Here is a 72,089-nt window from a genome sequence, read left to right as displayed (position 1 = left end):
CATAAAAACCCTACCTCAGGTAAGGCTGGTGGGAAGGAGTGGAGGGACGGACCAGAAGAGAGGCGAAGGAGAACAGAGCAGCCCAGCACAAGAGGCTAACCCTAGGCAGCCTGCAACAAAGCCTGTCCCAAGGCATCGGGAGGAGGTATTCAGGAAGGGTTGGGGAAGTGGCCCAGGGAGGGGTCACTGTTCAGTGGGGCAAGGGCCAAGCCTAGCGACCCACTTGGGTCTATCCCCCACCCCCTCTCCCAGGGTCCTGGACTGGAACTCAGAGCAAGTGGGCGGGACCGGGTTCCCCACAACCCTCCTCCCGGCTGGTGGGCTGCCAGCAAGAAACAGGGGAGGCCCTATGGACTAATGGAGGGTCTGACCTCCCATACCTTGGACTTGCCTATGATGAAAAGGGCTCTGATAGCGGGGTACCCTATCAGTGATAGGGACGCCGCGAGCCTCTGAGGCACACCAAAAAACCTGCCAGGAAGCACAGGACCCCGGGGTTTAGCCCCAACTGGCCACAATTGTCTCAGAGCCCCGAAGAAGGAAACAATAAACCAGAGCGTTTATAGCTGCAGTAGCACTCTAAGAGCATGCAACAGCTACTGGGGAAACTTGGAAGAACTGGTGCAGTTTTTAGGCTGAGGCAACTGAACAATACCATCCTCATTGCTAAAAGGGGTGTCAGGCACAGGACCTGTATCTGGACCATGTGTCTGGAGGCCCACAGGCCGCCAGCCAGGCCCTAAACTCTATGGAAAGGGCAATATCCGAGAGGCTGCATTGTGTTGGTGGGGGATGGAGGACAGAGCTATTGGTTCATCTGTGGCAATGGAGCAGCATGGGAGAGAGAATTTCCACCCTCACGTAAAGCTGCATCTGCCCATTTCACCAAAAGACTCAGCAAGACAAGAACTCTTGGGACCTCCAGTTTATGTTGATTACAGCAGCCTGATGAGTGCCCAGCTGGGAAAGCTTTTGGAGCATAGTGCAGAAGATACCGTAGGCTCTAGGGAAGCCTGAGACAGATGGGGTGACGGGGAGATAGTCATAGGTCTGAAATTCCAATGCAACAGACTCTAGGGTGCCAACAGCTACTTCAAAGCAGGGAGGAAAAGCTTCCCCTTTTATTGGGTATCCAAGGCTGCTGAGTTCATTATGGACAGCCCTCAACATGCCGTTGTGATACTAGGGTGAGCAGACAGAGAACATGACCATGGAGGTTCAGTCACTGAATCAGAATGTGCATTGTACTGCATTCCCAAGGCCTCTTTTCAGAATCAGAAGATGTGAAGGTCTGGAGATGATAGAAAGCAGGATGAAGGAAACTCTGCACAGGGTATGTTACTGTTATTTATTCCTGTGCCTTTTATCTGCTTGCTCTGGGGAGCGGGGTGGGGGGAGGCTGGCTTTCTCGGCTCACATGAATGCTTCTGTTATTTTGGTGAAATGGGTGGATGCATTTCACGTGAGGGTGGAAATTCTTTCTCCCAGGCTGCTCTATTGCCACAGATGAACCAATAGCTGCTCTATTGCCACAGATGAACCAATGCATCCCCCACCAACACAATGTAGCCTCTCAGATACTGCCTTTTCTATAGCCCATCTTCCGTCATTCCACCCTTGTTTTACAGCACAGGACTATTGATCCAAGTGAGGGCCAAAATGGATCAAGCTGTGCATAGCAGATAACTGAGCCATGTCATGGCACTGGATTCAAAGTGGTGGCCAAGTGGGCGAAAATTAAACTCCATATGTCAGTAAAACAATATGGGAAACACCAAAGCTGATTTACTGATTGCAGTGAACTCCATAGCCTTATCATGTACATCAGGGCTACTCAACTTCGGAAGCCCGGGGGGCCACAATGATACCTACAGCACACGCCAAGGGTCACAACTTAAGTGTGGTTGTATATACATGCAAATATATATGCGAATAGCTTCTTTCACATGGACAGGCATGAATATAAAGATTAAGGCAAGACTACACAACACGCAGGCCCCATTTAAGTCAGTTCTGCTGATATTAATAAAATGCACTAGTTACCCGATTTCCACCCATATGACAGCACTTTTAATGAGCAATGACAGTCCAGGAATTTAACTACTAAAATGCATTAAACAGAAGACCATTATATTGATTATTTTTTTATTTTGGCTCCCACCCACAGGCCGTGTGTTGAGCCCCATGTAAACTCACTGTACCATGAGCCTGCTGTACATGATGTTGTATCACTTAGCCCACATGCCACTGCTGAGGGCTACACCAGAGCACCTATGTGGCCTTTCATTCTGTCTTTCTATGAAATGCATGAAATACGGACATTATTATTATGTCAGACACTGTTCGTGTCCAAAACAACCACAGATAGAGGCTGAGGCAGGAAGGAGGGACCATCACCTTGTGCAATTGTCTGTAGGCCTGAAACAACAATCTAGTTCATTCTTGAGGATTTAAGGCAAAAATTAGGGTTAAAATAATCTCAGAAAATATCGAGCAGAGCTGGCGCTCCAACTTGGCAATTATAAAACAGTGCTAATTCTCCTACCCTCTCTAAACCTCTCCAGCTCTGTGGCATGCTTGTGTTATCACCTGAAAAAATAACTCAAGAGTAAATTATCCAGCCTCCAGACCACTCAGTAAGACAGGCACTTCCTTTCCCTTGCAGGAAAACTTAACAGAGAAATTCTGTCCAGGCACATTTCAGTTTACAGTAACTCAATGTAACTCTTTTGTTCTGCACAGTACACCCCCATACTCTCCAATACTTTCATATATCCAATCTTCTCAAAATATCCTTCTCAAACAACATTAGGGGCACAAAAATAAATTAAATATTAGGGAGCCCATGGGGGTTTATGTGCTTACCATCTTGAATCCCAGAGCAAAGTGCTTTGTGTAAAGGCTTCAGAGATCAAGAGTGAACTGAAAATCTTACTTTCTTGGTATTCAGAGATAACAGTTAATATACCTGTTAGCTCTCTCCTTATACCCAACAGCACCCCAGCTGCTCTGCCCCAGGCGTCACCAAGTCAGCTGCTGCTGAAACTGACCAGCGCTGACTACAGGAAGCCCGAGGCAGAGTTGCTCCGCCCTGGACTTCCTGGAATCAGCTGCTGATCAGTTTCAGCAGCAGCTGACTTGGGGACGCTTGGGGTTCTTAAGTTGATTCTGTATGTAAGTCGGAACTGGCGGTCAGTTTCAGCAGCGGCTGAATCTGGACGCCAGTTCCGACTTACATACAGATTCAACTTAAGAACAAACCTACAGTCCCTATCTTGTACGTAACCTGGGGACTGCCTGTATTGATGTAACATTCTCCCCGTGCTGCTGGGGCTCCTGAGATGTTGAAAGATTCATTTTTTAGGTCCTCCAGCAGCCAATTATTTTTCTGACCAAAGAGCAAGCGCTGGCCATTCAGTCTGATCCCTCGTTTGAGACTATATTTTGGAACAGCACTTAAACCCTTCTCCCATAATTCCCTTTTGCTCCCAGAAGGCCTTTCGAAATCTCTTGCAAGTCACTGCTTTAGGGAGCAATGGCAGACACAGTGGGATAAACTACCCTGAAAAGCTTGTGGAGAGTATTGTAAAGAGGGGAGAGTATTGTAAAGAGGGGTCAGAATCATTCCCAGGCAAGATATATGTTGTGGATAAAACATACCAGTGCTGTTTTCACCAGTAGAATCCCACTGGTTTAATTAATAACTCAGTGTGGAGCTAGCAAGAATGAGTTAGAGTAGACAAACATGGCATGGAAATTAAAAAAAAAAAATTCAGAGCCCATTCAGCACTAGCATTTGCTCACTCACTGGAAAACAGGTATCTCATTTTCCAGCACAGGCCAGGCCAATCGCTATGAAATTCCAAAGTAGACCATTTACAATGTTTTTGAGGAACGGCAGCAAAAGATTAACCCTTTTGATGGCCTTTGCCCTTCATCACCACTAGCTTTCCATATAAAGGCAAGTAGATATTGAGCAGGTGCTCTCACACACCAACAGCTACACCCAGGAGGAAACAAAGAGAGAACATTTATTGCGTCATGTATGGCTATGTCCTGCAAGGAAAAGTCAGAAAAAGATACATAAATTGCAAACCGCAATTTGCGTATCGTTTCCTGCTTTTCTTCCAAAAGCAGCTTTTTTGACAATTGGCCCATCTACATGAAATGGCCAAGTGTTAGGAAGAACCCTCTTTCGGTACATCCCTTCTTTCTCGTAGAACGAGGTTTACGGGGATGCTGAAAAAACACGTCTGCTTTTCCAAAAAAATTTTCCCTCCAGTATTCTGGAAAAACTCTGCAGTGTAGACAGCCTGGCTACGTCTAGACTGGCATGATTTTCCGCAAATGCTTTTAACGGAAACGTTTTCCGTTAAAAGCATTTGCGGAAAAGAGCCTCTAGATTGACACAGACGCTTTTCCGCAAAAGCACTTTTTGCGGAAAAGAGTCCATGACAATCTAGACGCGCTTTTCCACAAAAAAGCCCCAATCGCCATTTTTGCGCAAAACAAATCTGAGCTGTCTACACTGGCCCTTTTGCCCGAATGGCAGCAGCATAGTATTTCTGCAAGAAGCACTGATTTCAGACAGTAGGAAGTCTCATAGACTCATAGACTCATAGACTTTAAGGTCAGAAGGGACCATTATGATCATCCAGTCTGACCCCCTGCACAGTGCAGGCCACAAAATCTCACCCACCTCTCCTAGAATAATCCTCTCACCTGTATCTCAGATATTGAAGCCTTCAAATACGTTGAAGACCCCAAGATGCAGAGAATCCTCTAGCTGTGATCTGTACCCCATGCTACAGAGGAAGGTGAAAAACCTCCAGGGCCTCTGCCAATCTACCCTGGAGGAAAATTCCTGCCCGACCCCAAATATGGCGATCAGCTAAACCCTGAGCATGTGGGCAAGACTCATCAGCCAGACACCCAGAAAGTTCTCTATAGTAACTCCTATCATCCCTCCATTGACCTATTTCCCACTGATAATGAATGGTCAATTAGTTACCAAGATAATGTTATCTCATCAAACCATCCCCTTCATAAACCCATCTAGTTTAATCTAGTTTAAGTCAGTGTTCTTGCGGAAATTCAAGTGGCCAGTGTAGACAGCTGGCAAGTTTTTCCGCAAAAGCAAATGCTTTTGCGGAAAAACTTACCAGTCTAAACATAGCCCCTGAGTTTTAAATAACAGGAAAAGAAAAATAATGAAACAGGCGCACTCTCTCCAACTCAGCACTTTATGTGAACTATAGACCTTTCGCTGTATATAGACAAACACAGATCACAGTGGGCATAGGAATCACCCATTGGTTCAGCATTGGTGAAGAGTATAAAGTCTCATGCCATTGAGCTTCTGAGCTGCTTAGGATACTGGTACGGAACACAGCAAACAGGAAAAAAAAACCCATTCAAGTATGCATGCAGATGCACTGCATATAATACAAGTAAGTGATCAGACAACCATCAAGTGGGACATAAATACACACACACACACACACAAATAAATAAGCACACGCTTAAGTCAAATCAAAATGTAAAATGGAAACAATATTATGAAACATCATGTCTACACCCATGTACTACAACTCTTCTGGCTGGTATTGCCCTGAACTTTGACTTTTGTGGCTCAGGATTACATATGGCAATTGCTAACAGGGGAAAGAGAAAAATCTATATGAGAGAGAAAAATCATTTTGCACTGAACAGGAAAACTATGCTTCAAGTTTGGCAGCAGCCAGAGTGGGAAAACAGTTGCCAAGCATGGATATGATAAAACTGCATAGTAACCACTTACTGTGGTCGTTGTTAATATACTGCTCCAAATTCTGCTCTCCATTACATCTGTGTAAATCTGGGGTTATTCTATTTAATCAGTGCATAAATTGGGCCATTATTTAAACAAGGCCTCACAATCTGAACTAGCTGTTTGTTTCCTAGTTTTCTTGCTACTCCTGCAAGGGAGGATGAGAACAGTTAGATCAGCTCAATCAGGGAACAGCCTTTGGCAAACAGAGCTGTTGATCAATGGGAAATGTGAGGTCAGAGACAGAAAGACAAAGCACCGCACATCAGTTTCCCTCTAAGACTGATAACAATATAGGTGGAGACAAGCAGAGTCAAGTTTAACAGAGCTCCCTTCAAAAGCTGTTATATGGAATATAATGCAAGACATACATCCAGGAAGTCCAACTCCTGCAAATGGCTCTCCAATAAGTTAAGAGTCTGCTCTACAAACTGGAAGCTGCTAGCTTACAGACAACACGGAAAGAGCTAGGAAATCAAATGCATGTAGAGTGGTAGAAGGTTGCCTGTCTTACATATGGAGAACACAGTCTAAAATAAACCCTTTCCCCATAGTACCTTGCATGCATGAAAAAAGATGATATTGAAGAGTCTCTAACATCAATAAAATACTGGGATGAGTAAACTATATAACACTACCCAGAGACAAGATAATACATTGCATTATAGAGGACCTGGGCAACTTTCACAGTGAATCACGAGCTTTGTTACCGACAAAGACACCTGTACCTCCACTACCTCCTTTAGTCCTTTCTCTTTCAAAAAAGAATCCAGCCAGTGCTGTGGGCTTGGTAACAACAGAAAATTGGCCATGGTTTTAAGAACTGCCTGAAAATATGGCAGCTTCCCTTGATTGCCATGCCCACTGATCAATAATTCAGTATTTTGGAGATATAGGGATATTCTTTTTCATTAGACATCACTTTGTAGAGATTAACATCCCTGTTTCGCCTTTGTCAAATTTCACCATCAGTCCTTGAACTTGATAAAAAGCATTTTGGCCATGTTATCATGAGATGTTGATCCTCAAGTTATTTAGCTAGGGCATAAAAGTGTGTGGAAAATGTTAAAAATAAAATGGAGTTTAAACACAATATTAAAGAAATTGAAAAAATAAATCATTTCCCCTCCATAATGCCCCACTGTGATTAGGTGCAGCCATACCTATGATCATGCCCCTTCTTTTGAAATGCCTTCTCACAACGGGCACCTGATAGTGTATACATTAGAATTGAGCTGAACTAGTACAATATATTCTGGGGGCCAAATTCAGAGGTGAGTCTAAATTGGTGTAACTTGCATCTTAATCTGACCCTCTCGGCATGTAAATTACAACAGTTCAGATGCAATGAGACTCTTTTAAACTCCCCTAGATTCACATCCACTTTTCCATATTTAACTTTTGACAGTTTATACATCACCTTTGAAAGTGGTGTTGTAAAGGGCTCTAAACTGGTGCAATTTACATGCCAAGAGATCAGAAGAAGAACAAGCAGCAGCAAAAGCAACTAACAGGAAACTGCATATCTACGGCCAAAATCATGAGCTTGCTCAGGCAGACATTCACCATTTTCATCTGAAAATGACATTTTCCTGTCTGTGGAAACTGATTTTTGTTCCTGAAAAAAAGATTAGGTGAAAGCAAACAATGTTTTGCATTCCTGTGAACCTAGGAAAACAGTGAATAGTCACTGCGGGTGCGATTGTTTTTGCATGGCTTATATTTCAGGTCATGCTTTGAGGCTGCATTAAGGACCACTGAGGCTTGGCGCAGCCCAGTGCGCTTTCAAATCCCTGCAGCATGGGTTGAATAGAAACACTTAAAAAAGTAGAAAGAACACTGGAGGGTGGGTTAAGTGATGTGACAAATGGGCTGAATCTGCAGCGCTAGAGAATCACTGGGGATTTACCATTGATTTCTGTGGGAACAGACGCATAATTCCACAATTTATATGAAGACAGTAGAACATGCAGATACATATTCTAGGGGAAAATCACTCTTGGGCACACGACCACATTGAATATTCCAGTCCCACCTGCCTTATAATGTGAGCTATTCAGATCAATGGTAACAATCCGTACAACTAAGAAGCAGGTTACACACGATGCAGCATGTACTTTGCATAAGCTGCAGTAGAGTCCATGGAAGCCAAAAGATATAGTGAGGGAAATCCATGAAAATAATAATAAGTGAATTATTACTGATAATGACAAAAAAATCCCAGTAATTTCTATAACTAGCTACCTAAATATGTTACTTGTTTTAACATACAAGAGTAATAACTATAGAAACTGCCATGATGTGACAGAATACCACATCAAAACACAGCAGCACATCATGTCTGAGGGCCTGTGATGTGTTCCAATGCAATTTTTACTTCAGCGTGACTATCAATTGTAGGAGGTTTCTTCAAACAACCATCCCAGATGCAATCTGCCTCCGTATATATTGCACGTGGGAGAGAAAGAGAAGGGCTGAAGCACCGGGTCATTTTAAATGAGCAAGATGTAGACAATAGCAAAAGACCAGCTAGCATATTTGCCGTGTGAACATCCAGCCCATATGTCTGGTGATATTTGATTAAAAAAGTATCAATCACTATTTAGCTGCCACAAGAGTAAAAAGAGGGTCTGCTCTTTTCTGTACCGGTTCAATTACTGCCCTCGTCACTGTAGCATCTGAGTGCCTTCCAGAAGCACAATAAGCAATGTGACCAACATCTGTTATGTGTGGTTGATTCATTTGTTCTCTCTGGTCTTTTTTTCCAAAAATGGAGGGAGAATTGTGTGAACTACAGAGGTGAGATTTTTTTTTTAGAATTTTTAGTGCCAAGTTATTATACTTTTCATTTAAAAAAAAAAACCCAGCACAGTCTCTTACACTTAGGGTTCTCTTACAATTATCATTTTCACTTTTATTATTTTTTATTGACAGCAAACTTAATAAGCACTGGAGTTGGCAGAGACACCTGTAGTAAAAATTACCTAGCATGTTCCATCACAAGATCTTGTTTTCATGTGTTTGTAACTTTGCATAACCTTACCCTTTTGTGCTGAAACTTTCCATGACAGCTGTCTGACTCAAGCTGAATGTGTTTTCAAAGTTTCAGGGAAAGTCATTATCTCCAATAATGAGATTGGGGGAAATAGCTCATTTTGCTGATGTTAATTTTGTGCATTTTTTTCAAGACTTCTAACACTTCCAGGGTTGAAGTTTGGCAGGGGGCAGTCCTCTGCTCGGACCTATTCCTCATGTTGTCTGCATGAAAATTCACTCAGGTTATTAGTCACAGAACATTGTCATTTCACATTCTTGGGGCTTCCTAGAACCATCCTGGTAAAATCTCCGAGTGGTCCATCTATACTGCACAGCCTGGGAGAACTCTCAACATATCCATCACTTTGTGAATGCTGTACCTCTGTAGAGCTCCCCAACCTGTGAACCACACTATGTGCTACAGCAGCTGGAGATCCAGATAGGAAGATAATCTCATGCTACTAGCAACAGTGGCTGTTGCCCTTTCAGCCTAAGAGAGGTCGGAGTTAAAGTAGAGGGGGATGAAGCAAAAGAGGAGTTCTGCTTCTGTTCTCCGGAGTGGGGGAGCCACACTCCCTCCTGCAGCTTCCACTTTGCCTGGTGCAGTGGAACACCCACTGTGGTTTAAAAATTGGAGGAAAGCCTGTTAGGCCACCAGAAGACCACCATGAATTCTGGTCTTAGTGTTTGCACTCCACCATCTTTATTCTCAAGCAAGAACTGACATGGTACCTTAGTGCCATTCCCACTTTCTCATTGAAGTGAAAGCTTTCATCAGGTTACTTCTGGCAAAGCTGGCCAGAGGATCCTGGGTCCAGGAAAGCCACTCCCCTCCCCCCCCCTTCTGCTCCTAATATGCCCACTCCCACACTCTGTATGTTGCTATGCCAGGGGCACCAAGTGGGAGACCAGTGCTATACAGCCACATATACCAAACCTATGCTGCTTCTGGGCTGGTATTAGAGTCCTGGGACCCGATGCTGGCTCTTCCTTTGGCCCATTTTTTGCTGTTTAAAACTTATGCATTAACCTTAAAGTAGGCAGATTGGCCCACGGAGGAATTCTATCACATTCTCTTGGCCACCTTGCCCTTCAGAATGAATATGCCAAATCTGTGTGTGTGGCTTTGTTGTTGATAACCATATTCTCCTCCAGGCCGGGACCAAAATCCAGGAATCTGATCTCCCAATACTCCTGTGCTGCCTAGCATGAATTGCTGTGTAAATCACTAGCTAAGTATGTATCACATCCTCCTGTAGTGGCCAGCTGGCATATTACTGTTATCAATTACGCTTTGAAGGTCAAATGATAGAGCTGCTATTCTGGGCATCTAAGGCTACGTCTACACTGCATGATAATTTTGGAATAAACTATTCCAGAAGAAATGCTCCAAAATAGCTTATTTCAAAATAGCACCATCTACACTACAAGGAAGCCTGGAAATTAGTCCAAGGCAGGCTCCCCTAATGTGGATGCGCTACCTCCATTTAGAGCTCCAGCAAGCTCTAAATGGAGTAATTTCTCTGAATGGCCTGGGGGAGGAGCTATTTCCAAATAGCAGCAGTGGAGTGTCTACACTACTGCTATTCTGAAATAGCTATTTTGGAAGCAGTGTTATTCCTTGTGGAATGCGGTTTTACAAATACTGAAATAAGCCACCCCGTCTTTCAAAATAACGGGTTAGCTGTGTAGATGCTCGCATAGCATTGTAAAATCTAACACTCTACACTGAAAAGAAAAGGCCAAAATTAAGGCTGCTGGTGCAATCATTATAGTGCTCTCTTGTTCACATGGACTATGAATCAATGTGTTATTCAGGAACCAGGCTCATTCCAGGCCCAGGATGAACAGAGGAGGCAGATAATTTCAAGAAGAGAAAGGTCATTCTCTTGCATTTAAGGCATTGGACTGGGACCTACGGATGTTAAATATCAGTTAATTGAATAGTTGATTTACCTCATGAATTCCTATCGGTTACTTGACTATTCTATAGTCCCCAGGGGAGGGAGCGGCAACCAGTGTGCTCAGGCCCCACTCCAGAGGAGACCCCTGCCACCCCTTATCAGAGGCAGCAGAGTGGGGAGTGACAGACAGGAGCTGGTCCACAAGGGGAGCCAGTTTAAACCAGCTTCCCTTGCAGACCAGCTGCCTGTCGCCCCATGCTGCTGAGTGTGGGGTGGCAGTACCCCTGTCCAGGGGGGAAAGGGGAGGGTCTGAGCTCCCAGACCTGGTGCAAGTCAGAACTAAGATGGGCTGCCTGCCCACCTGGTTTCTAATAAACTTTAAATACAGAGCCACAGTGGGGATAGGTCCCAGACCCAGCACAAGCCAAGACTAAGCCAGGCTGCTGGCCAGCTTCCTAAAAAATTTACTGGCAAGAGGAGGGAAATGCGTGAAGTCTATAGCATTAACTGATAAGCTTTTGCTTATCAATTAATCGGTTTATCAACTACACTATTACATCCCTACTGGGACCCAGGAGAACCAAGTTCTGATTCTGCCACAACTTCCTATGGGTATGTCTACACTACCCTCCTAGTTCAAACTAGGAGGGTAATGTAGGCATACCGCACTTGCAAATGAAGCCCGGGATTTGAATTTCCTGGGCTTCATTTGCATAAGCGGGGCGCCGCCATTTTTAAATCCCTTCTCGTTCGAACCCCGTGCATTCCACGAGGAGTAATGGTAGTTCGAACTAGGAAGCCTAGTTCGAACTACCTAGTTCGTGCCCCGTGTAGCCGTGCTGCACGGGGTTCGAACGAGCAGGGATTTAAAAATGGCGGCGCCCCGCTTATGCAAATGAAGCCCGGGAAATTCAAATCCCGGGCTTCATTTGCAAGTGCGGTATGCCTACATTACCCCGCTAGTTCGAACTAGCGGGGTAGTGTAGACATACCCTATGTGATGTTGACCAAAACTGTCCTTATGTATTGTCTCAGTGGACCCTAGCTACTTCCTAACTTTTGAGTGGTTGACTTTGCAATCTTAACATTCTTATGAGAGTTTCATATGTAACATTTATAAAACACAAGCCAGCTTGACAGATAAAGAGACTGAAGATTTCTATTTATCCATAGAATTGGAACAGTTAATACAGCATAGTTGGTGTCAGGGCATGTTTCCCCCATCTGCCCTACCAACTTTATTCTGGAGGCCCAACCTCTAAAGAGGAGAAAGTTGTTTAATCTCTGTGTCTCTCTTGACAGGCAACCCATGGCCTCTCTGATTAGTTATTCCCAGATGTAGGAATGGTTGTCTGTTAAGATACTTGTCTAGTAAGAAATGGTCTGAGCACTGAACAGCCTTTATATAGTAATTAATTTTGGTTACTACCAACGTGGCTGTGTTTGAACCAACTTTTTACAAGAAAAAAAGCAACACCTGCCAGAAGTAGCTGTTTGAACTCTCCAGTCCTCTAGCAGTTACTTTTTATTGCTGTTTTACAGTACAACAATTTTATTTGACTCTACGAAGTCCTGCTGACTTCAGAGGTGCTGGATGGTGCACAAATTTGTGCCTTTGCCTTCTAAAACTGAAGACTTTTGTATGTCTTCTACGTTACATTGATATTCGAATGAGAACTCTTGTAGTCCAGCTCTACTAGTGAATCAAAATACATGGTAGGTAAATTCTGTGCTAAATTTGTTTGAGCTGGAAGTTGCTTTTTGCATGCTATAGTATTTAAAAAAGAAGATCTATGAAACAGGCATGAGGTTTGCCTGTTAAAAGCAAACTCCAATCCTATTTTCTCAACCCTACAATCTGAAAGTTCAAAAAAGGTAGGAGACACTCCTCATGCTGAATAAAATGTGAAATGAATTTGAAAATAAGGTTTTCAATTACAATTGGTATTTTTGAGTTTACTACTGGTAGCATCTGTGGGGACAATTACAGAAATCTGGTTAAATCGAATTGAAGTCTGCACCAGATTTATGTCCCATATGTTTGGGAGATTTTAAAATCAGGAAAGAACTGACATACATACACTTTTAATCCAGATCAAGGGCCAAATTTATTAACCCATAAAACTCTTCTTCCATCCATAAGAAATGAATGAACAATGGATAAAAATACACCAACTTAGCCATAGGCTGGAATTTATGATTGCTCACAAAACTTAATCAGCAGATCACATGGCACAGCATCAAAAAAGACAAATCAGTTCAAGCAACGCAAACCTTCAGCATTAAAGGCTAAACAAGTAAGAGTAGAATATTAGCAAGCAATAATTCAAATCACAGTGTTAACTTTCTATAAAGCCATTATTTATTTTATAATCCTCCAGTGTAGCTTGGGCACTAGATGCATGTAACCACATCTCCTAATTTAGTTACCGTCTTGAACAAATACATTCTCATTTAATATTTCAGCTGATCAGATTAACTACTAAATTCTGGGTGTGGGTGGCAAAATGTAGGCACATGAAAGACCAATTATACTTAAAATCCAAGGTGTTTCTCCTTCAGCCCATTGGCCTCAGAGATTCAGAACTAAGATGCGGCGGGGGGAGGGTTGCAAAAGATGTCAAATGGGATAATGTTCTAGGTCATTATCTTGCTTTACCTTACAAATCAATGCAATGTACCTTCATTTTTTCAGATCAAGATCACCTAGTATTCTACATGGTCATCAGGAGGTTTTCCTGCATCTCGTGGATTGCAGACCCGATCCATAATTCTTTCTTCCAGGCTTCCAAAATAACACGTGTGAGAGAGGATGAAGGTGTCCCTCACTGGTGTGCATGTATAGGATAATGTGTATGAGTGAGGAAGAGAGAGGTAGGATGTGTATTGGCTCATGTCCATTTCAGTGCTGGTCTTTTTTAAGTATACAGTCCCTGGCTAAGGGTGCACATACATGTTACATCTGGTGCAGAGGGAATTCATGTCAGGAAGTCTGGACAAATAACAGGAGTCCTCGATCTGGGTTAATTTTTCTTTCTCTCTCTCTCTCCTCCCCTCCCCCAACATAAATTGTCTCCCTTGCTGGTAAGCAAGAGTTATATTTCTCCCAATTGTGCTCCCTGGGAGAGGTGCAGACAGTTAGTGTAACCACCTGTTATTAACTTTGTAAAGAGGGAAGCATTAAAGGAATAAGAGTGTATAGGTTAAAATTCTCTTCTTGGGTGAACTTTTTATGCCTTAGAAACCAGACAGAACCACACTGAATAATTAATTCAGGTTCTGTTTTTCATCATGGTATCTGCACACTTTTATACTGGAATTGTTGTGAATTCCTTTCCAGTAAAGACAATCCTTGACTTTACAAACCAAACCTGATTTATACTGCCTATGGGCTCCAATTAGGGGATCTCTTTTGCGCACCCTGTGACTGAAAAATGATTATATTTGGTCAGGAAGTATATTCAAGTTTTATTGGAAAATTAACCCCTTAGGGAAATGCTTCAACACAGCCATTTTTCTGAAAAGAAAAAGTATCATAGTCACATCTAGGCCTCAAATTATGAAGCTGTCAGAGACTGTCCATCCTGCTTTAGTATGAACAATTAGAAAAATAATGGGAATGTTTTACTTGTGAATGTTAAATCTCACTTAGTATTGTTAAATCAGCCCTGCAAAGGGTTACAGTTTTCTGTTTCCCTCAGTGACTGCATCTCATGTAATAGCACTTTTCAGAGGCACCTACCTAGCCAGTTTCCTGTTTATCATATTCATCATCACAATAGTATCTGCACAACCAAAAGATTGAAAACTAATTTAGGACCTGTGTCTACCACCTTTCCCCTGCTGAATAATACCTTCCACCTCAAGTAGTACCATTAATCTCTGTCTTTATTACTTATTTTGTAGTTTATTGACAGTGAGAAGTGTTTCTTATCTTGTTAGTTTTTAGGGCCACATATAAGTCTCACTGGCATGAATGGGAGCTCTGCTCCCAGTCTCTAAGGGCATGTCTATACTGGGGAGTTATTTTGAAATAACAAGGTGTGCATCACACTCCACCAAGCCTATTTCAAAATACTGGGCTTGTTATTTCGAAATAACAACTCCTGCTTGTGAAGAGGAATACACTTATTTCAAAATAGTTATTTCAGGAGTTGTTATTTTGAAATAACTTGTTTCAAAATAACCTGGTAGTGTAGACATAGCCTAAGGTACCATAGGACTACGCATTGGTGACAGTGTTTGCCCTCAGAGTTACGATGAGTAAAATAGGTATTTTTTTAAGTGAAAGTGAGCTATAATTATGACCTGATCCTGAAAGGCATCTAATGAAATCACGGGGAGTTAGAGAATGCTTAGAACCTCACAACAGGCACTTGGTACCTTGCATGATCAGGCAAAATAATTGCAAAATTGTTCTTTGGAGTAACATGCCAGAAGCTGAACTGGCTAGTAGTTAAAGCAAATAACAGTCAATTCTTATAAGAGTGGAGCTTCCCTATAACAGGATATTACTTTCTCCATGCTGGGATCATGAATGAGTTTATGTTTTTCTTTAAAAAATAAACCCTTCTTTGTTAAAGAAGCAAGCAAGCAAGCAAACACTACAAAAAGTAGAGACAGTTCTAAACAGCAACGCTCAATTTTTCCTGAGTTCAGGGATGTTTTTGATTATGCCCATCTCTGCCATAAACATTTTAAGTTCAAACAAACAGCATAAAAGGAATAGGAACAGAGAGACTTTTCCCTAGTTCCAAATCAACCATCTCACCAGCTGAGTATCCTTTCCAACCAGAATCCTAGATTTAATCTAGAGATCACTGCCTTTTGCTAGTAACCCGCAGCCCTTTTTCTGTATTCAAATTGTATTCAAGATTCACTCTGTGCATTGTTTAATGAGAGTTATAAATCTCAAGAGAGCATATATCCTTAAAGATTTCAGCGAATGAAAGCTGGCTCAGTGAAAAATCTGCCTCTATTCCTTTCATTTTGTTGCTTACTTAAAAAACCAACTAGTACACTGACATCTAGTTGGAAAATTGCTGGGTATTCAGAGAAACTCTGAGACCAAATTACCTAACTCTTTCTTCTGAACCTTCAACAATCAGTTTTTGATGCTGTAGCCGAGGCACAATGTTTATCAGAATATATCATCAGAACAATATGATTCCAAACTCCATAAAACCTGGTTATATGTTGTTGTTCTATTCTGCAGTCAAAAACATTTAAAAATGTTTGAAGTTGTTCCAACGTCTGTAACCACAGTAAGGATTTACAATGTGCAGGAACCTGTTTCTTCTGCTTCTTGTAGTTTATGAGGCAACTGAAGAGCAGAACTTTGTACTGAGAAGTAGTAAAATGAGGGTAAAGTGCTATAGCTGCTCTGTAACCAACTATATTCATGGTTCAAAATATTCCAGTAACACAATGGCATTTTATTCTCAGGAATTACTGTTTGTTTTAATGACTATGGATGAAATTTCACTTTCTCCTATGTAGATAATTCAGTCAAGTATCATCCTCATTATTTTTTTCCATCATACAAACATGTTTCAGTATTATTGAGTTATTTTTCTTTATCTACTTTGCTTCTATGTCAGTAATTTTTTCATATTCTCAAAAGTCTAATGTAACATTTTCAATCTTTAAAATTAAAATGTCTTCTCTCATAAAAATTAATTGTACTGTGTCATCTCCATGTACACAACTTTTTCATCAACTGCCAATTGAAAATTAAAAACTTTATGCCACTATTGTACCAAAGCTTTGTAATGTTCATTCAGGTACATTTTCATCTTCTTGGTTATTTTGAAGATTAGTTTTCTAAGGATAATGTTTTCATTGTTAAAGATCCCACAAACAAAAATCTATCTATGGAAAAAGAGAGATATTTTGAATACTAAAGTCCTTTATTTAACAACACAGAAATATCACAAAAACAACTTTACTGGGCAAACTGAATGTTTGTATACAGTTTTGTACATGCCCCATAAGTGACTTTTTAAATAAATACACTGTTTTCCAAAACTGCTTTTTTCATAATTGCACAAGCATACATACACCTTACACAAATATCTTTTAGAAAATTTAATAGATAACTGCACAGTTCAGAAATAGGAGAACACTGTGAAAGGAGTACATTTTTGTGGCCCATGTTTCTGAAAAATCTCCCAGTTCCCTGCAATTGTGAAAATGGAATACTTTCTAACATAGGCGCTGTCTTTTATTCAATAGCAATACAGTAGATCTCAGTGTGAAACTGCCAAATTTAATAAAACAAAAATCTGAAACATTTAGCTGCTACATGAGAACCAACTGTTTGATATCACTATGCATCTAACCATGATCAAAGACCCACTACCGCTTTTTGCTGAATGTATTCGACCCTGAATGGTATGTTCATTTAACTACTTTCTTTCTTCATTATTTGATTACAGATAGAACCAGTTTAGAGACTTTATATTCTTTAGCATTAAATGCACAATTTACATACGAGGGGTTCTGAACAAAAGGGAATTATTTCCTTTCTTGTAGAGGGTGTCTATTATTAATTAACATATGTATACGTGAGCCTCCCTCACAACATTATTATTAAATAGATTTATGTGGGGTATAATAAAAATAACTTTTTTGTATTGGGCATGTTTTGTGCTCACACCTAGAAGGCTTCAAAGTTGTAAAATGAGGTTTTTGCATTGTGAAAATGAAGAACACAAGAAGGAATCAAAAATTTATATTGTAGAGCATTTTAGGATTAGAACTTGACAATCTGATTTATAAATATGTAAAAACCATATATAGGAGAGAGAAAGCGAGAGGACAGAATAGGGAATTCCTTCTTGAAACATCAAAAAACAAAATTCTCTCTATGCACTACATCATATAAATATTTTTACCGAAATATAAAAACTTTGTGATGTAAAGAAACAGTGTCCATTAACACACACACAAAAAAAGTGGGAATAAAAGAAACACAATCCTTATTCAATTTTAAAAATTAACGGGTTTGTTTGCTTTTCTTAATTTTGAATTAACATGTAAAACACCACAATTACATATACAGATCCATCAGTTCTTGAAAACAAAACAAGAAAACAAACAAAAAAAAAACCACATCAAGACATGCAACATTAGGGTATTAGACAATTAAGTACATTGCTATCAGTATCTTTGTACACCTAATGTAGCCTCAACTGAATTTTATCTCTACTTCTGTCAGAGCAATCACTATTTTCCCAAAAAAACAAGGCAAGCTCACCAGCCAGATGTGCAAATAAGTCTTCAGTTTTTAAATCAATTAATTTGGTAAAGAAGACCTTATGTAGCTCTCATTGGTCAGCAGTAACAGAGGTCTTAATCAGAAAGTCCTAAATGAAATAACATCAGGTACAAAGCTGCCAAGTAAATGAATATAAAGCTTATTTTATGATTATGTAATTAATGATCTTTTATAAACTATAAGAGGGGGCCCATGTTGGGAGCACATGAAAGATAGCATTTATTTTCTGAAATTACATATAAGATGTCATGCTACACAGAACCCGGGATGTAGGTGTCAGCCCTAATGGTTAGAATGCACATGCTAACTCCTCCAGCCCAACACACCAGCCTTCTGAAGGCTCTTGTCCAGCCCCTCATACTACTGAGCCTTGATTCTTCACAGACAATTCTAGGATTCTTCTGCCATCCACTACTCTTAGTTTTCTTGACCATTGCCATGGTTCCTCAGTCCTCAGGCTCTCCCAGAGCTCTGACTCTCCACAGTTGCACTCTCTGCTGCTTCTCTAACTCCCCAGGATTCATCAAGCAAGTGAGGGTGATCATGTGCCAACAGTGTGCAACAACTAGCAGATAATGGAGAAAGTGCTGATATGCTATGCTATTGGCACACGCACTGCATCCTTAGCCTGTTCTGTTCTGCAAGGCTACCAGCATTTATCGTTCTATCATGTATACAAGAAACAAACACATTCAATACATGGTGGAGCAGCATTCTCTTACTTGCGTAGGACGGCCTTTTCATATGAGTGAAAACAAAGCTGAGCTATAAATAGGTGATGAGGTAATCTGTATGAAGTGTACGTAAGCTCAGTATGCTTCATATCCTTGTATTACATCTGAGTTATGTAACTCCAAGCTCTGCCCTTTTGAGTAAATGTTCTGTATACCTAAACAGGAGAAAGAATGGTAAAGCATTTCACTGGGAGCCCAAAGGACCACCAGTGATTCAGCAAGGCCAAGATCAGTGGATAAAGAAAGATGCACGGGGACAAATAGTTACTCTTTAAAAAATGTGGGGTTTTCTTATATATTTAAAAAATACCCAGGCTCTGATGGCCTGCACAACTGCAGGAGAGATCCAAGCCTGTCTAAATTTTATAAACAACTCTAATCACTAAATGTTGCACATGGAGCGAAAATATTTTCATATATTTTATAAAATTTTAATTCCATCTATTGAAAAACCTACATAGCAACTCTTTGTGGGAAGGTAAATACATTGAGTGATAAGATTTTTCTCAGATATTGTACTCTTTTCATTGTGTATGCTAGAACACGCTATATATAAATTATTCACTCCTCATGTTCACATGTCCATCTATGCTGCGCATTTCACCTTACAGTACAGTCAAAAGCAAGTCAACTACGGTGTGTTACTTTGGAGGGATAACTTTCTGTAAAGCTCTTTTGGAAGTAACGCAAGTGCACAATCACTACTCTAAAATAGTGCTCAAAAAGACTGATTTTAGATCTTATGTCTTCCCCTCTTACAACAATATAACTGAAGGTAATTGCTAGATGTATCATAATCCTTTAATCTTATAAAACTTGGCATCAAGTCTCTATGGAAGGATGCATGGTAAAACAGTGCTGCTGCTAAATAATCAGCAAAATAATATTTAAAGCTAGAATTTATTGCTCCAGATTTAACTTGCAGAACCACACTGTTGTGTACAAACTGTTAATCTCCATAGATGCTCAGACATGATTGTCTCCTTGTGTCTAAACACACAAAATACAAGCTGCTATCTGTACAGTTTACAGTACTGAAACACATATATTTGAAAATGAAGTATAGATATGTTACTTTTCAAAGATACATGATTTTATAGCAGGGGTTTACCCAAACTTTTTTTTACAGCCACTTTAAAAATAGACAACAACTTCACTAGTATAGCTAAATTACATCAAATAAAGATTCAGTGTACTGAATGTGAATAAACTGGTCAATTCTCCAGCCTCCCAGATTGTTTATGTTTTGTTTTTGAGGAAACCCCTATACATAAATGAAAATAGTATCTGAGTATATTCTTCAATGGTGGACTAAGCAGTTTCTTAAAACAAGACTTTAGCTTGCCATTCACTTCGGACTGTCTTGAAAATAAGATAAACTACTGCTTAAAAGAACCATCGGAATGCTTCAGCGCTGGGAACAGGTGTTCTCTATAAAAAAAAAAAGCAAGAAAACAAGTTAAGCTTTTTTATGAGATATTAATAAATAAGATTTCTTCTTGTTTTTTCTTTATATTTCAGCCATATTTGTATTTATCTAGCTATAATATGATGCCTCATATAACTCAACAATTAATAGAAACATCCTTCCTCTGAGAATGTGCCATTTCAGGATTTTATACATACACACACACTTTGTACTATTTCCTTATTAATTAAACAATAATGGAAATTAAAACATAATTATAAAAATCTAGAATGTATAGCAGGAAAAATGGACAGTAGTCATAGAATAACCCTACCATTTTGAAAAGGTTTTTGACTGCTGACTTATTGGATGTATGCTTATGATGGGGGGGCTTTGTAGATGCACACTTTAGCAAGACATTACTTTTAATGCAAGAATAATGAAGACAATCGTAATGTGCACTGTGAAATGATGCACCTGTGCTAATGTCTTGGGAGAATAGGGCAACATTTTCAAACCTCAAGTTGGCAGTCTTATTCTAGATTTTAGCACTTAGGTTCTATTCCAGAAAATCACTAGAACTGGACCTGTAAGCATGTAAATGGTACAAATGCCTTCAACAAGAAGAGTGACTTGCTTAAAGTTGAGCACATGCAGAAATGCTTTCCTGGATCTCTGCTTTAAATAAACATGGCTTACTTCCCTGAGGTTCTGCTTACCCACAACTCCCACTGCAGACAAGCAGTCAGTACTTCTGAAAACTACACCACTCTCTTCTAAATGCCTTAATCAGCCCCTGAACACCCAGCTTTTGCACCCAAGTTTGAAAACACTGACCTATCATTAACAGCCATAAAGTATAACCTACAGTTATAAATGTATAAAGTATAACTTAAGCCTTGTTCTTGCAAAATTCTGAGTGTTTCTGTGAGGTACTATGTGCCCTCAATTCTCTCTGAATTCACTATGGGTTGGTGGTACAGAGCATCCCAAAAGACTGGACCATGGGGTCCATTTCTATTCATACTATAATGAATGCCTTTGTGTTGAAATAATTCTTGAAGACTATGTTGATGCTTTAGTTAAAGAATGCCACTGAAAAGAAGAAGTCTTTAAGTTATATTTTTAATGGAGCCCTTTTACAAAATAAAATGTTTCCATTACAAAATACAGCTAATAAATCATGCACCCAGAAAATTTAGTGGATGCAGCACTACAGGCACCGCTAATCAGTCATCTCAGTTAAGGCATCTTTTCAAAGTTCCACAAAACTGATAATTACCACGGCAAACATTTCATACCACAAAAGTAATCAATTATAATAACCAGGCTCAAACAGTCTGCAGGCCGCCTTGTAGAAATACTTAAAATTAAATCAGTTGAATAAATATGGCAAGGGAATAAAACGGAAGCAGAGTTCTTCTTGTTTTATCTTTATCATTCATTCCCACATAAATATCAGAGAGGAAAGAATTTTTGCTGTGTAATCAGAAATCTAAATTATTCAATATCTTATTTCTGTCTATGAAAGTTAAAGTTTTAATAAATCATCTGAAAAATTTGCTTCCAAAAATGAGTTTGGTTATTGTATAAATATGCTCTGAATATTCAAGTGTTCTTTGTTAGTATGTGCCAAAATAGGTATTGATTATGTCCCCTATAACAATTGCTGTTTTTCTCTATCACACATACTCAGTTCTAGGGTATGTACCTGTAATAACAAAGCTAAGCACAGCTTCCTTCAAAAGTATACTGAAGAGAGATGATATGCTTGCTAGACCATCCACAGAGTTCTGTGTACTTGTAAGATGGCTGCTGCTAATATAATTTATAATTTATAAAGAAGTTGACTATAAAAGAAGCTTGAGTTTAGAACAATAGCAAGCAATTGCATGTCTAAATCAACCTCAGAGGAATGGGCTAATCACATATAAGTATCACACTTACATATTGTCTTTGAAAGCAACATTTAAGTATTCTACTATGAATACTTTTTTATATCTGGGTTTGAGCTAGTCTTTATTTACTTTCTTGCAGCATCAAGTTGAGTTACTCTGTCAGACATTGTCGTATCAGCTGGAAGTAAAGGTGCAGCGTCTGATTAAAAGGTCAATCAGACCTTTAAACACACAGAATAATATTTCTGAAGGGCAAAGCTGCTGTTTAATATCAGTGCTTCAGAAACAACTACAAGATAAGGTCTTTTGTATCAGCACAGGAAATTTTAATTAAACATATAGTATAATTAAAATGTATTGCACTAGCCACTGACTTGGGAATCAGCTGTGACTATTTTTAATTATTAAACCATGCAAAAAGCAAAAGCAAACAAAAAACAAGGATTGACAAGATGGATCAAATTAGGTCAAACCCAATTTATGGGACGAAATTCTTTGATTTTTACCCTCACAATGGACAAGGCTATATTTAGGAGAAAAGAGATCTTTCAGCCAGTCTGGTGGCTCAGCACACCAATCCATAAGCTTAAGTGCAATGACCATCTACCTTCTGGTTGTATAAATTCAAGAGTCCCAGCTGGGGAATCAAACTCTTGATGAGATTACAGTGAGTTTCTGAATCTCGGTTATGCTTGCAGGGAATCATTATCCTGAGTGACAGGAAAGACAGATTCCCCTGGAAGTTAGGGGGAGGGGAAGTAAGGAATAGAATTGGAGTTGATCAGCACTGTTGAAGGCAGTCTTCACTGATCATGCAGGTGCAAGTACAGCAGCTTCCTTCCCAGGAGGGAACTTAAAAACCTGCAGCCCCAGCTTCTCCTAACAGGTAATGCTACAAAGCATACTGTTGCAGATAATTTATCTCAAAATAAACCTGATATGAAATGACCTTCAAGCTTAAAACTTTCTATTCTGTTTTTCTTTTGGTCAGCTTTAACTAACAAAGGTATTTTCTATGTAAGTAAAAGAAGTAGCTCAAACATTTGAAATATTATATTTTAATTGCATTTTTGAAGTCAGCTTCACACAAACAGCCTAGAGAATTACATTTTTGGCTTTAAGATAAAAGAAACACAATCAAATCCCTTTAAACAAACACACACCAAAATAATATTTTTTAAATTATAAATATTGGGTCTGCATCTGTTCCCATGGGCAAAAATGCTCATTAACTTTAGTAAGACCAGGTCCTTTATACAAATACACAAATACACACCCTTCCAATACAGCAAAATAGTAAAATGTACTGAAATTACAAACTCTTTAAATTCTTCACTACAGGCTCTATTTTAACTGGAACTCAGCTACTCTTTTGGCATAAGAATTCAGACGTTTAAAAATGTATTCTATATACACCGCTGCTGTGGCTGCAGCTCTAACACAGTGCTGCTGTACCAGTCTTTGCAGATGCTAGATCACATATATTTTATTATTTTATATAGTACATTAGGGAAACAGTTTTGTGGCAGCATAGGGAAATAAAAAAAAAGAAATGTATCTGAGAAGGGTACATAGTTATGACCTGAGTATTTGTAAATTTCAAAGGAAAACCCTTTATATACAGTAGCAAATTCAAATCTGGGCTTTTACACACACCCACCTACTTGCAGGCCAGTTTTCTGAATCCCTTATTCATGTTGAACACTACATACTGACATGACTAGTCCGAGTAAAATAAACATGCCAGACCATGGGAGGCTTGGGACACACATACACAAGAAGCTGTTTCTCTCACCATTATGGCCTGTGCAAAGGCCTATCACAGTTAACAGTCCCTGAACTTGGAAAACTGACTATTCACTCAATATGCCCCAAAGGCACAGGTATCATAAGTGGAACAGGAGGGCCCTTAGGTCCTCTCCTGACCCCAAACCAAGTTGTGCAGTGAGACAGCTGCATAGAAAAAAGCAGGCTTGACCATTCTGCACAGAGCTTTGTGTGCTGGGGAGTTTGGGAAAGAAGTGTGTCTCCAAGAAGGACATTCCCTTCCTAAGGATGCGTCTACAGTGCACCATGACTTGAAATAAGAGTTGCCATACAAGCTACACAAATTGTTATCTTATTTCGATGCTATTTCAAAATAGCTTATTTAATCATTGGGTACTGTCTACACAGCGCCAAATTTTGAAATAAAGTGCTATTCCAAAATGTCCCTTACTCCTCGTAGAATGAGGTTTACAGGGATATCAGAATAGCGAGCCCAAAATAAAAGGCTTGCTGTGAAGACGCGGGATAACTATTCCTCTGGTATCCTGAAATAGCGTTGCGGTGTAGACGTATCCAGAAAGTCCCAAGTCACAAAAGCAGTTCTGAACTTGGATCACTGGTAAAAATGGCACAATTTTGTCCAGTGAGACGTATGCAATTGTGAATGTGGCTGGAAGGAGAAGAGGAAGCTAGTCTTCAAGGCCCAGGGTAGATGCTCCACAATTCCAGCATGTTACATTTTGCATCAATAACCAGCCCAGAATCCAGTGCTGGCTACCAGTTACTATTGACTGAATAACTATCTGAGTAGACTTCTTGGCTGTGTCTACACTGGCACCCTTTTCCGTAAATGGGATGCTAATGAGACACTTCGGAATTGCAAATTCCGCGGGGGATTTAAATACCCCCCACGGCATTTGCATGAACATGGCTGCCGCTTTTTTCCGGCTCGGGCTTTTGCCGGAGAAAAGTGCCAGTCTAGACGGGATCTTGCGGAAAACAAGCCCTTTTCCGGAAGATTCCTTATTCCCTTGAAAGTAGGAATAAGGGATCTTCCGGAAAAGGGCTTATTTCCGCAAGATCCCGTCTAGACTGGTGCTTTTCTCCGGCAAAACCCCGAGTCGGAAAAAAGCAGCAGCCATGTTCATGCAAATGCCGCGGGGGGTATTTAATCCCCCACGGCATTTGCAATTCCGACTGGTCTCATTAGCATCCCTTTTCCGGAAAGGGGTGCCAATGTAGACACAGCCCTATGTATAATAACAGCACAACTTTAGTTAATTAGAAGACTAATAAACTCTAAAAAATCCATGAAGCAGTCAGAAAACAGAAGAACATTAGAGGAGACCAGGCATGTGGCATCCTCCTTTCCCATTCCACTAAGCCAAACATTTTACCTGCAAGCTAATGGAGGCTCCATTTTACCTGAGCTTCCTCTTTTAAGGCTACTTAGAGATGGCTGCTACTCACAGGAATATATTTAAGGCTGTATCCTCCCAAACACACACACTTTCCCACCATGCTTGCCTTCCTCCACATGCTACTTTTCTTGAAGCAGCTCCTGGAAGAGCAGGGACAAGGTAGGTATGAAATTTCTTCTTTGCCTCACACAAAGCCAGATAGATTACCTTCGTGCCGGAAACTATGCAAGGATTAGGAAGAAGAAATAATTCCCCAAACCAAGGGGAGGATGCAGGGCATAACTCTTGTGCAGGCTACAACCGTTGTACTTTCTGCAGGGGGTTGCGGCTCATAACCTCCTACTCTATATACTTCAATGTCCTCTTCAAAGTGACAAGGTGAAGCTGACACAGAGTCAAGCTATGCTATGCATATGTGGTAGGATGTCCCTATCTGCACCTTCTCTGCAGACAGTTTGTTCCTCCCATGAATATACTTACACATATCAGAATGGCTTTGAGGTACCTAATAAATGCAAGATTCAATTCAAGAGTTTTCCTGAAATTCTCCCTCAGGCTAGAGAGTTTGGAGGGTCATAGAGTGTGTAAACTCCTAACCTTTCATACCCTGGAAATCTACATAGCCCTGAAACTACTGTCTAAAGCACAAGCTGCTTTTTCAAGCTACTTCTCTGCCTTGCTCCCAACCCTCCTGATGGATCTTGCTGAGGTATGCTGCCATTGAACAAGCTAGCTGTGCCAGCACAAATACAAGTTATTGTGTCTCAGGCAGGCATGAATACAACTTAGGCATGAATATCCACTAACAGAGGGAGAGGGGGAGGGTTGGTTCCACAGAGAGCTACTCATCACCTTCCAACCCTGGCATCGCCCCCACAAAATCCCATGGTGCTCTTACCCCACAGAAGAGCTTTCTCAGGATCTGGACAAAGATGGAAGCATACCCTGGAGCAGTCATTCTCCACCTCTGCCAGGATCTGCTGGATTCTGCTATCTTCCACCCAGAGACTCTATCTTTCTATTATTTATAAATTATACCACAGTGTAACAGACTCTAGGACAAATAGTGAGCTTGTTTTATTCATCTGAGTGAAAAGATCTCTTGCCATACCAGAGCCTCAGTCCTGTGTTTCTTCATACCAGGGATGACATTTAACATTTATGTTAAAAGTCAGTTTTATTTATTTTGAGGGGACAGGCATTTTTTTTTTTACTCGTAGTCATTTTTCCACTTACACTGCACATCTTCCATGCTGTATTTGACACAAACCAGATTTAGAACAGACCAGATCAGGAAATTCATTTGACTTTCTCTGCCACCAAGTTCATACAGCTAAAAAAGTAAACCACTACACTGGATATGACATAGAAATAAAAACTAAATCACTGATTCTGGACCAGGTTCTTATACTCCAATTCATTTTCTGTACCTCACTTAGCAAACAGTCCCAGAGATTTTAAGGGGCTATTTGACACGTGAAGTACAACTCAAGGTATCAGAACTGGCTGATAATTACAGAACTAAAGATCTGTCCTTACAGGGCCAGAATTCTTCACTCGAACTCACTGTCAGTAGTATTCCAAAGTAGTCCCAATTGAAATAAATACATGCAGTAGATACTTCTGAGTGGAAGTAAGCATGACAGGACATAGTCTTTATCTTCATTATTTGTTCCCTATATTAGCTTGCTTTTCCTTGAATTTAATTAGAAGCATCTTTAAAAAGCATGAGATTAAATTTTGGGAAATGGGGAAAGAATTTTAACATTTCAGAAAATATCAGTGTGCAGTATCATCGTGGAAAACACTTAATAAATACAGATCAGTAACTGGTTGCATGGGATCAGAACTAATGCTGAGAAAGATATCAGCTGTGAAATATTAATATAATGGAGTTCCTAATCATGTTGATGAGCATCTACTTTTATGAGTACTCTTATTGGCTTTCAAGGAGACTACTCACATAAGTAAGATCTCCCCAACATCAGTAGGTGCTCCACAATCTGGCCCTAAATCCCAAAACCTAGATTGTGCCTTTAAAATGAGCTTATTTGAAGACTAGGCACGTACATGTGTCACTCCAAGATGCAGGAAGAGCCTTGGAAAGAAACGGTTTAACCCTTCTTCTTCTGAGCTGGGAAATAATTTGCTACGGTCACTTTCTAGAACAATCCCTCTTCTGCCAGTTCAGCTCTGCTGGCCAAAAAACTTAGGGATGGAGTCACAGCTCTGTGTCTTCTCCACCCATCTGCTCATGAGGGGGAGTAGCACGCTTGTAAATCCTGCTTTCCCCATTGCCTTTACACTCCGAGCAGCAATCTGGAAAGGCGGTGCTAGATCGTGGTGAGGATCTTGCTTGCCTTTGTGTTACTGTGCAACCACAATCCTGCCCTTAATTAACAGCTTTCTGTCAAAGGTGAATCAGAAGAAATTAACATCAGTGGAATGTCATTTAATTTTTAAAAATTCCTGTGGCTTTTCATCTATACCTGAAGCTAAGGACAGAGCTGATCAGATGCAGAAGGCAGCTTCTAAACGGCTTATGACAGCTCCATTATTAATGATTATTTAATAAATAATGCCCAAAGACCTCAATTGGGATCAGGAATTGTTTCTTGTTTGTTCTGACGGGCCTCTGACAACCTATTTGCTTTTTTTCAGGGAAAGGGAAGGGACATATAGAATCACTGTAGTAAAGAGAGCTACTCATCAGCTAGAAAAAATGTTGATCTGACCAGAGGAGATATGAATTACTTTCAGAATCACCATTCAAATTAAAATATGGCACCATCCAATTTATTGACCTTATAGTAATCCTAAACACTGCATTTGGCTATTTCACAACAACATAATATAAATATCAAGAAATTACACTGCAAAAGTACTAAAAACCAAAACCATTTGTCAACCATTTTCAGCTCTGTCCCTGTTCGCTTCAAAAATCTGTCTTGCTTTTTCTTCTCATTCTGCTCTGCTATGAATTAACAGCTAAAAACTCCCTTTTCCCTCCACACACACACAGTCTGCCACTATTGTAATTTAATCCCTATGAACACCAGCCATCAGTCTCTATCACTTAGCACTCCCACCCCTCCCCCCATGCAGGCATTCTTGTTAACATTCAATCCATTAATAAGAAATCCCTGTTGGTACATCATCCTCTGAAACATGACTTAGCACTCAAGCTCTGACATCTCTTTAATGTCCTCTAGGTTATCTTTTTTCTAAGAAACCGCAATTCAAGACATAGATGAACCATGGTTTGTCATCACAAGATCTAAATATAAATCTCCCTTCTCCAGACCTATCTCAATAACTATAACTGCCTTTGAGCAACTCTTAATCCTCCTTCCCACACCACTGAACCTAAAATGATCTAATCAATAGGACATCATGGCCAATTAATCCATTAGGATTCCTCATACTGTGCAACAAGCAGAGTTAGTCAAAAAATGGTCACATAAAAGGTTTCCTTATTTGTGGCAAAACTGTCAAAAAATGTCAAGCAGCTCTAGTAATTAGTAGTGACATCTTCAATTTATGGGAGACAGCAGTTGTTTTTAATCAATGTTAAAGATGCCGAACGGACAGTGGAGAAGTCTGGTGAACACCACATATACACAAATTAGGTCCAGCAGGAAGAGCAGAAGCACAGTCTTCCCTACAGTACTTAACTCAAATTCCTCAACTGGAAGGATCACCTATAGAGGTTAAAAGGTTGTTTCCCAGGCTATTCAGTCCTTGGCCTCTCTTCTGAGACCACCCCAATGATAATTAACATTCAACTTGGATGATTTTGCAAGGTGGCCACACTTACGGGATTAACACCTCCAATTCATTGTACATAGGTCACCAAACAACCAAGGAGTGTTAGAGTTTATAGTCCTCACCATCCTGGACTGGGATGAACTGATCACTTACTGGGGGCAGGTTTCAAATTTCATTACCAATCCCTTCTGTCCATGAGATCCCCACCTCTCAATCACTAGTGAGTTTACTATTCATATTAATGACTCCTCCATGCATTTTTTGCCTCTTTTTTTCCTCCCCAAAACATTTTTCCTTTGTCACTGTCATCCACTCAGATCAAAGCTTCAACATAATCCACTTCCAGCTCCCCTTTTTCTTCTCAGGCTATGCTGCGTCAGGATGATCGCTCCTTCCACAAATTCAAAATTGCATTCCTTTACCTTACAGCTATCTGTAATAACCTAAAACACACAGGCCACACAGTCCCCACTCAATGAATCATCTCAGTCCTCCATAAGCTAGCATCATCTCCATTCCTCCCACTTATGAGCTTGTCATTAACTTACAACTTCATCATTTCCTTAACTCTTGACCAGTTTATCTTCTTCTGATCTTATACAGCCTCCCATGCCACATGCTTCCCTAGCACCGAGATCATCTCCATGGCATTAACTCAGTTTAATGCATGGAAAATAAGTTGAATACATTTCAGTTCACTATCCACTGGGCCATGTGGAAGCCCAATTCACACCTTAAAAAACCCCTACTAGTGTATGAAGATGGAGTTTCTCTTATCAATCATCCAGGATCCTGGGAATTCATTGCCAATACAAATCCCCTCTTCATTCTAACTTCTCACTCCAAAACTCCTGCACCAAGGTAGTATTTGCTATTGTCTTTCTTTTGAAATTGAGAAGCTATGTCTACACTAGTGAGCTTAAAGTGGAACAGCTGTACCAATGCAGCAGCTGTAAGATTGTTCTTGTAGCAGCTCTATCCTGAGGAGAGCTCTCCCATCAACATGATAAAGCCACCAAAAGAAGCATCTCCTGCTAACATAGCTCTGTACACATGAGTACTTATGCCAGTGAAACTTATTATCATTCAGGGGTCTGTTTTTACACCACTGGGCAACCTAAGGGGTAGTGTAGACATGACATAAGTGTTGTGTCACTCCATCACTACTTTTACCTCAGTCACCTTTTCCTTTACATCTGAAATCTGGCACCCCTTCCACAGCACTGCTAATGGCCACAGCTGTTCCAATTACAACCCATCAGTGGTCTGTGTGAACAAAACCAGCTCCTGAGTTGATCTCCCCGAAAATATGGCACCACCTTCCCCACACCTTTGCAATATTATATTAGTATAGTTTACCTTTGATTCTACTGGAGATTTTGTTGTGGCTCTGAAAGTGGCAGGCCACTCCACCACCATACGCCAGAAAAGATCTCATTTTACCCTTCCTTATTCACTCCCTTCCTTTCTCTCAACAAAGTTATGGAGAAAGCAAAAAACCTCTGAGCTCTTTAAACATTTTTCTTAGCATGCACTCTTTGAATGCTTTCAATCTGTTTTTTTAACTCTTTCACCATCTCTAAGAACATGCCTCTTTAGATGGTTGATGATAAACTCTCTGCCCATAACCACAAAGTCCTCTTTCTGCTTACACTATTGTAGCTCAATGCAGCTTTCAGTATTATCAGTAGTTTTGCCCTTCTTCAAACCAGGATCCTCTCTAGCACTGTCTCCTCCTGGTTGTCTCTGGGCTGCCACTCTCCCCATCAAAGCCTGGAAGATAATAACCAACTTTCCATCTCACTTCACCATAATGTTTGACTGCAGAATACATCAAACACAGTAGTTCTTCTCTTTGATAAAAGGTCCTGTTTGTATCATGCTTTAAAATTTTGCTCCCCTTCTTAAATCAGATCTGTACTTTGCTCTACAACGTCAGGCATCATACTAACCACCGATAATATTTCCTGATATTTTGATCATGTGTATATTTTTGTACCGTCAGCTATGAAACACTGCACGGATTCATCCTTACCTTGATGCTAAATTATTTACTCCTGCTTTTGTCAATTCCTGTTCTGACTATAGTAGTTTTCTCCTGGTCTGAATACAGCAGGCTACTATTTTCCTATAAAAAGTAAGGTTGTGTCACTCCTATCTTTAGTGGGGTTCTACTGGCACTGAATCCAGATCAAAACTGTTGATTGTGAGAACTCTCTGTAGCTGTGTCTATCCTACCTATCTGTCCTCATCTACACCCCCTCCTTTGACTACCTATTTTGAACTCCACTGTGCCCTCCCGTACAATTCACTGTAACTGTCTTGAGATCAGTGTGTTGCCTCTTCCATCTCTCTCTCTTCTCCACTCTTTAAGCCATGGAATAATTTCCTCCCTTTAAAACCTCTCCATTCTCCTTACCTTACAAATGGCACTTTTAATAAAGTGTTTTATGACACTGAGTATTACTACATAACATAAATTGTAAGTCACTGCAAGTCAGTATGGAGTTGAAATGCACACTATCCTGAGACAATAAACAATGAAGGTTTCTGAAATGTTAAAAATTCAGTAATCTCAGTAAAAACAGTAACAGTGGAAAAAAGAAACACTATTATACCTAAATAAGAAAGTTTTGGAAGAGTTTATTACCCTTTAAGAACAAGACTCACAGTATGACCTAGACTTGAGCTACAGGCCATTCTCACTATAAGTCCAAGATACATTCCAAAAAACTTGGACTTACAGTGAAATAAATTAAAGCGGAGAATTTTTTTCCCACTGCTGACTTCTATTTGAGCAATTTTTTTTGCATGACTTAAGAGCAGGGAATGGGAGGACTTATATAACGCATCAGTTCCTATAAGCGTCAACAACTTTAATGTGGAATGGATGTATATCGGGGCAACTTATAGTGGGGACGTCCAGTATTGTAGGATTTTATAATATGGCACTCATCACTGTAGTATCTGAGCACGTGGTTAAATATTAAGAAACAGTGAAACTTTAGAGAACTGCAAAAATCCAGTACGGTTAACACATACTATCGATTTTACAGTTTTAAAATAAATTAAGAGGAAACCTAGGAGTTCCTGGGAAGAGAAAATACTTCCCATAATGTTTGAGAGTAGAAGTTAACAAGCCTGCTGGGATCTTTTTAGCCCCTGCAGAGCTAAGGCTTCAACATTATTAAATAGCTGTCGCATCTGAAGTATGGTGCAACATAACTCAATAAACAACAGAAAACATATGATGCTGAATAGGGGAAGGCTTTAGATTACCCTGCAGAATAATTCAATTTTAGGACAGGTGTTTGCATGTGATGGAACAAGATATGCCTGCAAAAAATATAAATGTATCAAAAAAAAGCCACTGTAGCTTGAGTTTACGAAAGCGGAATAGTGTCAGATTAAACTGTATGCGTTTCAAAACATTATTGTTCAAGGTAAGCACTCAAAGGAGAGATTTAAGGAAACAAGAGGCTAAATTGAATCCCCACCCCCCAAAACATCTAGGTTACAACAACAGAGAATGCTATTCCTCAGAAATAATTTTTGCATATAGGAAAAATTTTCAAAAGTTTGTGACTTAGGCTTTATTGAAAATGGAGTTCCTAAGTCCCATTGAACCACTTATGAGACTTAGCAGCATTTTCAAAAAGTGACTTTGGCATTAGGAGCCTATGTCACTTAGATGCTTTTGAAAATTTCATCTTAAACCCTTCGCATCACGTCCTATCCAACAACCATTTCAAATTCAAACCAGTGATGGAACAGATCTGTAATATATTAGACTTAAAGATGTGAATTCTAGATTTACCAACATAGAGATATTTTACTCATCAAACTTAAACTAACAACCTAGACATTCAAAGTACCAACTTTTCTTTCACTGGTATTTTGTTAAGTTTGGTCTGAAATTCTATGTTCGTAGCATTACTACAATATCAGTATCTTAATGGTCACTATACAACAAATACATTGCTTGGTACAGCAATTAGAAATTGGCTTTTATCCAAGGCAGATTTTTAAAAATATATATTTTCAAAAGCATTACCACATGCTTGCTATTCATAGTATACCAACAGCTGAAGTCCTAACTCATTCCTTCCTAAAGCAAAACTCCCACAGACTTCTGAAAGAGATTTGGAAGACTAAGTAATAAATATAAACTGAGTGGGAACTTGAGGATTTGGCTGATTAAAATAAAATATAATTACTTAATATTAATGCAAATATTTAGGCCCTAATTCTGCAACTCTCACACTGAACAAACCATACTGTAACATACTGAAACAAGTAGTCCTATTGGTTTAAATGAGACTACTTGGTAAGCAGGTCAAATCCCAGATAATGTCATTATTTATATGATCCAAGCATTTGACAAATACACCACTAGATACAATTTTCAAACTTAGGAGTCACTTTAGGAAATGGGGATTTGGTTTCTAAATCACCTAGGCACTTCTGAACATGTTACATCTCACATTTATTTCTGTCAGACAAATATTTGGTCTCATTTACCATATGAATTGTGAATCAGTCAGTTCAAACCCACCAAATCAATATGCACCGATTGCAGGAGAGCTGCACTAGTGTAAAACTGGAAAAATGCAGTCACAATGCTAGATTAAATCGTAGCCTCACTGAAGTCAATGGCAAAACTCCCATTAACTTCAATGGGTCCAAAATTTCACCCATTGTATTTATATAAGGTATAATACCTTAAGATCACTGAATCAAATTCCTTGATTTAAACAATGTGTAGACTCATTAAAATAAATGGGGTTTCCAAGATGATAAGTCAGGGCTGAACCTGACCCATAATCCTGACTCATCAGTGTTTTACTTTAGAACATTTTAAATGCAACAGAAATTCAAAAACTGTCATAACTTATTTATCTCTGATTATTCAAGTGTTTTACTGATGAACAATATTAGACCAATGACTAGTAAATACAAATAATTTTTGAGTGAAAAATAGAGTTTGCAGAAAAAAAATAGTTTAACCAAGTTTGGCTGGATAGCTGATTCCTTAAAATTACTACCTAGTTTTGGTGGTGCTAGATTTCTTTCATTTTAAAAAGCATTCAACCCTTTCTTTCCTGTCTCACACAACACAAAATTCTAGTGCATTTTATAAACAGTACCCCTTGAATGTCTTTCATGAAAGGTGAACTAAAATATTGGGATTTTATTTTATAAATGTGTTGAAGAGTACGCTATTTTTTGTTTGGCTTTTAGTTCTAAAAATTAAATAAAGACCGTAAGAAAATATTAAATTTAATAAACAGATTAAATACCATCCCTGTTTAAAGAAGCTACCAATTCCTCCACTGTTCTAAGGATCCAAAAGCCCTTGTAGATCAGTAAATGGACTTTAAGCCTGACCTGACAAGATGCTGAATGCTTTCTCCAAGGTCCTCAGTTTACTGGTCTCCCATGACTTAACTGAAAGATGAAGACATTTCACACCTTCCAGGACCCACTCCCATGTGTAGAACTGCAAATGGCTTCCATGAGATTTTTGAGCAGCCAGAGTGAAGATGCCTGCAGCTCTTCCAGATCATACTATGGAGCTGCAGCAGGCATCATTGTGATGCATATTGTTTCGATCATGGAACCTCAGATGCCAAAAAGAACTAATTATTTAATTCAGTCTATCACACCCATCATTGTAATATCTGGGTGAATGCTACAAAAATTAATTTAATAAGCTATTGTAAAATTTCAGCAAAACTGCCTCTGTCTCCTGCACCCACTGACAAGATAAATACCTCCTTGGCTATATGCTCAATTTAAGAAGCAGCAGCAGAAAACAAGAGAAAAATGCATCTTGCTATGCTGCTAAAAAAAAACAAAGAAACAATAAAATAAAATGACTAGATTCTAATTCTAGCACACTGCAAGAAGTGGTGAATTCAAGAGCCAAGAACCTTCCATTAGGAATGTTCTACCACTCCCCCTAAGAATTAATTGTGGAGATGGAAAAACAAGAGCATGGTGGTCGAATGCAACTGAACAACAAGGAAGAAACCGTAAAAAGTAAAGCCAAAACCTTGTCGTCACTCCGCGGAGGATCGACACTGCCTCGATTGAGTTTCCGGATTTCAATTTGGCAAGTCTAGTTAACACCCGCTAAATCGAACTCAGAAGGCATCCCCACTGGTAGCCAATACTCTTGCTCTTGCAAGGAGTAAGGGAAGCCGATGAGAGTGTTTGCTTCCATTGGCCTCCCACTATGGGGACAGCACCAAGCTCAGCTTAAGTTAACCGACTCCTGCTATGCATTCTACATATTTTATGTAGCTGGAGTTGTGTACCTTAAGCCAAGCTTCCAGATCTAGTGTAGACCTAGCGCAAGACAGGTGAGGGCTTTATGGCTGACAACCAAATTCTTGAAAAAGAGCCTGGAAGAGACTGATGCAGTTGCTTAGATTGTAAGCTCTTTGGGGAAGGAACATTTTGTTTTAGCATCGTAAAGTTCTGGTCCAGACTAGGGCAACTGGGCACTATGCTAGCACAAAAAAGAACTATAATAGTAACAATTAATGATTAATGCTGGGCACGACACCAAAACACAGTGAGCTAATCACTAAGCACAGACAGCAGCTTGTGCTTCCTCCTGACCCTGATCATATTAGCTACCTGTTCCCCCTCAATTTTCCAGTTTTCCCTCATACTATTGGTTCCCTCCACAGTATGTAACTTAAAGCTAGAAAGACATGAGGGAAAAATGCCTCCTCTGAGGCCCCACTAATTGACCGCTATCCATATTGTTACTTTAACAATGTTCACATTTGCCACCAAAACAAGGAACAAAAGTGCTGAGGTTGCCCACAGATCCCCCTTTTCCCTAGTGGCAATGCCATATGCTGCTACATTTTCAGGGTCAAATGCTGCTTCCATTGAAATCAATTGACCCAATCCTTTACCCAATTAATTCAATCTCAAAACTCCCGCTGAGTTCAAAAGGAATAGGACGAGGCCCTTAATATTAAATTGTAATATTAGAAATTTATTTTGAATGAAAATGTGTTTATTTTTTCAATAATACTTAAATTAATTAACATTCATTTTGTGTATAAATAAAGTAAGTTACACTGAATATTATAATACTATACCCAAGTATGAAAGGTATTTAATGTTTGGCTCAAATTCCACTTTTACTCAGTTGAGTAGTTCAGTGCTTGATTTTGATATGCTGATATATATCAGGACGGGTACAATTGAAATCAATGGAGTTACACCAGCATTAAACTGAAGCTAGTGAAATCATAATGAGGCCTACTGACTTCAAAGAGAAAGGGGCAAAGTAAGATTAGGATATTAGTCTTTGCAACTTACAGTAAGAGTTATATAAATGTGTGCTATTGGGAAGAAAATAAGTAATCTCTCTGGATAAAAAATGTTTATACCTCTTTAAATTCACTGTAAATCTAAATAAACAGTGCATATATATACACAAGTATGCAGAGCGGTACATTATGTCAATCTTATTGTCATACATTTATTAATATTATACATAATATCACTTAATAAGAATAAAGTTCTGTTAAAAATACCTACAGCACAGGATTGCTTTTAAAGTAAGATGAATATAAGTAAAATATGAAAAAATAAAAGCAGATTTAAAAAAAGGCTAGAAAGAAAGCATTTAATTAAAAATGTAAAGGTCAGGTAATCTGAAAGTATGAATGAGAATCTGTCTTAAACTCAGTGTACTAACCTGGAGAGTTACATCATATGCCTTCATTGCACCAGGACAAGAACAGATTTAAGGGGAAAAAAGAGAAATGAATTCAGTGGATTCCACCAATTTACTGACTTTTTTTACACAGTTTTGCTTTCAATCTTTAGTCATTTCCATATTTTGTAGACAACATCCTTTATATTTTCTATGTAACTGACAACCACAATTTCCATATCTATATAAAATGGAACTTGAACCCTTGATTCGTATTATATTATCTCAGTAAGGTGTCTGCCCATGCCATAGTGTTTCACCTAAGGAGATCTGTTGATTTACAAAGACCACAAGACAAGCTAGCTTGAGAAGCCAGTTCAGCAAGCAGACTATTCTCACCCACCTGCAACCACTACTGCTGTTTCAGTTCAGTCATGTAGGCCCTGTCACTCTCTGACATGCTTCCAGCTGGTTGCCTTACAACTAGAACAGTGTTGCTGCACATGTGCTTGAGGCAGTCATGCTGTTGTTCTTTATTATTTAATTAAAAAGGAAGAGGAAAAAAAGACGAAAAATGACCAAAAATAGAGAGTTATCCAATTTAGGAACTTTTCCCTTCCTACTGACAAATAACATGCCTGTAAGGATATTAGTCACATGCCGTGACATGCTTTGTGACTGGATATGACCTACGGAGAATGAACGTCTACTGATATCTCTACAGCTGGAGAGAGAAATCTGCTTCCTTCCAGTCATAATATAGCAGTAGAGGTGTATGTATGTCTATGTGTGTGTGTGAGAGAGAGAGAGAGAGAGAGAGAATGAAGAAAAGTAGTGAAGGCAGGTGGTTATGAAAATACACGTGGCTAATAAAACCATGAGTTTTTTACCAGTCATAGCAGTTAAATAATTTCAATGGATAGCATTCTCATAACATGCCTGAACAATTTTTAAGGCTATGGAACACCTTTGTCAAGAGCAAAAAAATGTGTTCAGAAATGCACACGAACTCATACAAAGGTCTGCTAACATATACACTAATCTCCTTTAGAAATATCTCACTTTCTGAACAAATCAATAATCCATCAGGTTCTATCATTTATCGTAAATAATAAATCGCAAAGGCATCTTGGTTTGTTGGCCTAGTGAAAAAGAACGTTTTGCCCAAGCGGTATAACAAAGTTCAACATCGCTGAACAAGTACCATTGGAAAAAAGTAATCTTTTCTCTTTAAATTGTGTATCAATATTAAAATTCAGCATTATCTGTTTATTTGAAGAGTGGGTAATTATAAACATTCTTTGAAAACTTTCTACAAAAATTAACAGAAGTATATTGTTTACCAAAAACAGTAAGTGAAATCAAAAGTTAACAGCTGATATCTAGTACCTGCCAGAAATCCATATAATTTGTTGAGTTTCTGTGTTACTGGATTACTTACAAAAAGCAGCTGAAGAAAATGTAATGAAAACAGGCTAATAATCAAACTTTCAGCATGGATAGTTCACTCTTTCAAGAAGCAATGAACTTTGATGGGACTCAGTACAATAAATCACGATGGCCAAATTTTAACAAAAATTTCTTCAGGTCAACGGCAATATTAATATCAGTAAGGCTGTATTCATTTATTTGCTGTCAAACTGAAGGGTTGTTTTTGTTTAATCTCAGACCTTGTTGGAGAAAACTCCTGCAACCAATGATTTAGAAAATAACCACAAACACATATAAACTGGAAAGTTGCAGATTCTCACTGTGTTGCTCTGTTCTGTGACTGCAAATCTTAATCTGTCACCCAGTTTACACTGTACTCCTCTGTACTAAAGCTACCATTTCCCCCCTCCCAACACCTTCAGACGTGTCTGATATGTGCATCTAACCAGCAACACTATAATTTTAATAATGACAAGGGATTACATATGATTACTAGTCTTTCTTCTGTCTTGTTTTCCTTTGTCTAAAAATATCACTTAATTTTACATATATTTTGTATCTTTGTCATTGTCTCTTGTACTCAGTACATGAACTGAAATTCCCACATCATATCTGTCTGTGTTTTGTACGTCTAGCAAACTTGAAAACCTGTCTTTACAACTTTGTGATATTCAATACATTGTCAGTTCTGAGGACACATTGTAAAAATAAACGTATATACAGTTCAGTTCAGACATAATTTCAGTCATACCTGTGATTAGGTTTACATCACATTTTAATACACTGTAAGAGGGTTACCTTGTAAAATGCATTGCCAAAAAGAATTTGTAGCACATTTCACCAAACTATTTAACTCTGTGGCTATCTTTCTTGAATCAAATTGCCATCAGTCGCCTTGAAAATAACTAGCTAGCTATTACTTTGTTCTGAACTGCTAACCACTATAAAGCGTTCAACTACATTCTTCTCCTGATCTCCTTCCCCTCCCCGCCACCAAAAATCAAAGATAAAGTCATATAGAAAAGTCAGATAGAAACACAGTAGAAAAAGCACAGAGATTTCATAATGGCAACAATTAAGTTAGAAATGAATAAACACCCCATTTGCTTTCAGGTTTAAAAGTGTTTGCCCTCCACCCTTGGTTTCATGTAAGTAAAAATCTGTTCCATGTCACCAAAGAGAACTCTTTAAAATAACAGATAAACACACAGAGCTTGTTCCAAGAATTGTATAGAATTTGATGTGCCCAGCTTGTTTGGAGGTGTGAAAGAAACCCCTAATAGAAGCTTTTAATTTGTCATCTGTGATGTTAGTTGTGACTCTATGAAACTACAGTGATTTTTTTTTCCAAGGACCAAAATATTTTGTAAAAGGGAGTTCCCCTCCCCCCTCCACGTTTCCTTCCGGCTCTTTATTTAAGAGCATCCCCCACCCTCTCCTTTCAGGGTGGGATCCTACTAGGTGCCAGTGTCACGTGTGCGGGAACCCCCTTACAACCTGCACGAGGCTTCCGAAAAGGGCTGCTGCATCTTGAAGCTAGACAAGAAGCACTGGAGGGGCGGGGGCAGGGGGTTGAGGAGGGACGGAGGGAGGCTGGGAAAAAAGAAATCATCTCCTCTGACCTCTAGTGAAGTGCCAGGTTTTTTCTTTAGCTCCTCACATTTCCTAAATTTGCAGATCTGGTGTCCCGTTTTGCGGTTCCTGCAGCTGCTGCAGACGCCACAGTTGATGAGCCTCTTGCAGGGCACGCAGACCCCGCACCTTTTCCTCTTCTTCTTGGCAGGGTTGGCGGCCCCTCCTCCCCCGCCTCCCGCCGCCGCCCCCCCTCCTCCGGCGGCTCCCAGGGAGGAGGAGGACGAGGAGGAGGAGGAATGGCTCTGCGGGCAGTCTGCCAGATTGGCAATTTGAAACGCACTGTCTGTGACGGCGGCGGAGGCGGCGGCGGGGGAGTGCAGGGCTGTCATGACGATGACCCCGGGAGGTAATGAGATGCCCCCTAAAGCCGGGATAGCGGAAAAAGTCCCCACGCGCTCGGGGAGATTCATTATCTCTGCTTCGGCAGCGCCGCATTTGAGCTTGTTCATGCATTCCCCCGCCAGAGGTCTGCAGTGGTCGGGGGACAAGGTGGAGAGGAAATTGTTGTTTGCCATTTGCAAGGCGGGCTGCTCGGCTGGCGGGCAGCCAGGCTTGCCCAGCCGCTGGGACTCGTTCCGATGGTGCAGGCTGCTGCTCCGGCCGGCGTGCAGCGAGGCGGCGGCGGCGGCGGCGGCGGAGGAGGAGGATTTCCTAGCGCCGCCCGCGCCGCCGGGGTTGCTGCTGCCGCCGCCGCCGCCGCCGCCGCCGCTGCCCCAGAGCATGGCGGTGGCGGCGGCGGCCGTGGCGCTATCGCAGTTCCAGGGGGACATGCCGATGCGGGCGGCGGCGGCGGCGGCCGCGCTGGGGAAGATGGGGGTGGTGATGCGGGCGATCTTGGCCGCCTGGGGGAAGGCGCCCCCATTGGTCTTGTAGAAGGTGGCGAAGGAGCGGTAGCGCTCCATCTCCGAGTTGTAATCCACAAGGCTGTTGAGGGCCCCCTCGGGCAGGTGGTTATCCTTGGGCAGCCCCGGGGCCTCGGGGTTGGGGCCGCTCTCCACGCACACGTTGGTGTTCATGGTGGCGGGGGGGGTGCACCAGTGAGGGGCAGGGCGGAGGGTCACAGGGGCCGTCGTCTGGAGGGGATGGATGGGGTCGGTGGGTGAAGGGGGAGGGATGGAAGGGGGGAGGGGAGAAGGTTAATCCTCTTTGGGGGACATTTCTGCAGACGGCAAACTGTCAGGCAGCCTCTTCGTTTGCATTCTCACAGGAACGGTGGCAACTAAAATAAAGAAAGTCATGTCCACAAAGGTGTCAGCAAGGCCCCCGAAACGCGCCGCCACGCGCCGCAGCGCCTTTGCACCCGCACCAAGCACGCCACCAGCCCGCCGCCGCCGCCGCTCTCGCCTCCCTCCTCCCCCTGCGTGAATGCCTCAGGAGCTGGGCGATGGGCAACCCCGGGGGAGGCACAGGGGCGCTGACACAAATGCCAAGGGGAAGGGGGCAGGTGGGGGTGCTAAAGACGTGCAAAGGGGTGGAAAGGCGGTAATCCCTATAACCAGAGGGCAGTTGAGTATTATGAAACGGGGGGATCTGGGTGGCCAGAGCATGCAGATGCGAAGTAAAGCAGAACGCAAAGCAAACGAAGGGGAAATTAGCACATGAAGTGCTGAGAAAGTCCACAATGCTTTAGAGAATCAACTGTACGCAAACAGGGTACGAAGAGCCTGCCCACATACAAGCTGAACTAAAGAGGCAGGGGAAAAAACGAAGGGGGGGGGGGGGAACTACCAGCTGCCACTGTGTCCTTCTGTGGCTGACGGTCATTAGTTTGAATCCCAGCACAGCTGGTTGTGTTAGGGTCTTAATTCAATGTACCAAGGACAGGTCTCAATTGCACAAACCATTTGGTGGTGGTGGTGCTTGTGGGATAGAGGGGAGGGGGGTGTTCTGCTTGTTTAAAAAATGAACAAGTAGAGGAGATAAAAATATGTAAGCCAGGCATTTCACAGTTTTTGACCTGGAGCCTGCAGTTCTACTAAGGATTGAACATCCCCAATTCTTCTGGAGGCTCTTTTACATCCCCACGCCATGGGGGCTGCCCAAAACTAATTTAAAAAGAAGCACCTCCTGCAGGCATTACAGAAATATACATTGGTTCATTTTTTTAACCCCCCACTCCATCAGATACATGGTTACCTGCTGAAGTAAACATTAGTGGGTTTGACAGGTTTATTATTAATATTTTTAGAAAAGTTGAATGCAGGAATAAGGATTTTTGGGCCTTTTATTTTTCATGGGCCATTCTTTATATCTCATGGAAAGGGGTACTTTAGTGTGGACCATGGGAAAAGAACCACTATTTCAGTATTTAGAAAGTAAAGCAACACATAACTCAAACATAATTCTATGATCAGACTCTGTTTTCTAGATTCTTCACCAAGGGATTTAATTAATATTAGCATTTGATTTACTTCAGGGACACCAAATGGGGCCCAGTACTGTTTCAGGCTAAAATATGTATAGTTCAAATGATTATCAATTATAGTAATTAGGACCATAATTAGATTAATGAACCATTCATAGCCCAACCTACCAAGTGCAAAAACTTCATCATTAACTGATGTTATATTCTAAAAAACAGGGTTTATGTAAACAAATCCAGATTATGGTAGAATAAATCTAGATAAGAAACCTCACCCTTCTTTGGATTAGGAACTAGTATGCATCTTTCAATCACAGACCCTAATCACACATGAACCACCTCTATTTTCACGTAAGGAAAAACCTGAGACTATTGCTCCCTTCAGGGGTCTGATGGCAAAAAAGGGTGCCCCCAAAAAGCTCCAGGCTAACCACAGACTTGGAAGAGAGAGGCTAAGAATTTACACATAGCAAAAACCTCTAGTTTCTATAAATGAAACTGTAACCTCATGTCCATAATAACTACTCGATAAAACTAGTTTGGCCAACCATGTGTAGAAAATTCAGACAACTGGTAAGGGAAATGTATTAATAGTTTAGCTTTTTTATTCAAAATCTTAAACAATGCAAGCATTTTGTGGTTTATTTTCACAGTACTAAAGTGGCTTTTCTGCATAAAATCTTTCTTTGCTTGCTGCCTCTCCAGTCCCCCACCTCCTATCCCCCTTCAAGGTTTATTGCCACCAGAAAGGAGAAAATGATGGTGGCCCACCAACCAGGTCATTATTGTTTAATCGATGCATCTCTGGAGCATGAAAAGGGTACCTAAGACGCAGCTATTGATTTTTTCTTAACTATAGACCACATTTAAAAATAATAATGAAAATAGCTATCCAGGCTGCATGATTTGGTTCCTGCTTAAGCCAGTGTGCCTGTACATGTTCAATATTGCATGTCTGGTCTGCCAGAGACATAGAGATCAAAGGTCATATTTAACATTCAGGAGGAGGGGCGGGGTGCAGATTAATTAATAAATTAATACAGCGGCGCCTTTTATTGCCCCACGTCTCGCATTAATCTACTTTTACGATCCTAGAGGACAGGAACAAAACCAGCCTCTCCCCCCTAAAAAAAAAACCCAACCAAAGAAACAAACAAAAAAAAGCAGAAAGAAAAGCAAAAAGGGAGAGCAAGAGAACCAAATAATCACTTACCAGTCTCTTTATTTGGGGGGCTCGAAATTGCAGACGCTCCCAGCCTGCCTGCCTTTAATTAGTTGCACATCACTCCCTAGCACAAAGAAGAAGAAATATCCAGATGTGTCTTGGCAGCTCCTCAATTACAACTTTGATACTTGTAAACAAACTGTGAAGGGGGGCGGTGGGAAAAATAAAGACGCCGATCCACTCAACAAATAACTGTAAGTGGCTTCCCCCCCCTTGTTGCAGAGAGAAAGGAGGAGGAGGAAGGGGTGGGGGAGAGGAAAGAGCAGGCACTGGGTGAGTGTGTGTGTGCGTGTATGTGTGAGAGCGCCTGGCTGTGTGCTCGGTGGTCTCCTCTCCCTGCGCGCTGCTCTGGGTCCGTCTCCAGTCGCTGTGTGCGAGGGAGGGAGGGAGCCAGGGAGTCTCTCCCTCTCTCTCTCTGTTTGTGTGTGTGCGGGTGTGTGGTTGCTGGGGGAGGGGAGGGAAGAGGAGGGGAGGGGGTGATTGGCTCCGAGGTGAGGAGGATGCAGGGATGTGGACACCTACTGATGATTGGCTGCAAATTACACCGGGAACAGGAGGCGCACACGGGCCACTGCTTCGCTCCACAAATCCCCTGCTCAGCGCAGGAGCCAGCCACGTTCGCCTGCCATCCCCGCGAGCAGGAGGGCTCGCTCAGTAGGTGGGGGGTTCCTGGAGAATCATTTGTAAGGAGCAGGCACTTGGCAGAGGCTCCCAGCCCCTTGATTCCCCAGCAAACTTGCCTCGGTGCGGGGATGTGGTGGCTGCTGGGGGCAGGCAGAGCCGAGCCGCAGAATGGAGTGGGAAGGCCCTTGCTTGTTAAAAGGATGCTTTTCATGCGCACCCAGCCTCACCCCCTGCATAACCATTTTCAGGCGGCCGCCTGGAAGGAGCAATTTCTCTTGAGAAGCGTTAGAGGAGGAAAAGAAACGGCTGTACTGAAGAATGCTTTCAGAGCTGCATTGAAATGAACATAGCCTGCATCTGGGAAGTCAAGAGATGGGAAAGACCTATCAGATCATCCAGTTCAGCTCGCTGCCAGTGCAAATGAATCTAAACCTTAATACTATTAGAGGAGGGTCTGAAATGAATATTGTAATGATTTGCCTCGCCTGCTCTTTATTGACTTCAAAAATATTATTTCTGTCTCTGTAGGGAGGTATAGAATTTGCCTGTGATATGCAAGGACTGTAAGTGCAAGTAGGCACACGTTTCTGCTTTGGATTTGTCAGGCAGTGACTTGAAATAAAACTGTTTTAAAACTTTGATGCTTTGAACATGCAGCCACTAATGGATCCACATGTAGTTTACATTTAACATACAGCACTTTTCAACATTTTTATGATATAGTGATCTAATCTATGCCCTCATATTACTGATGTATGATCATGACATTTGTATCTAGTCTCATCAGCCATGCATGCTTAGAGAGAGAATACTGGCAGGTTCCTGTATCAAGAAGTTTGCAATCTGAGGACCCAGTTCTGCCTATGGATCTATACAAGTAACTCTTAAACTTCAATAGGTATTTCAGGGCCCAAATTACACAAAGCGGCTAGGAATGACCAAACATTCCAGATAGTTGAAACAAATGGTTTAAAGTTTAGGGAGGATCACCTTTGCAACAGTGAAAACTTGAGATATGCCTATTAGGTAAGATATCCCTCTTTTAGGAAACCATAGCACTGTGGTTGTGTCAGCATTTGGGTTATTAATGGGGGATTTTTTTCTGGGGTTTGCAACATGACTGTGTTTCATTTGGATCTGAAAATTAACTGCATCAGTGATAATGTTTCAGTTAAGGAGTACAGAACAAACTTGGACCAGACCCTGCAGTCTTTACTCAGCCTTTACTTAGATTTTGTCACTTCAACAGCTCATAAATGAACACAAATCAGACATCAGGAGTGGGAACACACATAAACCTGTAGGGAAACATTTTAACCTACCTGGTCACTCAGTCTTGGATTTTAAAGTAGCCATTCTTCTACAAAGGAATTTCACCACCCAATTACAGAGAGAGACTGCAGAACTGGAATTCATCTACAAATTTGACACTGTTACCCTGGGCTTGAAAAAAAAACATTATTTGGTTAACCCACTACAAAGCCAATTTCCCCTGCCTTTGACATCTGAATTTTCACATAAAAATCTATCAATGGGACATGTTCCACCCATTTAATTAGCCTCATTTACACGGGTCCTAAAAATGACAGGTACTTCTTTTGCTATTATAGATATCTTGGATTCTGTTATTTCCACTCCAGCTCATCTGATGAAGTGGGCTTTGCCCGTGAAATCTCATGTTTCTATATATATTTTTGTCAGTCTCTAAGGTGCCCCAGGAATACTAATTGTTTTTAAAGTTATAGACTAACACAGAGACTACCCCTCTGAGGCTTGAAGAGTGAAAACTCAAAAACAGCAAGGACTCTACAAGCTGAAATACAACTGAACAAATCATAATTTTTAAAACTAACATATCTGTAAAAATACAGCCTGTCTGTGGTTTTTTTGCAAACAAAAAAGGGCTACATTAATTGAATAAATTATGTATCAAGTTTTTTATCCATACTAAATTGTTAGGACACTGGCTCTCAAAGGGACCTTGCCTGGTTTACTGCAAATGAGCATGGAAACCAAACAGTTAATTCATAAATAGATATGATTATTTTTTTAAAAAAATTTCAAAACAAAATCTTAGTCATTTATAAATTGTGGGAAAGGTGGGAAAAGGCTATAATTTAATTCACTTTATTGCACTCATATAAAAAAAATGAAGGCATTATCTTTAAACTGAAATCTTTTAGTCTTTTCATGTATAATATGAACTAATATTCTCTGGGATATTTCATAGGAAAAACTACATTTAGAAAAGTTATACATTCACAGTAACTTTTTCTCAACAAAAAATCATGAGGAATTTTGGCGCATGGATTTTGTGAGCATGAGCAATGGCTGTGTCGATGCTCCACCAACTAAGAAGGATTTACATGGTAGGTGAGCTGTCGATTAGGTTTATAATCTGCATTTTAAAAGTCCCTAAAGTCATATTTATATTATAGATCATTGTGCCTCATTTACCACCGTTATAGCGAATCAAGAAAATAATCTGAATTTTTAAAAGTCCTTAAATACAGAATCTGCATTTTAAAATGTCTATACTTACATGTTTACACAATATACTGTAACAATTTCAAAATAGTCAGTATGGTCTCTTGTGACAACTCTGCTGCACCTTTCAGAGTATTATTTATCTTACTTTGATATTGTTTTGGTTGGGAAGAAGGAATATAAAGGTAAACAATTTATATTTAAATAAGGACATATATTACCTGGGCAACTCAGGAACATTTTGTGTTAAGATTCATTCTCAATCCTTGTCACTTTGTTTCTAAAGTAGTACAACGATCTCACAGCAATGTTATGTGCCATCTGTGTTTAATTTTCAGTGTATGTTTCAGACATGGTATTATTCTTAATTTTGAATGCACTTGCTTTTGTCACTTGGCGTCATCACAACATAAATATCTCTCAAATATTTTTGTTTGTTAAATTATTACTTTGAATGAGTTATACTTTTTAATAACCTCATAGGAAAAATGAAAAACTCAGATAAAGTTTTTCATTCATTAAAAGGAACATTCAATTTACTTGTGTTCTATGAAATAGATTACAACACAGTATTTAATTTTTTGTTTCTTTTGTGAAAATGTTAAAGATAATCAGTATCTTTGGAGTGGGTCAGCTCTTAAGTATTCTGTGTAAAACCCTTTTTTAGTGATCGTTTGTTTTGTTTTGATATATGATTATATCTTATTTTACCTATCTGCACAATGAAAGTAAGAATATAGCAGGAATGGATTACTGGAAAATACTTAATAACTATGAGTTAATCAGCCACTCCACACTGGAATGAAAGGAGTTAATAGAAGCCTGCCAAACCCAATCCCAGAAAGGAGCAATGGAGGTGATTTCTCCAAGCAGCCTGGAGAGACTGCTTAGGAAGCAACCAACTGGAGGGAGGATGCCTGAAACAGCCAATCAGGGCCAAGAAGGCTGCAGCAAAAGGCGCTACAAGGCAGAACAGGGTTAGTAGCTGCAGGAAGCCCAAGGAGTGAGAATTGTGTCCTTAGCAGGCTGCGGCAAGAGTAGCACCTTGGACAGAGCAGTTGCTGTCATGACCGGGGGAGGGGGGGGGGAGGGGGGGGTGAGACAGTAGCAGGCTCCTGGCTAGATCCTGGCCCTGGGTAGCTAAATGCTCAGAGGTAAGGGCGAAAAAAGTGTTGGACTATGGAGAAGTGACCAAGGAAATTGAAGCAACATTGCATAGAGTTAAAGAGATGCATCTGGAGGCTGCTTTATACAAGATTTGTGGATTGGGACCTGGAACAATTGGTGAGCCTGGGAAACCTCTCCCCCCCACTCCCCACCGCTGCCCCCGTTTGCTACTGGGAGAGTGACTGATGGACAATATTTCCAACCTGAAATGGGCAAACACAGATGGTGACACGGGCCCATGAAGCCTATTCCGAACTAGCTAGTTCGTGCCGTGTGTAGCCGCGAGGCACGCAGTCCGAACTAGCCGGCATTTAAAAATGGCGCCAGCCGGCTTCATGCAAATGAAGCCCGGGAAATTCAAATCCCGGGCTTCATTTGCAACTCCGTATGACTACATTACCCCCCCCCCCCCCAGTTCGAACTAGGGGGGTAGTGTAGACATATCCTTATTCGGACCATCCATTATGCCGAATTCCAGGGTCTTAGCTTTTTGCTCGTCATTCATTCTGCAGCTATGCCTGAATAGCTGTAACTTCTATTGTATCACCTTCTGCAGTAGGTTCTCTTTCAGCTGTATTTTCCCATATAATTCCTTGTTGGTGACCTTCTGCATACATCCTATTCTCAGGATCTTACTATAACAACTCCTCTCGAACGCCAATATCCTTCTCTTCGAATCTTTCGTTATCACCCAGGTCTCACATCCGCACAACATGCTGCTAAATACACACATTTTCAAGACATTCAGCTTCATTCCTAAGCTAATCGCACTGCCTGGGTTTAAATCATTCTGTGTCTCTCAACTCTTGGTTCTTCTCTCCCCCACAAAGAAAGCAGGCAAGGAACCTATATCCAATTCAAATTTCAACCCTCTATCTTGACTAGTTCTCCCCGTCTCCTGGCCAACATCTTTGCTAGCTACCTGAGTTTAACCCCTTAGTCACCGGGTGCTTGTTAGCACTCCTCCTGTCCATTACATGGCCAATGGGAGGATGCCACTATAGTGAGTCACAGCATCGTGGTCCATCAGTATTACAGATATTGTATCTAAATTGGAGAAGGAGGCAGAGGATAATGATCTCTGTGGGAATAAAAGTTCTCCCTAATGTCTATCATCTTAGGCCTTTTTCCTGTCAGTGTTGAATTTCTGCTGTCTTTGCTTCTCATGCAGCCCAAAGCTTAACTCTACAGCTCTCAAATTGTTCACCAGTAATTTGATGCTGCAATTTCACACAACAAAAATTCCTATTGACATTAATGAGAATCTTACCTATATACAAACTAGTTGCTCAGGCTCCTGTTTGTCATACTCGAGCAAAAATCCCAAAGGCTACGTCTAGACTGGCCCCTTCTCCGGAAGAGGCATGCAAAGCAGGCAAGTCAGAATAGGGAAATCCGCGGGGGATTTAAATATCCCCCGCGGGATTTAAATAAACATGGCCGCTGCTTTTTTTCTTGCAAGTAGGAATAAGAGATCCTCCGGAAAAGGGCTTTATTCCAGAGGATCGTGCCAGTCTAGACACTCTTTTCCGGCTTTTCCCCAAGCCGGAAAAAAGCGGCGGCCATGTTTATTTAAATCCCGCGGGGGATATTTAAATCCCCCGCGGATTTCCCTATTCTGACTTGCCTGCTTTGCATGCCTCTTCCGGAGAAGGGGCCAGTCTAGACGTAGCCAAAATGTGCGAAGTGTTGGATATTTATACTTGATTCTACCATTCCTATGACAGCCTTAACCAAAATAAAATGTGTTTTTCATCATCCTGAAAAAGAGAAATTCATACATATTTTCATTTTTAATCTGGACATGGCAGGTCACTGACCATGTTTATGTCAGCATTTATGATTTTAGTTGTCAAACTGCTATCACTAAAATAAAGTTGATTACTTATATTATGTACTCCAGCCACATTCCATTTTATATATAATCTGGATTTGTGGAATTATGTCAATGACACACATTATGGTTCAATGGATGTTGTGTTCCCTCTCTGTGGCTGACTTACTAAGGATAACTACCTGCTACTGCTTCCTGATAATGGATTTAGTGCTGTAGATCAAGTAGTAAAAATGTATGCCAAAGGCCCAGGATTAAAACTGTTCTATGGCAGGGGTGATTACAGCTGCATATGGTGACAAACTGGACATAAATATAGAAGAGTTACTAGTCCAGTTTAGTGAGCTATTGAGATATTCCCTTGTTCCACCATTTAGTGTTAACAACCACACAAAAAAATTAGGCTTTGTCTACACTGCCAAGTTTTGTCATCGTGAGCGATATTGACATAATACGCATTAGAATACAGTGCTCAAGCTTGCTCTCTCTGTCAACAGGTCATGTCCTCATTGAGGACAGATCATGATACATTCCTTTCTGTCCCAGTTCTCCATGGGCTTCTGCTTTCTTTTCTGCCTTTTTTTCCCCCAATGGCCATTCTTTCCTGTTCATCCTGTCAACTTTTGTGAGAAGGGCTGGATCCTGCACTTCTGTGTTCTGCTAAGAGTAGTTCATCAGAAAGGAAGACTCATACATGCCAGATATTCTGCCTGATATGGACTGCAGCGCAGCAACTTTAGATTGCTTTTGGCATTCACAGAGCATTACATAGGGTAGACTGTTGCTTTTGGGCTCATGAAAAAAGCATTGAATGATATGATAGGATTTCATTGTCATGCAAGTGAGGGATGAAGAGCAGTGGCTACAGAATTTTTGGGTGTGGAAAGCTACCTTCATGGAACTGTGTGCAGAGCTCACTTCAGATATATGGCATCAGGACACCAGAGTAAGAGCTACCCTCTCAATAGAGAAACTTGTGACAACCACTGTCTGGAAGCTGGCAACTCCAGATTGCTACGTGTTGGTTGAAAACCAATTTGGAGTGGGGACAGCCATTGGGACAGCATTAATGCAAGTGTGTAAGGCACTAAATCACATCCTGCTGCAAAAGAAGGTGACTCTGGGAAATGTGCATGAAATAGGGGACAGCTTTTCAGAAATGGATTTCTTTAATTGTGGAGGGGTGATAGATGGCACACACATTCCAATTGTAGCACCAGACCACTTTGCAACAGACAACATCAATAGGAAGGGGTACTTTTCCATAGTGTTGCAGGCGCTTGTGGATCACCATGGGCATTACATTGACATCAGTGTGGGGTGGTCTGAGATGGTACATGTCCCACATATCTACAGGAACACTGGCTTGTACAGAAAACTGCTATTGGGGACTTTCTTTCCAGACCACAAGATTAGAGTGGGAGATGTTGAAATGCCCATAGTCATCCTGGAAGACCCGGTGTATCCCTTAACAGTTGTAGCTCATGAAACCTTTGAAAGTTCCATCTCTTATTCTTGTTCAGAATTTTTTTTAACGTCCTTCATTTTATGGCTGGAATGGATTTTACTCTGAAAACAAAATGAATCTTTCTTACACGTGAGTGTTCATTGTGCAAAAAAAGCAACTACTAATGATGAAGCAGAAGGTGAAGTCCTGTTTATATTATATGCTCACCAAAGCAACTCCATGACTCAATAGTGCTGAGTAGGGCTATGTTTTCTTCCTGGACCTTTGCATCAAGCCACTCTTACTCCTGGATTGGTTGGCTTGCTGTTCAAATAGCATACTTGTCGGACTATAGCTTGTTTGCCTCACATGGCTGTATTAAAGACAGAAATGGAACCATAATCTTTAGTTAAGATTATTCAAAACATCCTATCATAAGACCCTTTTTTCAATTGCTTATATTTTCCCCCAGACTTACTGGTGGGGCTGAAATTTTCCATGTTCAATGTCTGTCAGGGGCAGAATTCTTTTGTTTTTTGAAAGTTTCAGCTAAAATCGTTCAGCTATTTCTCAGAAGATGGCCAGGCAAAAATACATTGTTTTGCCCTTTAAAAATAATACAACCATTTTGTTGAAGCACTAGTGCTCCCAGACACCGAAGCAGGGATATGAAATTTGGTACGAGGTATGCCAGACCTGGGAAATTCACCCAAATGGTGCAAATGTTGAGCCTTTGAAAAATCTCAAACTCACATGTAATCAGTAGAGACTTGTTTGAATTTAGCAGCTAAAATCTCCAAAGATTCCATCTGTACTGGGCACATTCTGGTTTGGGGATGCAGGGACTGAGGAGGACTGACATTTACATGGAATATCCCATCAGTTGGGGAAACTGGCTTTCATGCACCAGAACTGAGAGCAGTGAGTCCATCACTCCTGGGCTTTTAACGTCTTCTTGCTGGAGTCTAAGCAGTGGAGAAGGGAAGAGCTGATTGGCTGGAATGCAGAGAAGCCAGGGGTTGGAAAAGTGAACTGGAATCTGCAGGAGCCACAGGTGGATTGCAGCTGACTGGTCAAAGAGGAGGGAAGGGAAGCAGAAGGAGACATAATGGGGGGATAGGGCAAGAGCTGGGACATGAAGGGCGCTTATAAAAGAGCAGAGGGTAATCAGGGAAGGAGCTAGAGGATGGGAAGTTTGCCTAGGAGGGGGCAGTAGCAGGACAGGAGCTGAGACATTGGAGGGTGTGCACAGGATCAGAGAGGGCAGACTCAGAAGCTAGGGGAAATAGGAGAAGCTGGGGAGAAGGAAGGAGTGAAGTTGGGTGAGGGATGAATAGTGAAACAGGGAAAGAAACAGAGAGTCAGACAGAAGTAGAGAGGGGAAGAGACAGGCTTGGAGGGCTATAATCATTATAATCATGTCCCCTCCAGAACATGGAATTTGGCTCAGACATTTCCATGGTAGATGGACCATAAAAGCCCGTATAAGTGAAATTTAGAGCAGCAAGCAAAGACAATTTGCAAATGCCTCATAAAACAACTAAAGAAAAAAATATATAAGTCCTAGAGAGAGACAATCTGGATGAGTTTCTTCTCTAGAGAAATATACTTTCTTTGTAGCTGTGAGGTCACATAGCATTTCTTACTGAGATAGCCAGAGATTTTGTTAAGACCTTATCCATTTGCATAAGCTCTGTGACAAAAGTATACATATTTTACTGTCCACCTTAGCCAATGTCTTGTTCCTTCATCTGTTACCACATTTTAAATGTGTTGGTTAGGCTGGAATAAACTTCTGGCTTTCAAAAAGTTAGTTATTCACATTAGTATGATTTATGGATAAGGCTTTTACTGTGAAGAATTACTATTAATCTCATGGTTCAGATATCTTCTTGGTGCCAACACTACTTATATCCTTTTAAAGGCTATCTTTCTGACTGGCAGCTAGCATCAGAACAAAGGATGGCCATTTCCCTTTCCTTTCCCTGATGTCACGTTAATCAACCTTTGGTATTGCTATTAGAAGGTATAAAAACATACTACATGTGCAGACCTGGCTGAGGATCAGCTAGAAATACTGGAGCCTACGTACTCAATGACATACAGGTGAGTACAAGAGTTTCAGAAGGCTAATGATGGCGTGGACACCATTTATATCCTTTTTATATGGTTTCAAAGGTGTTATGTTCTGATAGATGCTGAGATTACAGTGCCTAACAGGTGTATAGTTAAGTTTTCAAGGGGCATCTCCTGCATAATATGGGACACCCAACTGCTGGCATCCATCCCATGAAAAATACTGTAACCTCTGCATCTGAGATAAAGCTAATACCTATCATGTCTACATTTGGATCAGCAGTTCCCTGAATACTGTCTAGATGGCTACAATCAGGGCACCCACATAGCAAATGTCCACTGAAGAGCTGACTCAGAAGGTAAATGGCAGTCATAATAAAGTCCATCAGTTCCTGAGGGATGATAGGCAGAACACATCAAGTGCCACAAATTCAGCCAGAGAGCAGATGCCGGGATATGGAAAGAGGTCAGAAATAGAAGTATTGGAGACACTGAGAAGAGCAAGAGAGGAGGTACAGGCAAACTATACCATGAAGAATTTAAGAACAGGGCTATCTGAGCACATATACACATGTATAACAAAATGTAATTAAGAAAACTGGGAACTTTTATCTTTCTCCAAAATATCCCTTTTCTCACATGGAGTTGCACACCCCCACACTGCTGATTATCTCAAATGTATGGTTACTCTGTGATGGACTGTACCAACCCTGCACTGGGGCTGTGAGGGTTAACTCTGTCCACTTAGCTGAGGAGGCCTCACCCCCACAGCCCTGCTGGGCATGCTCCAGCTGGAGGCCCAATATAAAGCCTGTGGAGCAGCTAGTCAGAGCTGACTGCCAATAAGGAAGGGGGTGCAGCAGGAGCACCTGAAGAGGAACTGCAGGTACACCAAGATGCTGATGACAGAAGCAGCAAAAGCCCCCAGCCTAGTACCCCGGTTGCTCAGCATGTTTTGGGGATCCCTTCTGAGCTGGGTGGCAGATAAACCCACTGCTGCCAGGGTCCTGGTTTGGTACCTGGTGGAGAGGGTGGACCAGGTATCCCTCCCCAATCCTTACCAACATAAGTGGGGATCTACACTGTGGCTATTGACTCTAGCTGCTGGACTGCACTTCTCTGCAGGAAGAGGGTGTGGCTATGGACTCTGGCTGCTGGGCCACACTGCCCCAAGGGAAGAAGGCGTGGCTATTGATGGGCAGGTTTCAGTTGTGGACTGAGGCAGCCCAGACAAGTTACTGGGGTAGACAGGAGGAGAGGCATAGTCCCTTACCCCAACTGGCACACACATGGAGTTGGGCACCACTCGTCGAGCCTAAGAGGCCTGTCACCCACCTCCCGAGGACGTTGGGTACACCAACCTCATGGCACACCCAAATAATTTTGCAGGTACTGCTGTTCTTCCACTCTCAGCAATGCTGGTTAATGCCAACCCCATTATTACAATATACAATGCAACAACGTGAAGAAGTGCCCTCTAGAGAATGTCTTCTTATATGTCACTTGCTAACTTATATGCTGTGAAGTTCTCTTTGCAGCACATGCTGACTGAAGACTCTTTCTTGGTGTAATTTTACTATCTATTGTACAGTACAGAAGCAGGAAACAATGCCTGAACTACAGGTATGCTGTTAAAACATGCTATTGGCAGACCAGAAGATAGTATCAGTTTTCAAGAAATAAAGAGTCCTGTAGTTATCTCTATGTGGTACTGGAGCTACTTCATTCAAAGGGGTGGAGGTGCCATCTTACATGGATTTTCACACGTGGACACTGTTAATTAATGGATTTGGAAATGTTGTAAATTGTTAGCCTAAATGCTGCCACTCTGCAACTTTTCGGCTGACAACTAACATAAAGTAATACGGTGATTTCTGCTGCAGTTTTATAGGCGGAAGTACTTTGAGGTAATGTTCCTTTCAGCATACATCATGGCAATTCAATATTGCAGTTTGTCATTTCACCAGGGCAGTGCCCCAATTGATAAAAGAATTGCCTTAATGGAAAAAAAGACTAGTGTTTTAAATAATTAAGGTGTCAACATATTTAGAAAAAATAATACATATCATGTGGTAGCAAGAGATGGCTTTCTTGAGACTTACAACAAAAGAGGACGCTGCCAGTGATTACGGCACATACACGCAGTCATAGAAAAGTTTTGTGTTAATGATTAATTTTGTTTTGTGGCCATGCCTGGTTTTATTTAGGTTTTATTGGAGCTATTGTGGTTACCAATTGTAATGTGGTTGTAACATATAAGAGTGCTGGTAAAAGATGTGTCCCTACCTATAAGACCTGGTTTAGACTTATGAAAGGTATGCCCTATCTGATATACCAAAGGCCATGATGGGGCATGGCTGAAGGACAGATCCCCAGCTCTGGAAGCTTGTGGCAGCCAAATGCAATTTAGAGCAACTTTAAGGCTGCTCTGAATTATGCTGCAGACTGAGCCAGTCCCTAACCTCTTCAGGATTGCAGCAGCACAAATGTGGCTTAAATTTACCATCTCTCTATGCCCCACCCACAGCTTCACTGAACTGAGCTCTGGCATATATGATGACCTGACCCCTGGTGTCTGCATTTAAAATACTGTTCCATTTTTTTCAGCAACCAAAAGATGGATAACATATCAATGTACAAAGTATTGGGTAATTTTCTGAAATTATTAGAGTAAACTGTAGTTTGTTATGTTATTTTGCTGCTGGCTGCAGCTAATAGTTTGCTCTGTGTTTTTAAAGAATAGACCCCCAAAGAAATTTGCCAGCATCTGTCTCAATCAAAATGCAAAAAGTCATAATAAGGAAAGTCTTTGAAAGAAGTGAGAGCTATGTTCTCTGAATGTAGATTTTTAAAAAAATAATTTGAATTTTGCAGATTGTAGTTATTATACAGTTATTTATGAGGGAATTATTCTTGGTTTTGTCTATAAAAAAACAAGAAAATTGTCTACTACCTAAAATTGAGTACTCCCATAAAATGTAACTTGATATTTTCATAGAGAACATTTTCAGAGGATCATTAGAAAACATGAACCCATTGTTAGTGCAAATTAATATTGATTAATGGTGCCGCCAGTGAAAGGATTTTGTTACAGTTGTCAAAGACCTGAGAGATTTACAATTGTATTTAAAATGTTATTTTAGTAATAATTTTAGACAAATTGCAAATGTTACCTAATTACAGTATTGCTTAGTGTCTATTTTACTGTCAGACACCTATAATTGTGTGTAAACAGCTGTCTAAACTATATCTATTGATAATTCTTCAAGACTCAAATATAAATATGTCCATTCACCATTCAATTCATTCCACGAATTTCAGAATTTCATTGAAATTGCCAGTCAACAGGTATTAAAAATACTTTAAATTGCAGGTGGAACTGAGCAAAATTATGAAATGTCCTTATCCAAATGAAATTTTGAACATTTTTCTCAAAAATTGGACAATTTTGGGGCCATTTTAATTGCAAGTTAGAGAGACAACAAACGTTGCACATTTTTTGTGTGAAATCAGACTATATGCATAGAACCGAAGGGAGTGGCAGCTTTTGGTCTTCTTTTTGTCTAAGTTAGACCTTTAAATATTGAGGCACACACAACTGGGGGAAATATATTTCTTTGCAGGGGGCCCACACTAGCCCAACATAGATGTAACTGTATCTAAACAGATCTGAAGATTGGCTGTGTGCAGATTCGCCTCTCCTCTCCCCCTCTGACATCTATTACGGGGTGAGTTATTAGGACAGAAGGAGAATAAGGTGTAACACAGAGAGCATTTATTATAGATGACAGGTAAGTGAGACCAGGACCCCTTCAGGTAGCAACAGAATATGCAATACACGTTTGGTTGTTAACATGAGATGTTATGAGCTTGAAACTCAGAGCCCTGAATCTCCCTTGCTAAACAGTTGGTATAAAGCAGAGGAAAACCACAACGGATGCTACAGTACCATATCCAATGAAAGGGATACACAACGACAATGACTCAGGATTCCAACAGCGACAAAGGTGAACTCAGGAACTCTAGGACTCGGGAACTTGGTGTCTTTCTCCCTCTGGGCAGGTCTTCTTGTCTTGCCCACACAGTCTCTGATTGACTTCACAGTCTGCTTACCCTCATAGTCTTGACTGTTAGTATGTGCACCACTTATGTGATGGAACAAATGCATAGAAATAGGAGTTGATGTAAAACAAGAGTCCAAAGTTCTGTGAGTCCTGGTCTCTTGAATTCTTCCTGCAGATTGGCTTACCTTATGGGCCTCACTGCCTCTCACATGAACAGGCCTAAGTGATGGCAGCACCACTTTAAAATAGCATGTGGTTACTAGGCAGATTAGGCTGTCACATGACTTAACTGTCCTAACCTTTCATTCTTTAATTTAAAAAAATGCTAGAAAGGGCACCACATTTTCTAAGAAGTAGGGTGTCTAAGTGGAGGGCTTAACTGCACTTTACAAATCCAAGATGGAGTCTGCAGAAAACAAGTCAGAAAGGTTTTACCCAACACCGCCAGGCCCATGTATTATTTAAGTCCCCCTAAACCCCTGAAGTTAAGTGGCACATTGACCTTATTCTGACCCAGGTATAAAATTCATCTTTAGGGAACACTTCTGAATGTTTGAGTGTTGATTATTGGAACATTTGCAGACTGCATCAGTGAGGAGGCATCTTCATCATTCTCAGAGCTGGACTCTGACAGTTTCTCTAGTTGTTCTTGCTCAGCATTGCTATACCTAATCTATTGAAACACCAGAATCAAGTTATTGGCCAATTAAGTCAGATAGCTATAGAGAACAATGTTGACAAGGGAAAGTTTGATTGGGGAAAAAAAAGAGACAAATTTCCTTTTCCTGCTATGTGATCTAGATTCGTCTTAGATCTGTAAAAAACATAGAAGACATGGAATTCTAAGGCATGTCAATACAGGGCCACCAAGGAAAATTAAGGTGAATCAACTAAAGATGTGCATCAGTGCACATAAATTAAAGCGCATTAAATCTCTGTGTGGCTGTTCTAACTCATGTGTACAGTGGTCTTAGTTCATTCTTGAACATACTTAACAAATGGGTGTTGATGTAATATCTTTAGTTAATTCTCTTATATTTTCCTAGGCGTTTCTGTGTAGACATGGCCTTAGAATTCCAACTCTTTTATGTAGGTCTGGTTTATCCTAGAAAATTAGATCAATTTAACAACATCGGTTGGGATATGTTAAGCTGCCGAGCAATGTTAAGCTGACTTTAGTCCCTGAAAGACAGTACTAGCCCAATGGAAGAATTCTTCCATCAATCTATCTACTGCTTTTCAAGGAGATGGCTTAACTATGCCAATGGGCGAACCCTTTGCATTGGTGAAGATGTCTACACTGAAACATTACGGTTGTGCTACTATGCCAATGCATATTTTTAAGTGTGGAAATATTATTTTCAGTACTCACAGAAATATATAAAACATTGGAAGCAAATTGACACATGATTTCAGACTACTTCAGATTCAGCATTATCTCCACTATTCTACCTGTAATTAATATCAGTCTTCTTGATTTCCTGCTGCATCCCATAAAAAGGATTTTTTCATTTTCTTTGTAGGATAGCAACTCATTTTTTATTCCTGTTATCAACCCTGTGCCTTAATATGCATTTACTTCCTGCTGTCTCAAACATGGGGCTGTTCTATTTTATTCAAAAATATCCTTCCCGTAAAGCCTTCAGAATTCTGGTCCAGTCCCAGTAGTAGCTTTGCTTACAGCCCCTCCTCTTCGACTTCAGTCTACACCGATGATCTTCAGAATCCTCATTCAGTAATAAGTTACCCTTTCCCCAGCTGTGCCCACTGGAGTTGCAGCAGCCATGGAGGGGTGTTTCTCACCTGGCCCCAAGCTGCTGTAGTGAGAGAAGGCTGAGATAGTCCTCTCCCCAGGAGCAGCCTGCATACTGAACCCTTCATCTTCAGCCCCACCTCAGAGCAACTATTCAAATGAAGCATGTGCATTTTTATTTTATTTTCCAAAAGAACAAAAATTAATTGAGGTAAGGATCCAAGCAATGCCCATGCAGAGTTCCACCTCTGCCTGCTGACCCTGGCACAGAGCTGCTGCAGCATCTCTGTTCTGGGCTGGCGGAGGGACTGTGCCTCCTTTCTCCCTGCTCTCCCCATCCCCCAGCTGTGGCTTTGCTGTGTACTAGAGGTAACATTAATCTATCACAGCTGTTAACAAATTATTAAAGTACTAGGCTGTGTCTACATTGGCACCCTTTTCCGGAAAAGGGATACTAATGAGACACTTTGGAATTGCAAATGCCGCGGGGGATTTAAATATCCCCCGCGGCATTTGCATGAACATGGCTGCCGCTTTTTTCTGGCTTGGGGCTTTGCCGGAGAAAAGCGCAAGTCTAGACGGGATCTTTCGGAAAATAAAGCCTTTTCCGGAAGATCCCTTATTCCTCTTAAAATCAGGAATAAGGGATCTTCCGGAAAAGGCTTTATTTTCCAAAAGATCCCGTCTAGACCGGCGCTTTACTCTGGCAAAACCCCGAGCCAGAAAAAAGCGGCAGCCATGTAAATGCAAATGCCGCGGGGGATATTTAAATCCCCCATGGCATTTGCAATTCCGAAGTGTCTCATTAGCATCCCTTTTCCGGAAAAGGGTGCCAATGTAGACATAGCCCTAGAGTACAGGCAGTTAAAATCTCTACTCCGTCATATTTCAGTGAGATGGGTGGGCCTTTTTTTTGTCCTGTGCTTGGACAATGTATAGCACAATGTGTTCATGATCCATGAGATGGGGTCTATACTGCAGTCCTTAACTCGAAATAAGCTACGCAAATTGCGCTACCTCAATTGTGTATCTTATTTCGAAATAGCTTTTTTTCAAAATAGGGAGCATCTACACAGCCTTTATTTCAAAATAGAGCACTCTTTCTCCTACTTCACTTATTCTTCGTACAATGAGGGTTACAGGAGATGGTATTTTGACAGTATTTCAAAATAACTGCCTGCTGTGTAGATGCAGACAAAGTTATTTTGGAATAGCACTAGTGTAGCAGTGTAGATGTACCCCTAGGCACTATGGTAATACACAGAGGCCAACTCTTTCATTCTTCTTCTTCTTGTCCTTATCACCAGTGCTGAGAGGACTCCAACAAGATTCTGCTACATTTATACTCCCGGGTTGCCTATGGGGCTGGTTTAAGAACTGTTGATCTTTTATTCTGTGTTCAAGTTTTTGTGCTTTGGCCCTTGCACTTCTTAGCTTCTGGCAGCCCTAGCAAAGTAATCCTCGGTTACTCAAAATGTGAGGGTGTTCATGAACTAGAGCCCATGGAGGGCAGAATCCTGAAGAGCAAAGTGCTTTGAGCCCATTCAGCACTTGACTCTGAGCTCACGCTACAAAGAGCATGATGCCATGCCCCTAGATGGGACAGGTATTCCACAACTCTCACACGAGAGCAAATACAATATTGTTTGAATTATAGAAATGTAGAAGAAACAACTAAATCATTCCAGATAGGGCTTTGTCGAGCTGGGCCTAAAAACCTCTAAGGATGGAGATTCTACCACCTCCCTAGGTAAACCATTCCAGTGCTTCACCAGGCTCCTAGTGAAATAATTTTTCCTAATATCCATCCTAGACCTCCCCCATTGCTCCTTGTTCTGTCATCTGCCACTACTGAGAATAGCCTGGCTCCATCTTCTTTGGAACCCCCATTTCAGGTAGTCCCTCATCCTGATCAAATCCCTCCCACCCCATTCTTCTTTACTGTGGACTAAATAAGACCAGTTCCCTCAGCCTCTCCTCATAAGTCATATGCCCCAGCTCCCAATCATTTTCGTTGCCCTCCACTGGACTCTTTTCAATTTGTCCACATCTTTTCTGTAGTAGGCGGGCCCACATCTGGACACAATATATGTGGCCTCACCAGTATCAGAGAGGAATAATCACTTGCCTCAATCTGCTGGCAATGCTCCTGTTAATGAAGACCAATATGCCGTTAGCCTTCTTGGCAACAAGGGCATGCTGTTGACTCATCTCCAGCTTTTTGTCTACTGTAAGTCTCCAGGTCTTTTTCTGCAGAACTGCCATGCAACCAGTCTGTGCTCATATTATTCAAGAGAAAATGGCCTATTTAATTAATCCTTCTAATTTCTTTTGCCCTCAACAGTACATTGACGATCACACTTTTTCTCTTTTTACTTTCCTGTTTCCGAATCCTTCACTAAGCTTTATTTGCTATTTCTGCTAGGCCACCTAAACTATGCCATGCGTATTATACCTCGGGGTAGATCATTAATTCCTACCTCTTTGATTTAGCGGCAGCCTCATTCAGATCCCGGTATCATTTTATATCCCTCAATTTTCTTTTTCTGTCAGTTGGAAACTCAACTTTTGGTTCTGCTTCCTTAAACATTAGAAGAAAGTACATTTCTTTTACTTTGACCTCATTTCTTCAGCTGACAACATTTAGCTTTTTATTGATGTCTCCCCAAATCGTGGTTTTGCCATTTAATACAAAAGACAGTGTTTCCATGTTTCAGTTAAGCTATTCTGGTACATATGATCTCTAGATTCACTCCACACATCTGTCTTTGCAATTCTGAGTTCAGTGTTGCTGCCAAAATCATTTGGGAATTTCTGTGGAGGCAAATGTACTTTTTCCTATATTGATATCTTAACTGTACTGAGTATCACAGCATTAAGATAAGCCATCTCAGTTCTTTTATGATTAGGTTTCTGTGTCCTGCAACCTGAATTATCATTTGTTGTTAGTTTTTTAATTAAAGATGTCCACATATAAAGGTGTGTTAACAGACTAGCTAACTCTGAATGTTACTGTAATATACAAAATTTCAGGTGATTAACTTTTGATATAGACATGAAAATTATACTCACTATTTTGATAATGATAATGGTCTGCTTGGAAAAATTAGAGTGATGTACCTTGTTATTAGGGCTGTCAATTAATGTGCGTTAACACCTGTGATTAACGCAGAGCATAATTAACGTGTTAATTTTTTTAGCATGTTAATTGCAGGTTTTTCCATGGCGCTGCCCCTTTGAAATGCTGCCAGGTGTTTCAAAGGGGCAGTGCCATAGGAGCATGGGATCAACTGGAGTCCCCAGCTGACCCTGGGTTCCGGGCAGCACTGTCCCTTTGAAATGCCACTGCTCTGTTTCAAAGGGGCAGTGCCTGGGGTCAGCTGTGTAGCACAGCTCCTTTGAAGTACCACCCTGGCATTTCAAAGGGGCAGCACAATGCAGCCCGGGATCAGCAGGGGCAGCTCTGCAGGGAGTCGGAGTCAGCTGGGGACTCCAGATCCCGGATTCTTTGCTGTGATGTCCCTTGGAAATGCCACCACAGTGTTTCAAAGGGGCAGCCCAATGCAGAGACAAGGATCATTTCAAAGGGGCAGTGCACATGATTAGTCACGCGATTAATCATGATTAATTTTTTTTAATAGTTTGACAGCTCTACTTGTTATCATTAAATGGTATCTCCAAAGCTTAAATCTTAATGCTCCTCTGGATCAATTTAGATTTTCTGTGATAGAATCCAGTTTTATTTCAGTGTAATGCTCAACAACCCTCCATGTCTGTTGCAGATTCATCAGAAAGGCATCTCTTTTAAACAAAACAATGTTGATGGATTATAAATGCTAATGTGCCTTAGAGCATGTCTACACTAGGAAATTATTTCAAAATAACTTATTTTGAAATAATAACTCCTGAAATAACTATTTCGAAATAGCGTGTCCACACTAGAGGGAAGCCTCGAAATTAGTATGAAGCAGGCTCCCTTAATGTGGACACGCTACTTCGACTTCGTGCCCCAGGAAGTACAGGGGAGCAATTACTTTGAATGACTCTAGGGAGTAGCTATTTTGAAATAGCAGCAGTGGATCATCCATACTACAACTATTTCAAAATAGCTATTTCAAAATAAGGGTTATTCCTCATGGAAAGCAGGCGTTATTATTACCATTTCAAAATAATGGGCTTGGTAGTGTGGATGTTCCACTTGTTATTTCAAAATAAGGGAAGCTATTTTGAAATAACTCCCTACTGTAGTCCAAGGCTCAAAGGCAAACATGTATTTGATGTGCTAGAGGGGAGACAGCCAATGGGAAGTAATAAAAAGGATCAAACACACTCTGGCTGTCAACAGAATGCTCAGTGATATATTTTTATTGATTTATGTGGCTCTGTGTACAGTTCTTTCACTTTGCTCAGGCCTACATATGGGTAAAATTTGTAACAGCACTTAAGGCCCGCTGAAAGGAGAGTTGGGCTCCTAAGTGATTTAGGGACTTTTGAACATTTTACCCATAGTCTCTGTGAAACCCTTCCTATTCTGCTTTCTTTTCCATTCCTGATTCTTCTCTCACAACCTTTAAGTGTTCATTGGAAGTTAGCATTTAGTACTTTATTCAGAAACAATGACTCTCAAGAGGATGGCCATTGAATTTTTTCAAATTCTAAGTTAGTGCAATTTAATGATGTGACCGAATGTACCCTGGAATGTCATAAATGCTTAAGGGCTTTTTTTATTTTTTTTCTCAAAGGTGTAGGGTTAGTCATAGATAAGCCAGGGAATAATACTGCTTTATCCCAGACTATGTCTACACTATGCTGTTCTTCTGGAAAAAACTACAAAAATTGCGAACCGCTTTTTCTGCTTCTTTTTTCAGAAAAGGCTTTTCCAACATTTGGCCCGTCTACACTGGGCCAAATGTTGGAAACTCCCCGTTTTTCAGAACATCCCTTCTTTCTCGTATAACGAGGTTTACAGGGATGCCAAAAAAGCATGTCTTCTGTTCCGAAAAAAATTTCAGAAGAGCAGACTTGTTCCCTGGACATGGCAAAGTTTTCCCAGAAAAACTCTGTTATGTAGACATAGCCCCAAGTCTGTTTTGTCATCTCTATCATCACAATTCAGCTATGGGAACAATTTTTTTTCTTTTTTTTGGTACAAGGCCCACTACCATGGGGTCGGGGGCAAAGGAGACAATTGCCCTGGGGCCTGGCAATTCTAAAGGGCCCAGGGCTCTTAACCATTGCTGCAACTGCAGCAGTGTCAGTGCCCAGAGTCCCGGGGCCTTTAAATCATTGCCAGACTGCCACACAGAGTGCTCTGAGCAGCTCTAAGGGCAGGGGAAAAGAAACATGGTACACTTTGGGTGGCACTGAGGACTGGCTGCCCCTGGCCCCACCCCTTCTGACTGAGGCCCCTCCTCTTCCAGGAGCACGGAGCCATGATCACTCTCCCCCTCTGCCCTAGGGACAGACATGGAGGTCAGCTCCCCTGTTTTGTATCCTGTTATGGTTCTAACAGGCAGTGGCTGGAATTTAAAGAAAGGTCCAGCATCCACACCTGGTCTACATTTTCCAATGAGTTCGGCTTCCATTTAGGCATCAGAAAGAAAGGCCAAATTTTCAAAGAGCTCAGCATATTGGTGGCCGAGCTACGTGTGAGAAGAGGTGCGGCTGGGTGCTGAACATTTCTTAAAATCAAGCCCCAAATGCAAAAGCTAAGCACTTGAAAATGAGGCATTGAGTGCTTATGGAAATCTGGCCCTAAAATTGGGGCGTGACGCTATTTGCCATGACTGATGTCTCTTCAGATGAGACTTAATATATCCTTCCCATTTGTAGTTATTAATGATCCCACTGAAAAGAATCTACATTTCTGCTGGCCTAAATCTTTCCTGTTGTTCTGCATGGGAGAGATAAGTCTTCATGTCTCAATGTAAACGTATGGCCTGGTCATTTGAAACACTGAGGCTCCTCCAATTCTGAATTGACTGCAGTGGAGACTGAGGGCAACCAACACCTCACGGAAAGCACTTGGGAGAACTGGCTCTATAGCACAGAGCTGATAAAGAGCGGCCATTGCATCCCACCCTATTGGTAGCGTTTCAGTAGTTGGCAATGTGCTTTGGGATCTTTCTGATGAAAAACACTCTACATTATATCAGCCTTATAATCCAAATTGGTTAGAATAAATTTTTCTTTCCAGAGGAGTTGATCCAAACTCCTAAATTGCGACATAAATTATTAAGTACTTTTCATTTCAGCTTTTTAATTTATACATCTGGTTTATAATTTTGGTGGGAAGGGTTTCATAAGATAGGAACACCACATTAATTTTCTATACAACAGTGATATTTCATTCTTCTAAAACGTCTCACACTACCTCATTTCTTGTAGACGCTCCTGAGTCATGTTTTTATCTGCCAAGATGACAAGTTCAGAGGTCTTTGGCAAAGTCTGCATGGAACTCGTATGAAAAATAAGGAGCTAGAATAGCACTATCCAAGTATGATAGATATAAAGCAGAGTGTTGTAAAGGCCAAACAATTAGGGAATAATTTCTGGAAATGGTGGCAGTAATTAATGAGCAGGGTTTGGGGACAGCTAGCGAATATAGTTTCGTGAGTGAAATACTAAAACATGTTGTTGAATCCATTTATTGTAACGGATAGTAACAGACATCTGTGGTAATGATTTCTGTCTGTGTTTGTCAACTTACAAAAGAGTTCGGCTTGGAAAAGTGACCACATAAAGAGATGGCATCCTCTGACTCAATAGGCCTTTTCCCAGGTTGCATTCAGTCATATGTGCAAGAGACACAAGTCCTCCTGCACAGGTTGAGAAACAGATGATGCCTGATAGGCAATGGCTATGGTAGGGGGTGTACAAGTGGGTGTAAAGGCTGCATGGTCCATTTAAATGATGCAACTTACTCCCACATGTCATGTGACCCATGCTGCATGCTAGGATGGTGCATTGTATGGGTTTTTTCCCTCCTACATCAACCCCTCTCTCCCCACAAAGTCCCTGTTGGGTTCTGTGCATCCCTAAAAGCTGGGACTACATCTACACTGCAGGCTTCTTGCACAAGAACTGCTTTGCACAAGAGTTCTTGTGCAAAAGGTCTTGCGCAAGTGTGTGTCCATACTGCCATGTGCTTTTGCGCAAGAGATATGGTTTTGTTCAAGAGCGCCCATGGTCGTGCCAACACTCTCTTGCACAAGAAACTTCTCTTGCTTGTCCACACTGCCTTCTTGCGGAAGAGCTCTTGCATAAAAAGGCTTATTCCTCATGGAGAGAGGAATAACTCCTGCACAAGAAGCCCTCTGTTCCGACACTTTGCTGTAAATTTACTTGTGCAAGAACGCGCGTGCAGTGTAGATGCTCCGCAGGTTTTTGCACAAGAATGGTTGTTCTAGCACAAAAAAACTGCAGTGTAGACGTAGCCAGAGAGAAAGAGCAGTCCGTGCATATCCCTGAGAGCAGGGACTGCAATTGTGAGTAGCTGCCTTATACGGGCCTTGACACTAGTGGCATGAAATGTGTCTTTCTTGTAAATGACAGCTGCAGTCTGGCCCTGAGGAAGCTGCTGAGTCTATTCCATCTGGTGCCTTTTCAACAGAATTATTGGTTAGGCTGTTGAGCCATCCCAGCAAAATATACTGAGGGCAAAAGTGTTTACACAGGTGTCTCTGAGAGCCCATAATTTGGCCTGTAGCACCTTATTACCACCATCACGCTGCTCTTTGTCAGTCTTCTCTTTTTAGATTGCGAACTCTTCAGAGCAGGGATTGTTTTTGTTTATTCAATGACGAACACAACCTGAGCCCTGATCTCAGTTGAGATTGTAATACAAATTAATAAACCTTTACAATGATGATTCATGAAATGGAAAGAATCCAGGCTCACATCTCAGAGCCCTTAGTGAGCTTGCAGGACTGAAATTAGGGAAATCATCTTTTTACTTGTGTAAGCAGTATCTGAATCAATGCTTCCATTGCAGCCACCTGGAATGGGAAAGGAATCCTGGGTGTGGTTATTTAAATACATGTCAATCAGGTTGCTCAGGCCTTCTAGATGTTCAGCTGTTAGAAGGTGCTTTGCCCATTGTAACTAATGTGGCTGTTATGTGGGGGGGTTACAAACTGTTAAAACTAACTGCAGGAATTGTAAGATATGACCAGCAATACTTGCAGTTATTGTGGGAATGCACAATGCAGAAAAGTCAGACTGTGTTTAATTCAGTTAAAAGAAGAGACCCTATCAGTGTAAATACACTTGGATGGACAGAGGCAGGTCTTTCAGAGCCCTGTAGATTGAGCTGTAGAGGGAGCAGGTACATCAGGTGTGAGCTGTAAGGGTATGTCTACACTACCCTCCTAGTTTGAACTAGGAGGGTAATGTAGGCATACCGCACTTGCAAATGAAGCCTGGGATTTGAATTTCCTGGGCTTCATTTGCATAAGTGGGGAGCTGCCATTTTTAAAACCCCGCTGGTTCGAACCCTGTGCAGCGTGGCTACATGGGGCTCGAACTAGGTAGTTCGGACTAGGTTCCTATTCTGAACTACCGGTACACCTTGAACTACCGGTACACCACGAGGTGTACCGGTAGTTTGGAATAGGAAGCCTAGTTCGAACTACCTAGTTTGAGCCCCGTGTAGCCGCGCTGCACGGGGTTTGAACCAGCGGGGTTTTAAAAATGGTGGCTCCTTGCTTATGCAAATGAAGCCTGGGAAATTCAAATCCCGGGCTTCATTTGCAAGTGCGGTATGCCTACATTACCCCACTAGTTCGAACTAGCGGGGTAGTGTAGACATACCCTTAGAGTGGGTCACCTGGTTTATACCCACTGTTTTAAGGTCAGAATTAAAGGCTCCATAAGGAGATCCTTTTGTATGTGAATTCACTCCAGTGGCTTCTGGAATCTTTTTGTGGCTGGACTGTGCTTTGAGCCTAAAGCCAAATCCACCACAAGCCAGCAGGGTAGTGATGTGGAGGTATGTGTTGCAGCTGGTGATTGATGGAGAAGTGTGAGGAGCATCCAGCAAAGTTGTGGCTGTAAGGGGCAATGAATGGGCCAGCAGGGCAGTACTGGAAACAGCAAGCAGGTGGATGGTAAGTAACCAGCAGAGTGGGTGAGATGACTCCTACCCCCACACACTCCGGCTGTGTCTACACTGGCACCCTTTTCCGGAAAAGGGATGCAGATTAGCCAAGTCGGAATTGGAAGAACAGTTGCACAAGAGAGCTTATTCCTGAGCAGGAGCATCATAGTTCTTGAGCAAGAAGCACTGATTTCACACATTAGAACATCAGTGTTCTTGCGCAAGAACTCCCGCCAGTGTAAAGTGGCTGCTTTTGCTCAAAATCATGCCAATGTAGACACAGCCCTAGTTAATGTTTTTGTTCAAGCCCAGGGTCCTACAATTGACAGGTACCTTTTCCCCCCCTCTGATATAAAATATTTGGTTTCTATTATTCCTCTCCAGCTCATCATCTGATGAAGTAGGTTTTACTCATGAAAGGTCATGATACTATATATTTTTGTTAGTCTCTAAGGGTATGTCTACCCTACCACCCTGGTTCAAACTAGGGTGGTAATGTAGGCAAGCGGAGTTGCAAATGAAGCCCGGGATTTGAATTTCCTGGGCTTCATTTGCATAAAGCCGGGCGCCGCCATTTTTAAATGTCTGCTAGTGCGGACTCCGTGTAGCGCGGCTACACACGGCACGGACTAGGTAGTTCGGAACAAGGAGTAGGTAGTTCGGAACGTGAAACGAGGAGTAACGGTAGTTCGGACTAGGAAGCCTAGTCCGAACTACCTAGTCCGTGCCGCGTGTAGCCGTGCGGCACGGAGTCTGCACTAGCGGACATTTAAAAATGGCGGCGCCCAGCTTTATGCAAATGAAGCCTGGGAAATTCAAATCCCGGGCTTCATTTGCAATGCCGCTTGCCTACATTACCACTGTAGTTTGAACTAGGGTGGTAGTGTAGACATAGCCTATGGTGCCGCAGGACTACTCATTGTCTGTAAATAATTGTGAGGCAATAAACATGGAGTACCAGGATGGTATTTTAATACACAGAAGAGCAACACTTTAAAAGTCAGATTTAACATTCTTGCCTGTTTACTTATTGCCCACTATGTTTGTATGCAATATAAAAGTCATGGTTGGGGACTTCAGATGCTTGAATCATAGAAATGTAGGACTGGATGGGATCTCAAAAGACTATCAAGGCCAGCAGCGCTCTGCTCTGAGGAAGGACCAAGTAAATGAAGACCATTTCTAACTGTTGTTTTTCCAACTTGTTCTTAAAAATCTGTGATGGGGATTTTACAGCCTTCCTTGGAGCCCATTCCAGAACTTAACTACTTTTATCATGAGAAAGTTTTGAATAATACCTGACCTAAATATCTTGTGCTTCAGATTAAGTCCATTATTTCTTGAAGGCACAAGAGCATAAAAATGGCTATGCTGGGTCAGATCAATGGCCCATCCAGCCCAATATCCTCTTGTCCAATAGAGGCCACAGGCTTTAGAGGGAATGAACAGAATAGGGCATTATCCAGTGATCCACTCCCAATTGTCCAGTTCTAGATTCTGACAGTCAGAGGTTTAGGGACACCCAGAGCTCAGGCTTGCTGCCCTATCTTGTCTACTAGCTATTTCTAGGCCTGTCCTCTAATTATTTTCTAAGCCCAATTATACTTTTGGCCTTCACAACATTTCATGGCAATGAGTTCCACAAAGGGGTGATGCTTTGTGTGAATCAGTATTTCCTGATGTTTGTGTTAACCTGGCTTCCTAATAACATCATTGGATGACCCCTGGTTCTTGTATTACATAACTAACATCACTTTCTGCATGCTTTCCACACCATACGGCTACATCTAGACTGGCATGATTTTCCGCAAATGCTTTTAACGGAAACGTTTTCCGTTAAAAGCATTTGTGGAAAAGAGCATCTAGATTGGCACGGACGCTTTTCCGCAAAAGCACGTTTTGCGGAAAAGCGTTCATGCCAATTTAGACGTGCTTTTCCGCAAAAAAGCCCCGATTGCCATTTTCGCAATCCGGGCTTTTTTGCGCAAAACAAATCTGAGATGTCTACACTGGCCCCTTTGCGCAAAAGCTTTGTGCAAAAGGTCTTTTGCCCAAATGGCAGCAGCATAGTATTTCTGCAAGAAGCACTGATTTTAGACAGTAGGAAGTCAGTGTTCTTGTGGAAATTCAAGTGGCCAGTGTAGACAGCTGGCAAGTTTTTCCACAAAAGCAGCTGTTTTTGCGGAAAAACTTGCCAGTGTAGACACAGCCTACGTGATTTTATACTCCTCTATTGTCCCATGTCATCTCTTTCCTAAGATAAACAGTTCTCTTTTAAATCGCTTTGTATGGAAGCTGATCCATATCCCCTAATCATTTTTTGTTGCACTTCTCTGCACCTTTTCCAGTTCTATGATCAAAACTACATGCAGTATTCAAGGTGTAAGTGTACCATGGATTTATGATATTTATGGTCTTATTATATATCCCGTTCTTGATGGTTTCTAACATTTTTTCCCAATCACTACTATTATGTTTGCAGAGAACGATCTACCATGACACCCAGATCTCTTTCTTGGCTGCTTACAACTAACTTAAAACCCATCAATTTGTATGTACGAATCACCCCATACGAGTCGTGAGGTTAACGTAGCCCGTTATGCCATTTAACTCCCTAGGATGCACCTGGAGAAGAAGCCAAGGAGCAGAGCTTGATTAGATATGAGGCTCAGCTGGACAGGAATAGAGAGGCCTGTAAAAAATCCAGGAGCTAAAAAGCAAAAAGAGGCTGTAGGGAAGAAATCTGTAGTCACTTCCTGGGAGGTGGGAATGGTGTTTGGGACTATAAAGCAGCATCTATAGCATTGGTTCCTCTAATTTTTTCCACCCCTGAGGAGAGTGAATTGTCTTATGTGCACCAGTGTGGTGGTGGTGATGTTAGACACATCACCTTCATATTGGTGCACATAACAAAATTCATTTGGTGGGGGTATGGCCAATGGATTCTGAGCATAGGACTCAGGGCTAGGGCAGAGGGTTGGGGTACAGGCTTTGTGGTTGGAGATGAGGGGTTCATGGAGGGGCTTTGAACTAAGGATGGGAACTCTGGGGTACAGGAGGATGCTCAGGGCTGGGGAAGCCTCAAGATGCGCAGGTAATTGGGGCTTAGGCTTACCTGGGAAGCTCCCTGCTGGGTCTAGCAAGGAAGAGCCTCTTCCCCCACGTGCAGCAGCTTGGTGTTTGGGCCAGCATGGAGGGGCTACTCTATGCTAGCCCCAACTCTGTGCTGTGGCCAGAGGAGAGGGGTGCTTCTTACTGGCTGCAGCAGCTTCAGACTTGGGGAGAGAGATCTCCCTGCTGTGGCCCTGAGCCCCTCATGGAGCTTAATAAGAAGCTGCATGGCCATGAAGGTTAGGGGAAATTCAGGACTACTGTTATTACCTTGTGCTGTGTCTACATTGGTGCGATCTTGCGCAAAAGCAGCTGCTTTTGCACCAAAACTTGCTGCCTGTCTACACTGGCCGCGAGTTCTTGCGCAAATATACTGACGTTCTAATGTATGAAATCAGTGCTTCTTGCACAAGAACTATGATGCTCCCACTCAGGAATAAGCCCTTTTGTGCAACTGTTCTTGCGCAAGAGGCCAGCGTAGACAGGCAACATGAATTTCTTGCGCAAGAAAGCCTTATGGTTAAAATGGCCATCGGAGCTTTCTTGTGCAAGAGAGTGTCTACACTGGCATGGATGCTCTTGCGCAAAATCATGCCAGTGTAGACGTAGCCTGGGAGGAGGAGAGTTTGGAAGAACAAAAGAGGCTCAGGGAAAAGCAGCAAGGGTCAGGAACGCTCATCTTGGCTGCTAATGAGGGGGCATCTAAACTGGAACTCAGAGTGGATAGGTGGTTTCCATGCCAGCTACTGGGGATGTGACACCGGGTGGATAGTGAGCAGGAAGACTGCATGAGCCCATTTGTCAAAAAACCCCTTAGTACTCGGGAAGGGGGAAACATGTCTAGGGACCTGGCTGGAGACCAGTGGAAGAGGGAGCACCATGCATTGCAGATGGTGTGAAAAGAGGATTGGATATGCTGCTGGAGACGGGCACAGTGCTGGGCCAGAGCTCATCTGTGGAATGACCAGGAAGTGATGCCATTCAGTGAGTGGATCCCTTTATTTTGACTATATCTGTTTAGTTTCATCTGCCTCGTTACACTTAACTATCCATTTGAATGAGATCCCT

General features: G+C 41.3%; 2 protein-coding genes and 1 long non-coding RNA gene across 5 annotated transcripts; 2 read left to right on the top strand and 1 right to left on the bottom strand.

Moving 5' to 3' along the window:
• Window positions 1-17,469: 17,469 nt before the first annotated feature.
• Window positions 17,470-43,796, bottom strand: CXXC4 (CXXC finger protein 4). 3 transcript variants are annotated; one of them, XM_075929685.2, is made up of 4 exons: window positions 43,350-43,796; window positions 39,762-40,993; window positions 36,751-36,771; window positions 17,470-20,193 (listed from the first exon to the last, which is right to left on the bottom strand). In XM_075929685.2, exons 2-4 carry the CDS (start codon window positions 40,788-40,790, stop codon window positions 20,149-20,151), a joined length of 1,095 nt encoding a protein of 364 aa, XP_075785800.2. In that variant the 5' UTR covers window positions 40,791-40,993; window positions 43,350-43,796; the 3' UTR covers window positions 17,470-20,148. The 3 variants fall into 3 exon arrangements, with proteins under 3 accessions (XP_075785800.2, XP_075785801.2, XP_089634174.1); XM_075929686.2 differs by lacking the exon at window positions 36,751-36,771; XM_089778048.1 differs by lacking the exons at window positions 17,470-20,193; window positions 36,751-36,771 and having other exon boundaries at window positions 36,778-40,993.
• LOC142829554 (uncharacterized) lies at window positions 39,981-46,899 on the top strand. The gene is made up of 2 exons (XR_012904057.2): window positions 39,981-40,120; window positions 44,234-46,899. It is a non-coding gene; the product is annotated as an uncharacterized LOC142829554 (long non-coding RNA).
• Window positions 46,900-50,308: 3,409 nt separating this feature from the next.
• LOC149524563 (uncharacterized) lies at window positions 50,309-51,046 on the top strand. Its single transcript, XM_089778205.1, has one exon. The coding sequence runs from the start codon at window positions 50,309-50,311 to the stop codon at window positions 51,044-51,046; it is 738 nt and encodes a 245-aa protein (XP_089634331.1).
• The last annotated feature ends 21,043 nt before the right edge of the window (window positions 51,047-72,089 follow it).

Source organism: Pelodiscus sinensis, chromosome 4, assembly GCF_052426305.1.
Source record: "Pelodiscus sinensis isolate ZL-2025 chromosome 4, ASM5242630v1, whole genome shotgun sequence".
In the NCBI taxonomy this organism is placed as follows: domain Eukaryota; kingdom Metazoa; phylum Chordata; order Testudines; family Trionychidae; genus Pelodiscus; species Pelodiscus sinensis.
Note: the sequence above shows the minus strand (reverse complement) of the source record. Positions and strands in the feature narration are given on the sequence as shown.

Excerpts from the sequence above, each read along its gene's own strand:
- CXXC4 (XM_089778048.1), bottom strand. The coding sequence starts at position 40,790 with ATGAACACCAACGTGTGCGTGGAGAGCGGCCCCAACCCCGAGGCCCCG.
- LOC149524563 (XM_089778205.1), top strand. The coding sequence starts at position 50,309 with ATGCAAGTGAGGGATGAAGAGCAGTGGCTACAGAATTTTTGGGTGTGG.